Source organism: Odocoileus virginianus, chromosome 9 (assembly GCF_023699985.2).
Source record: "Odocoileus virginianus isolate 20LAN1187 ecotype Illinois chromosome 9, Ovbor_1.2, whole genome shotgun sequence".
Taxonomy (NCBI): domain Eukaryota; kingdom Metazoa; phylum Chordata; class Mammalia; order Artiodactyla; family Cervidae; genus Odocoileus; species Odocoileus virginianus.
Window position 1 is genome coordinate 25,245,293 of NC_069682.1, and position 60,948 is coordinate 25,306,240.

Genomic DNA, 60,948 nt, shown 5'->3' on the forward strand with positions numbered 1-60,948 from the left:
GAAAGTGTTAGTCGCTCAGTCAAGTCCAACTCTTTGCCACTCCATGGACTGCCAGCTCCTCTGTCCATGGAATCATCCAGGCAAGAATACTGGGATGGGTAGCTTTTCCCTTCTCCAAGGAATCTTCCTGACCCAGGAATCGAAGCCAGGTTTCCCACATTGCAGGCATATATATTCTTTACCATCTGAGCCACGAGGGAATACCTGATACAAAATTTAAAGTTTAAAAAAAATTAAAAATAAAATGATTGGGAAGCAGAACACATAGATGTTTATCTCTACATATGTAAAAGAAAAAGTATATTGTGGAAAATCTCCCCAGTATGTCTGTGTCATCACCTGGCTTTTGCTGCCACTTGGTGGCAAGAAGAAGCCATGGGTCTAACTAAGACACTTCATAGTTCCTGGTGAACAGTGGGATTATTTTCCAGATTTACTGAAGAGTATTTAATTGCAATTCCTTTTATGCTTTGTAGACAAAGAGCTTTCGTTGTTTTACACCCATTTTTTTTAAATGTACTTTTTTAAAACAAAGTTTCATACTATAAGCATTGTATAACTTTTAGAATTAAATGGATAATAATTTTAAAGTTTGGGCTAGTTTCTTGGTTGGTTTGTCTTTATTTTCCCAGTATGAGATTGTATAGGAGGGAGCTGAGGATGAAGTAAACACTCCCTCATCTGCATGCAGGCAAGGGGCATCCTGAAGGCAGGGCTGTGAGGTCTGTGAACGAAGCAGTAACTTGAGCCAAAGCTCAGAAACTGAGGTCCTGAATAGTTTTTTTATGTCATGACATCACTTAAAGGTCCTTGATTTCTAAAGCATCTGGTGGAAAATGACTATTGTAGTCTAGACACCACACTTCCCACCAACATATGGCATTGCTTCGCTTCCTTCATTTACAATGTTGTTTCTCTTTCTTTTCAAATTCTTCCCTTCCTACAAGGCCTAGTTTTAACATGTCACCTGTCTTAACTATTTCTCCCCATTCTCATCTCTCTTTAGCAATTGTGCCTTAGGAACCAATTTTCCTCTTGGTCCCATATGTAAACCTAGTCCTCTCCATGATATTCTTACATCTGTGGTGGTTACAATATCTTTTTTTTTTTTTTCTTGTATCAATTCATTACTTAGTGTAGCCATTTAAATAGTATTAAGACAGTATGTACTAGTCAGCAACTAATTGTACAGTAACTGGGAGTTACAGATTTGGAAAATTTTGTCACAGTATGACATTGCCAAGGTATTTTTATTACATTTTACAAAAAGTAATAGACCTTCACTGTGGGTAGTTTGAGAAGCACCACTGAAGATAAAAAGGATAAAACTTCATAAATGGTTATTGGATGATCCTTGCAGTAATAAGTAAACTAAGTATTCTGTAAAGTCCTGTCCTCCACACACACACACACACACACACACACACACACACACACACACAAAGGCAATAATTAAGTAACAGCTCAGTTCAGTCGATCAGTCGTGTCCGACTCTTTGTGACCCCATAGACAGTAGCACTCCAGTGGTGATGGACAGGGAGGCCTGGTGTGCTGCAGTCCATGGGGTCACAGAGTCGGACACGACTGATGGACTGAATTGAAGTTACTTAATTATTGCCTTTTGTGTGTGTGTGTGTGTGTGTGTGTGTGTGTGGAGGACAGGACTTTACAGAATACTTAGTTTACCTATTACTGCAAGGATCATCCAATAACCATTTATGAAGTTTTATCCTTTTTATCTTCAGTGGTGCTTCATAACAGGAGTTACTTAAATAACTTAAATTACAATGATTCAGATCTGTGTTGAGATTGAAGGATATGAGTTTGCTGATCCTGATTAATTCTTTCATGAAATGTTTGCTTAGATAAGCACTTCACTGTTAATGGATAAATGCATTTCTGTAAAATCTGAAGAAAAATATGTTTTGAAAATTCTTATCCTTACCTCAAAACTACTTTTTGCTGGTACCTCTGACTGAAAGGCTTTATCTGTCAGCTAAAGCACGTCAATCAGAGATACCAGGTACTTTTGAAATTTGAGCCACCTGTAAATGTCCAAATGTTCCACCCCTTAGCACATGTTTGTGAAAATAGTTCCTTCTCTTCTCTTATTGTATTACTATATTATGTCTTAATTTGTGATGATTTGTGAATATTTTCCTTAAGCTGTTGTATTTTCCTTAAGGTTCTTAAGGTCGAGATCATTTATTATAATTTTGTATGTTCCTTAATGGCTTGCCCAAAATAGGTGTTCAATAAATGTTTGCTAAGTTAATACCGTTGAGTAAAACAAAACAATGTCATTTCTTTTATTAATAATGACTGGCTCTGCATTAGCTGGGCGGGAATCCTGAGGCATTTGTCTAACTGGCATTTTCAAAATGACCAGCCAGTTTTAGAACCAGAGACAAGGGGAGACGACCTTGTCTAGGTAAAGTCATTGGATGACCTTGGCTTCCTCAGACATGATGCAACCCAATGGATCCAGATCAGAGAGTTTCAGAGTTGAAAGGGGTCATACACGTCATCTAAATAATCAAACCAGAAAAAGTATTCCAAGGACTATCTGGAAGATGTGTTGAGTTGTTAAAAGTGAAGAAGGCTAAAAATCTAAGATGGTAGTGGCTTAAGAATAATGCCAACCACGACAGCCAAAGCAAAAGTTTTGATAAAAGTAGATTCATAGATCTGTACACATCTTCAAATATTTTAAAGTGACATAAGCTTGATGTACAGTCCCACATGTTTCTGTAAGATCTCCAATTTTTAATTTGAATCTTAAATGTATTCCCTAAGCAAGTGATTTGAAGTAGATTTTCATCATACCTGCCTTCCCCCTTCCTCCCTCAGCAGGGAGATGAGAACCCAGCCATCTCCATGGGCACAGTGGTTTCTGGTCCAGCGCCTGGGTGACTCAGCGGTGAAGAAAAGCACCTGATCAGTCCCCAGAAACCTTCCTGTGAGTCTTCTGCTTCCACCTGGGGCTTCTGAGAAAAAAGAAAGAAGAAATTCATAAGAAAGGCATCACCCTTCAAGAAAGGAAACCTGCTACGCAGAGGCGCACACACCGTGTCTTAAAGAGTTCAATAGTGTAAATGAACTTTACACATAATTTATGTGACCTCATTTAAAAGACTGTTTTCGGACTGCCTGTTCTAACTTATACCTATATTTTCCTGTCCACTTCAATCTAAGGAAATTCTCATGTCTGCATTGAGAGCAACACCTTTATTTCGCTTTTCTCTTGTATTTTCTCTGGTCGCATCGCAGCCGGCACCAATGTTGCATGTGATGTGAATCTGGACACACTGCGTACTCAGTGCAAGAGCTCTCCTTGTTTAGCTCAGAGGCCCACTTGCTGCTCTCAAATCCAATAAAGAGAAAAGTAGAAAGACATGTTAAACACTATAATCAAAGTACTAAAAGTGAAAGTTAAAAAAGATCCTTGGGTAAGGCAGATCCCCTGGAGAGGGAAATGGCAACCTCCTCCAGTATTCTTCCCTGGGAAATGCCCTGGGCAGAGGAGCCTGGCAGGCCACAGTCCATGGGGTCGCCAAAGAGTTGGACATGACTTAGCGACTAGACAACACAAAACCTTGATCAATTCATGACTGGCAAGGTAACAATCCACATATAATTTCTGATACTCCTCTACAACTTTTACTTATAAACTACAGTTGTGTAACCACCGCAGTTCCTTAGAATTATATTCATTTACATATGATGGGAAATGTTCAAGATAATAATGAATGCAACAAATTAGTATATTTCTTGCTCATATATAATTAAACATTAAGTTGACCATGCAGGTTTGGTATGGCAATCCCACTTCATGAGTTTTCTGGAGTAATACTCCTCCAACTCCTGCTAGAATATGGCTCATTTACTTGTGGCCAAATGTGGCTGCAAGGAAACACAGCTACCAACTCCAGAAAATCACAGACACACAACAATTCAGCCCATATCTAACCTTCCCAAATTTAAGTTCCAGGGCCACACTGAGCTGCAAGAGAGCTGTGAAGTGTAGTCTTCACTTGAAAGATAATGTCAGCTAAAAACTGTTCCAATTTTTACGAAAAAAAGGAGAGAGTAACTCAAAAAGTATAAAGTAATTAAAAAAGATCCTTGGGTAAGGCAGATCCCCTGGAAGGAATGCACCTCCTCCATATTCTTCCTGGAAATCCTGGCAGAGACCTGGCAGGCCACAGTCCATGGTCCAAGAGTTGAAGTGACTTAGCGACTAAGACAACACAAAACTTGATCAATTCATGACTGCAAGTAACAATTCCACAATAATTTCTGAAACTGCCCTAACAAACTTTTACTATAAAATACATTGTGTAACCACCGCAGTTTTAATTATTCATTTACATATGAGGGAAATGTTCAAAAAATAATGAATGCAACAAATTATATATTCTTGCTCATATATAATTAACATAAGTTGACCAGCAGTTGTATGCATCCACTTCATGAGTTTCCTGGAGTTTACTTCTCCAACTCCGCAGAATATGGGTCATTTACTTGTGCCAAATTGCTGCAAGAACACAGCTACCACTTCAGATAAATCACAGACCACAAAAGCATATCTACTTTTGCAAGTGTAGTTCTCTGTGCTATACCTTAGATCCTTCTTGTTTACCTATTTTATGTGTAGTAGTATGTATATATTGGAGTTCCCTGATGGTTCAGCAGGTGAAGAATCCACCTGTCATGTAGGAGACACAGGAGACCAGGTTGGATCCCTAGGTCAGGAAGATCCCCTGGAGGAGGAAAATGGCAACCCACTCCAGTATTCTTGCCTGAAAAATCCCATGGACAGAGGAGCCTGGTGGGCTAGAGTCCAAAGGTTCACAAAGAGTCGGACACAACTGAACAACTACACACAGCAAGCACACTGTGTCTACATCAATATTAACCCCAGATTCTGTCTCTCCCCTCTGCTGCTATCCCCTTTGCTAACCCAGAAGTTTATTTTCTCTGAATCCGTTTTTGCAAATAAGTTCATTTTTATCAGTTTTTTAGATTCCACATGTAAGTGACAGCCTGTGATATTTGTCTTTCTCTGTGTGACTTACTTCACTCTGTCTGACTTACTTCACCATCACTAGAGATTAGTGATAATCCCTAGGTCCATCCATGTTGCTGCAAATAGCATTATTTCATTCTTTTTATGACTGAGTAATATTCCATTGTGTTTATAGACCAGATCTTATTTATCCATTTATTGTCAATGGATATTTAGGTTGCTTCCATGTCTTGGCAATTGTATATAGTGCTAAGGTACATGTATCTATTTGAATTATAATTTTGTCCAAATATATGCCAAGGAGGGGGATTGCAGGATCATATGGTATCTCTATTATTTTAAGGAAACATCATAGTATTCTTCACAGTGGCTGCAGCAGTTTACATTCCCACCAACAGTAGAGTTCCTTTTTCTCCACACCTGCTCAAGCATTTACGATTTATAGACCTTTTAATGATGGCCATTCTGACTGGTGTGAGATGATATCTCATTGTAGTTTTGATTTGCATTGCTCTAATAATGAGCAATATTGAACATCTTTTCATGTGCATGTTGGCCGTTTGTATGTCTTCTTCGGAGAAATGTTTATTTAGGTCTTCTGCCTAGTTTTTTTAATTGTACTCTTTTTTTTATTAGTAGCTGTATGAGCTGTTTGTATATTTTGGAAATTAATCCTTTGTCAGTAGCATCATTTGCAAATATTTTCTCCCAGTCTGTAGGCTGTCTTTTCATTTTATTTATGGCTTCCTTTGCTGTGCAAGAGCTTTGAAGTTCAATTAGGTCTCATTTGCTTATTTTTATTTTTATTTCCATTACTCTCAGAGACATCCAAAACATTATTGCTGTGATTTATGTCAAAGAGTATTATGCCTGTGTTTTCCATTAGGAGTTTAATAATATCGAGTCTTACATATATGTCTTTAAGTCATTTTAAGTTTATTTTTGGATGGTGGGCCATAGTCCATAGGGTCACAAAAAGTCAGACATGACTGAAGCACACATCGCACACACATGGTATTAGAGGATGTTCTAGTTTCATCCTTTCACTTGTACCTGTTCAGTTTTCCCAGCACCACTTGCTGAAGAGACTATCTTTTCTCAATTGTATTTTCTTGCCTTCTTCGCCATAGACTAATTGACCATAAGGGTGTAGGTTTATTTCTGGGCCTTTGATCCTGTTCCATTGATCTATATGTCAGTCTTCCTGCTGGGACCATACTGTTTTTATTAATGTAGCCTTGCATTATAATCTGAAGTCAGGGAGTATAATTTCCTCAGCTCAATTCTTCTTTCTCAAGATTGTTTTGACTATTCAGGATCTTTTGTATTTCCATACAAATTTTAAAATTTTTGTTCTAGTTGGGTGAAAAATGTCATTGGTAACTTTATAAGGAGTGCATCAAATCTGTAGTTTGCCTTGGATAACATGGTCATTTAAACAACACTGATTCTTCCAATCCTAGGACACAGTATATTTTTGCATCTGTTTCTTTCATCTTCAATTTATTTCATCAGCATCTCACAGTTTTCAGAAAACAAGTCTTTTGCTTCCTTTGGGTAGTTTTTTTCTTTTTTTTAGTTGGAGGATAATTGCTTTACAAAGTTGTGTTGGTGCCAGGCTGGGTTCTCTGTGTTGGTGCCAGGCTGGGCTCTCTGTGTTATATAGCAGCTTCGACTAGCTATCTATTTTACACATAGTAGTGTATATATGTCAATGCTACTCTCTCAATTCATCCCACCCTCTCCTTCCTCCACTGTGTCCACAAGGGCATTCTCTACATCTGCATCTCTATTCCTGTCCTGCAATTAGGTTCACCAGTACTGTTTTTCTAAGTTCCATATACATAGTTTAATATATGATTTTTGTTTTTCTGTTTCTGTCTTACTTCACTCTGTATAACAGGCTCTAGGTTCATCCACTTCAGTTCAACTGACTCACCTTTGTTCCTTTTTATGGCTGAGTAATATTCCATTGTATATATGTACCACAACTTCTGGCCTACCTCCTAGAGTAATGGAAATAAAAAATAAACAAATGGGACCTAATTAAACTTAAAAGCTTTTATACAGCAAAGGAAACTATTAATAAGATGAAAAGACCCTCAGAATGGGAGAAAATAATTGCAAACAAAGCAGCTGACAAAGAACTAATCTCCAAAATATGCAAGTAGCTCATGCAGCTCAATCTCAGAAAAACAACCTAGTCAAAAAATGGGCAAAAGACCTAAACAGACATCTCTCCAAGGAAAACATTACAGATGGCAGATAAACACATGAAAAAATGCTCAACATCATTCATTATAGAGAAATGCAAATCAAAACTACAATGAGATACCATCTCATACCAGATGAGATGGTCATTTTGTTGAATGACCATCAACAAAAATTCTACAAACAATAAATGCTGGAGGTGATGTGCAGAAAAGGGAACCATCTTGCACTATTGTTGGGAATGTAAATTGATACAGCCACGATGGAAAACAATTTGGAGACTCCTTTAAAAACTAGGAATGAAATTACCATATCACCCAGCAATTCTATTACTGGGAATATACTTTAAGAAAATCATAATTCAAAAAGACACATGTACCCCAGTGTTCATTGCAACACTATTTATAATAGCCAGCTAAGTCTTATTCATAGATATTTTATGCTTTTTGATGCAGAGGTAAATGGGATTTTTTTCCTTAATTTCTCTTTCTGATATTTCATTGTTAGTATATAAAAATGAAACAGATTTTTATGTATTAATTTTGCATCTAGCAACTTTATCTAATTCACTGATGAGCTCTAGTAGTTTTCCGGTAGTGGCTTTAGGATTTTTTATGTATAGAATCATGTCATCTACAGTGACAGTTTTACCTTTTCCTTTCCAGTGTGGATTCCTTTTATTTCTTTTTCTTCTCTGATTGCAGTGGATAAGACTTCCAAAACTATGTTCAATAAAAGTGACCAGAGTGGACATCTTTGTCTTGTTCCTGATCTTAGACGAAATGCTTTCAGCTTTTCACCATTGAGTATGATGTTAGTTGTGGATTTTTCAAATATGGCCTTTATTATATTGAGGTATATTCCCTCTGTGCCTGCTTTCTGGAGAGGTTTTATCATATACGGTTGTTGAATTTTGTGGAAAGCTTTTTCTGTATCTATTGAGATGGTTCTTATTCTTTAATATGTTAATATGGTGTATCACATTGATTGTGAAGGTTTTTTTTTATCATAAATCTATCTTGAATTTTATCTAAAGCTTTTTCTTCGTCTACTAAAATGATCACATAATTTTTATTCTTCAATTTGTTAATGTGGTGCATCATGTCAGTTGATTTGCCGATATTGAACAATCCTTGCATCACTGGGATAAATCACACTTGATCATGGTGTATGATATTTTAATGTCTTGTTGGAGTCAGTTTGCTAGTATTTTGTTGAGGATTTTTGATCTATGTTCCTCAGTAATATTGGCCTATAATTTTATTTTTTGTGATATCCTTGTCTGGTTTTGGTATGAGGGTGGTGATGGCCTCATAGAATGAGTTTAGAAGTGTTCCTTCTTACGCAATTTTTGGAATAGCTTCAGAAGAGAAGGCTTCCTGGTGGAAGTGACTGGTGCCTGCCCACTGGTGGAGCTGGGTCTTGACCCTCTGGTGGACAAGGCCATGTCAAGGAATACATTTAGAAGGAACTGTAGGCTCAGGAAGCCTTTAAGCAGCCTGTCTGCTGATGCGTTGGGCTGCCCCTGCCCAGATTTCTGTGTGGTCTGAAACATCCCAGCACTGGAGCCTACAGGCTGTTGGTAGGGGCCAGGTCTTGATGTCAAAAATTCAGCCTCCAGGAGAGCTCAAGCAGATGAATGCTCCCTGACATGTCCACCACAAGTGTCTATGAACCCAAGGTGGGCCACAGCTATCCCCCATCTCCTCAGGGGACCCTCCAAGACCAGCAGGTAGGTCCAGTCAATGCTCCTATAAAATCACTGCTTTTTCCTTGGGTCCTGGTGCACACGAGAATGTGTGCCCCTATTTTCCCCTATCTTGTGGAACTCCTGCAGTCAAGTTCTGCCAGCCTTCAAAGCTCAATGTTCCAGGGGCTTTTCCCAGTCCTAGACCCACAGGCTGGAGGGCCTGACATGGGGCTCAGAACTCTCATTCCTGTGGGAGAGTCTCTGTAATATAATTATTATCCAGTCTGTGGGTCACCTACCCAGGGCATATGGGATTTGACTATATTACAAGTCCACTCCTCCTACCTGTGTGCTGTTCCCTCAGGAAAGCCTGGACTTGGGAACAAGATTTCCTTTCTAAACTACAGAGCAAAGAGTGTGATTTCACTGTATCATGCTGATGTTTAGGGAGACAAGGAGGAGAGGAAGCACAGCCTTTGTTCCCTGGCAAATGGGCTTACAAATACACGCAGGAGACAGAAAAAGTAGGCTGGGGGTGAGGAAGGTGAGGGTTGCCTGGAAACTAGACAACAGAAATGCTAGCAGCCTGGGAAGTGTCAAACAGATAATAAACAAACAAAAAAATTAAATCTGCTCTGCTAGCAGCAATGATTCCAAGCCCATTTTGATAGGTTTAAGTTTTTGCACACATCACAACAAAGCACTTCAAATGACTCTAAGCAACAACTGGAAGGCTAAATGCTAACGTGGGAATGATGTTGTTGTGTTTCTGTTTAAGTAGAAGACAAGAAGAAAAATGCTTTTTAGACCCTAAGAACAAAATACATTAGATAAAGCAGAATTTTTACAAAGAAATGACTTTCTTGATACTAATGGTTTTCTTCATTTTTTTTTCCTGCTAACACAGTAAAGGGGTATATCATCTGCAAAATTTTCAATGAAGACTGCCAGTTAAAGTCATCTTAGGACTTTGTTGATGGTTCAGACAGTAAAGGAAGAATTTGCCTGCAATGCAGGAGACCAAGGTTTGATCCTGTCAACTACAAATTGGCACTTACCAAGAGCAGTGCCAACAACTGAACAACAAAGGTATTTGCCATCTGCCTGTATGGACACTGAACCCCATGCTGCCACAGCTGTGGACCTTCAACAACCCCTGTAGGAGTTCAGGGTGGAGTGAGGCACTCTGTGCTCCAGGGAATCTGGTGGGACAGGTCTTTAGATAGTTGGATGCTTTTAGGAACAGATTTTATGACCTCAATCCTTGCATCTCCTCACATCTAGAGAAGCACTAAATCCCTTCATGGTGACATCAGATCCTCATGACTAACAAAATCCTTTTGTAAAATGAGTGCTTCATGGCACTGAACTCCCTCTTCACCAAAACCTTGTATATTGACTTTCCCCCATTGCCACTTTGGAGCAGTCTCTCAGAGCTATCTCCTGGGGGCTGCAGTCCTCATTTTGCCCCAAATAAAACTTAACTCACAACTCTCAAGTTGTACTTTTTTTTTTTTAGTTGACAATCCCTAGGTTGGGAAGATCCCCTGGAGAAAGGAATAGTTACCCACTCCAGTATTCTTGCCTGGAGAATTCCATGCACAGAGGAAACTAGGGGGCTATAGTCCATGGAGTCACAAAGAGTTGGACATGACAGAGAGACTAACACTTTCAGTTTGGCCAAAATAAACTTCTTTTTTTATTCCCAAGGGCAGATTTATGTGTGTGAAATATGCAGCTGCTGTTTTACTTTATCAGCTAATATATGATAGACTGTTTAGGAGCCAGAGATTTTTTAAGTGTATGAAAAGGAAATGGTTTTGAGAAGAGAATATGAGATTTATAATCTTTCAGAAATAGCATTTGGGGAGTCAATGAAGATAAGATTAAGTAGAGAAACATGCAACTCTTTACAAAACCACCACATAGATTTTTATGGACGGGAAACTCAATTTGTTTGGTCATTCACCAGTGCTCTAAGTATACTGTTTTGTTTAATAGAAAGATAAAAAGGCCAAATTCAGGTCAAAGGAAATACTATGACCATTTATGCAACATTCATTTCCACAATCTAGTCAAGGGTCAGCCTGTTCCAAAGGAAGGGAGGCTTAAGAATGAATGCATGAAATCTTTATTTTAAGTGTCCTGTTTTACTTAACATAAAAATAATAGCATGCCAGGAGAAACATCAACAACCTCAGATATGCAAATGATAACCACTCTAATGACAGAAAGCGAGGAGGAACTAAAGAGCCTCTTGATGAGGGTAAAAAAAGAGGAGCGTGAAAAAGCCAGCTTAAAGCTCAGTATTAAAAAAAAATCTAAGATCACGGCATCCAGCCCCATCACTTCACGGCAAATAGAAGAGGAAAAGGTGGAAGCAGTGACAAATTTCCTCTTCTTGGGCTCTAAACTCACTGCAGAGTGTAACTGCAGGCTTGAAATTAGAAAGAGACTGCTTCTTGGAAGGAAAGCTATGAAAAACCTAGAGAGTATATTAAAAAGTAAAGACATAACTTTGCCAACAACAGTCTGTATAGTCAAGGCTATGGTCTTTCCAGTAGTCGTGTACAGATGTGAGAGCTGGACCATAAAGAAGGCTGAGTGCCCAAATCTTGATGCTTTCAAACTGTGGTGCTGGAGAAGACTCTTGAGAGTCCTCTGGACAGCAAAGAAATCAAACCAGTCTATCCTAAAGGAACTCTATCCTGAATATTCATTGGAAGGACTGATGCTGAAGCTGAAGCTCCAGTATTTTGGCCACCTGATGTGAAGAGCTAACTCATTGGAAAAGACCCAGATGCTGGGAAAGATTGAAGGTGGAAAGAGAAGAAGGTGACAGAGGATGAGATGGTTGGATGGCATCACCAATTCAATGGACATGAACTTGGGCAAACTCTGAGAAATGGTGAGGGACAGGGCAGCCTAGTGTACTGCAGTCCATAGGATCGCAAAGAGTTGGACACGACTTGGGGACTGAACAACACTAGCATGCCATGTGAACAAGCAAGAAAAAGTGAAAGTACTATGTTTGTTCTATTGGAAATGGATTGTGACCAAAAAAAAATCACTGCACTGTATTGTTAGACAGCCCTAAAATCATTTTCCATAGTGCAGAGAAAAAAAATCAGGAGAAAATTTTTTTGTAAGTACTCTTTAAGCATTCCCACATACAGGACAATTCATTCCTGAAATCTCATATAAACGGTTTCCATATAAATAGAGAGAACAACCAAAAGTGCTGAAGTACAGGGATAAAAAGGCAGCCACGGTGATAGTCCATACATTTTTATTTTTTTGATAGTCCATACATTTATGGAGACAAGATTATAGAACCATAATTAACCTTTTCTCCCTGAAGTTGCCTACTCATCTTTTTTTCTTTTACCACAGTTAAACTGTTGTTGAACTTGCATTGGAAATATGCTCCTTCCTGCTATCTCATGATTAACAAAAAGAATCCCAAGCAACCCCAAAAACAAGAAACAAGGCTTGTGTTTTGGAGGCAGAGGATACAAATATAGAATGGTACATGAAGGCTGCAGCAGGTGTTCCGCACCTAATCCAGCGATACCATGTCATCTATGATGAGGAAAAAAAGAGCTATCATCCAGACATCCCTGGCTCACTTTTTCAGGAGGGTAGATAGAATTGAATCCAGCAAGGAACCACAGCCTGCACCATCAATGCCAAGTGTGAACGAAACTGTAGCTTGCCCTCTGTCTCCTATTCCTAATGATCTTTCAGCTCTACCATCTCCCACTTCCTTTCCCTTCTTCAGTCAGGTATTTGAAAAAACATTATTCTAGGTGTTTTCATAAAGGTGTTTTGGGATCAATTTTAAATTTAAATTGATCTGGGAAAAAAGCATATTGCCCTCTCTAAAGTGGGTGGGCCCCATCCAATCTGTTCAAGGCCTGACTAGAACTGGAGGCTGACTCTGCCCCTAATAAGAAGGAATTCTTCCTGTTTGCCTGACTTGAGCTAAGACATCAGTTTTATTCCTTCCTTCAGGTTCAAGTTGAAATATCAACTTTATGGGTCTCAAACCTGCCAGTTTGGGGTCTGGAATCACAGTATCAGCTCTCCATCACACCCAAGCCTGCATGTCTCCAGCTTACCAACAGCAGCCTCCATAATTGTATGAGCCAATTATTCATAATAAGTCAGTATTTCTCTCTCTCTATATATATATATACATGTGTATTTCAAATCATAAAATCAAAATGACATATATATGTAATATATAAGCATATACCATAAATATAATATATACTATAAGGATAATGTTGTTCAGTCACTCAGTCATGCCCAACCCCATGGATGCAACACACCAGGCTTCCATGTCCTTCACCATCTCTCAGAGCTTGCTCACACTCATGTCCATTGAGTCAGTGATGCCATCCAACTATCTTATCCTCTGTAATATATATATGTGTGTGTATATATATAATATAATATATATGTAATATACAAGTATATGATATAAACATAAGCATAATATTATATAATATATAGCATAATTATATTAATGTAATATATAATATATAATAATATGAATATATATAATTTAGAATATATAATATATTATAAATATATTTTATAATATAAACATATAGTATAATATATAATTTTATTTATATATTATATATATATTTATATATAATTTTATTTATATATAGTATAATATAAAGTATAATATAAATATAGAATATAACAATAATATACAAATAATATAAAATATGTAGTCTGACACCCAGGTCTGTGTCCCTCACTCCACCATACAATTCTTCTGAGAAGTAAGACATCTTGTTTTGAAAAAAATAAGGGAGATAAGAACAAGAAAAATCCATGTCTTTCAATACTGACAGATGAATTAGTTAATCAAAAGCAAAAAAACTCTCTAGAAAATGAGGTACCAAGCCCATTTCTCACTGAGGCACACAAAGAAAACAGGGATGCTTTTCAGACCATGATGAAGAATTGTGGCATCTCACAGTGATTATTTTCCCAAATCAACTGTAATGGTTTAGCTGCTGATGCTTTTCAGACCATGATGAAGAATTGTGGCATCTCACAGTGATTATTTTCCCAAATCAACTGTAATGGTTTAGCTGCTAAGTCGTGTCCAACTCTTGTGACCCCATAAATTGTAGCCTACCAGGCTTCTCTGTCCACAGGATTTCCCAGGCAAGAATACTGGAGTGGGTTGCCATTTCCTTCTCCAGGGGGTCCTCCTGACCCAGGAATTGAACCAGGATCTCCTGCATTGTAGGCAGATTCTGCAGGCAGACTCCTGCATTGCAGGCCAATTCTTTACTGACTGAGCTATTAAGTCCCCATCAACTGTGATGGGTAATTAATACTTTAACAAAAAAGTTTGCACCGGGAATTCTTAGCAGCTTTACAGCAAAATGAAGAAATAAGAACTTAATGTTCCTCCAAGCTCTGCTTTGATTTGCTGGAAAATCAAATGGCAGGGATTATGACAGCTTCTGTGTTTATACAAGAAGAAGAAGTAGGAAGTAATTAATAAGTAGTATTACAATGATCATGGACCTAACATTCCAGGTGCCTATGCAATATTGCTCTTTGTAGGATCAGACCATCACCAGCCACATCCACAACTGGGTGCTGTTTTCTCTTTGACTCTGTCTCTTCATTCTTTCTGGAGTTATTTCTCCACTCTTCTCCAGTAGCATACTGGGCACCTACTGACCTGGGGAGTTCATCTTTCAGTGTCATATCTTTCTGTCTTTTCATATTGTTCATGGGGTTCTCAAAGCAAGAATACTGAAGTGGTTTGCCATTCCCTTCTCCAGTGGAGCACGTTTTGTCAAGAACTCTCCACTATGACCTGTCTGTCTTGGGAGGCCCTACACAGCATGGCTCATAGTTTCACTGAGTTAGACAAGGACAGCATATTAAAAAGCAGAGACTTTACTTTGCCAGCAAAGGTCCATCTAGTCAAAGCTATGGTTTTTCCAGTACCTATGTATGGATGTGAGAGTTGGACTATAAAGATAGTTGAGTGCCAAAGAATTGATGCTTTTGAACTTCAAGATTCATCATGTTGATGAACATAATTCAAAATGTTCAATGGTGAACATTTTGATCAAAGTTCTTCTTCATCAGTGTTGAAGAAGACGCTTGAAGGCCCTTGGACTGCAAGGAGCTCAAACCAGTCAATCCTAAAGGAAATAAGTCCTGAATATTCATTGGAAAGACTGATGCTGAAACTGAAACTCCAAAACTTTGGCCACCTGATGCAAAGAACTGACTCATTGGAAAAGACCCTGATGCTGGGAAAGATTGAAGGCAGGAGGAAAAGGGGACAACAGAGGACAATATGGTTGGATGGCATCACTGACTCGATGGACACGAGTTTGAGTAAGCTCTGGGAGTTGGTAATGGACAGGGAAGCCTGGCATGCTGCAGTCCATGGGGTCACAAAGAGTCAGACATGACTGAGCAACTGAACTGAACTGAAATATGGTCTTCTTATTCAGTGTTCACAGAGGCCTGAAGATCACCTAAAAGATAAACCCTCAGCTTCTTCCCACGGAGTTGACTATTTCAAAGTTTAGAGCTGTGAAGCTATGAAAGAGAGGAAGGAAGTGTAGATCCCCCACACACACTTGCTCTGGCTCTTCAAAAGCAGAGCCATGGCCCTGGGACTCCAGATGCTTGTCTGAGGCTGCTCTGATGAATGGAAGCCTCACTTCTCATCCTGGGAGACACCGCAATGCCAGGTATCAGTAAGAGGAAAGCAACCTATTAGAGGCATTTACATGCACTTATTTGAGTCCCTGTTTCCAGTTTTTCAGGGTGTATACCTAGGAGTGGAATTTCTGGGTCACAAGGTAATTCTGTTGAACTTTTTGAGGAACTCATTCTGAGAATATTTGGAGCCAATGGTGAACTGAATCTAACTAAAGCTCAAACAAAACCAAGACTCAGCTAAGTTACACAGTAGATGACTGACATGGCCATTACAATGCTGGCCCAACAGCAGAAGGGGTATACACTTTACCAGACAGCATGATGATTTACTTATGGCATTATTTTCAGTAGGTTGTTTTTTGTTTGTTTGTTTCTGGCCACACCACATGGCTTGCAGGATCTTAGTTCCCCCAACCAGGGACCCAACTCAAGCCCTCAGCAGTGAAATCAGAGTCCTAACCACTGGACCACCAAAGAACTCCCTTGGTGTATTTTTGCAGCTGTGTTAAGATATAACTTGTTATTGTTCAGTTGCTCAGTCGTATCCAACTCTGCGACTCCATGAACTGCAGGACAGCAGCCTTCCCTGTCCTTCACTATCTCACGGAGTCTGCTCAAACTCATGTTCATTGAGTCAGTGATGCCATCCAACCATCTCATCCTGTGTCACCCCTTCTCCTCCTGCCTTCAATCTTTCCAAGCATCAGGGTCCTTTCAATGAGTTGGCTTTTTGCATCAAGTATTGGCTAAAGCATTGGAGTTTCAGCTTCAGCATCAGTCCTTCCAATGAGTACAGGGTTGATTTCTTTTAGGATTACATGACTTAAAATTCACCCATTGTTAAGTGCACAATTCAATCATGTCTATTCTAATAGAGCTGTGCAATCCTCATTACCAATCTTTGCATTCACCAACCCAGTTTTAGAATATTTCCATCAACTCTTCAAAATTTCCGCAAGCTCCTTTGCAGTCAAAGCTACTCCCAGCCCCAGGCAACCACACATCTGCTTTGTGTCTATGCTGCCCCTTTCTAGACATTTCACAATATGGAATCACGGTATAGGGAGATCATAATTTAGATAGTCTTTGAATCTGGTTCCCAAGTGTGTACATTTTTCTACCACTAGCTCAGATGTGCATTAAAATGTAATATATCTTTACTTTCTCTCCAGCCAGCCCTGGCCCTGTAGGAGTGTAGGAAAATCCACTCTTGAACATCTTGAAGGCCTTGAGTGGAGACTCTCCTTTCGTGGGGTCATGAAACAATCCAAGAGGGCTTTTGGTATCCACTGGAGTTTGGGCCAGTTATTCTTCAGCCCACGTTAACTTGATCAGCCCATTGAGGCTGGTACCCTTGCCATCTACCATAAAGCTTCTACTAAGGAGAAGGCAGGTCGCTCTGCTAAGTAACTGAATAACTAACTCACAATAATTAATAATAAACCAATAACTAATAATAACTAAATAACAGTGGTTATTTCCAGTGACAAGCCTGGATTCCAGAACCTGCTGAATCTGTGAGATCAGTTTCCAGGGTCCAACAGATGCCTCATACAGCTGTGTCACTCCCAGAGCTGGCCATGGTCCTAATACTGTAGAGGTTGAGGCGTCACTCTGATGCTCAGGAGACCACCAGCCTCCACCCACCTCCCACTCTGGGGGACTCACTCTTCCCCTCAACCGCCATGAAAGCCCCCCACCCCACCTGGGTTCTCTGCAGTCTCCCTCCAGGACACCTGGGGTAGACGATGCATTTACTGGGATTGGGCTTTCTCTAAAGACAAGAGAAAGGTTGATCTTCCAAGAATCTTGCAAACTTCCCCGCGACAGGAAACACAAAGTGATTAGCTGCCTTCACCAAGCAAAAAGAAGGGGCACCGAAAGCATGAAACAAATGAGTATCTCACTAAATAGCCTACCACACTGCTTTGCATTCACCTACCACAAAACCACATCAGTGAACAGCGGAAAGCATATCATAATTTCAGTTTTCTTAGCTGCACTTAGATTCTATCTACTCATGGGAGCTTGAGAGAGGAAGAAGGCACCCCTCTGGACTACTCAGGCTAAGAAACAGAGTTGGTTCTAACCCCAACAGTAAGAATAGCAACTTACATTGTGCATCAGGCATGGTTCTGTGTGTTTTACATGTATTATCCCTTAATCCTCACAGTGACATTAGGCAGTAAGCTCTGTATATCCAAATCCTTTATTTAAAGCCCTTGGCGCAAGCTGTTCCTGAATCCAGAATTTTTTGGACTTTACAGGGCAATAAGATGCATGTAATTTATATAATATAATTTCCCCAAGAGGGTCCAAAACAGATCTCATACAAACTAAATAAGGTGCCTTCAAAGAAACAATCATATCAAGTGGTGCAAATAAAGACAATAACTCTACATTGGTTTGGGTCAGTTTTGCCACCAAAAGAACTAAGGAAGGCATTGAATTCTCAGATCTTTGGAATTTTGGACCTGTATTAGAGGCCCCATTTTACAGATAAAGAGAATGAAGCACAGCAAGATTAGGTAGCTTGTCCAGGGTCACACAACTATGATGTGGTGGGAGTGCTCAATATTTCCAGAACAAGTGGGTCTGATCGGTTTCTCTACCAGAAACTCATCCACTCTCAACCTTTGCACTCCACAACTAGGGGCAGTCTTGTGTATGACACCGCCCCCCGCAACTGCCATCCCCCTGCCCCATCCCATCCACTCCCTGCCCCTTTAATGAGTATTAGATTCTCTGATACTCATTTTCTCTCTCCTTGGTGGTTTAGTTGCCAAGTTGTGTGGACTTTTGGGGAACCCATCGACAGTAGCCCACCAGGCTCTTCTGTCCATGGGATTTTCCTGGCAAGAATGCTGGAGTGGGTTGCCATTTCCTTCTCCAGGGGATCTTCCTCACCCAAGGATCGAACCTGGGATTCCTTCATTGCAGGCAGATTCTGTTTAAAATAACAGAAGTAAGGCAGTGGAGATGACTCGCCCCTAACAAGCCCAGGAGGGACCGTCGGCAATTGGGTCTGGGGCAGGCCCTGATTTGCTTGTCCTCTGTACCTTGAGTGGGTTTCCCTGGTAGCTCAGAGGGTAAAGCATTTGCCTGCAATGTGGGAGACCTGGGTTCAATCCCTCAGTCAGGAAGATCCCCTGGAGAAAGAAGGGAATGGCAAACCACTCTAGTATTCTTGCCTGGAGAATCCCATATACGGCAGAGCCTGGTAGGCTACAGTCCACAGGGTTTCAAAGAGTCTGACAGGACTGAGAGACTTTCTTTCTACCTTGAGCAGGGGGTTAAATCTCAGGGTGATGCTAAGGGCCGGGTAAAAAGAGCTGGCCTGGAGCAGGCTGTCTAAATAGAGGAGTTGAATCCTTCAGGATACCAGGAGAGGGCGCGTTTCCCCTTTTCCTATTTGGATTAGGGTTGTGTGTGTGTGGGTTTTTTTGTCTGTTTTGTTTTGGGTTTTGTTTTTTTTGTTTGTTTGTTTTTTTTTTTCCGTTTCTAACCAGCGAGCAGCTTCCATGTGCAACAATGTGCTTGGTATCCCGCCGATTTAAGCGGCGTCAGCCTTTTCATTCATACATTAAATTCTCTCTTGTGATGTCCTTCTTGGTCTTCCGGACAAACCTGCCCCCAGGCCCTCTCTCCCTCAATTTTTGTTTTCTTATCTTGCACGGGAGGCCTGTTACCGGGAGAACCGGCCGCACTGGCGGGGAGACCCCGACCTTGGGATCAGACGCCTGTGTCTGCGCCCTTGCTAATCCCTTCTCGAAGTGCTTACTTTGCAAACCTAGGCGGCTCTCCCTCCTTCTGTGTCTTGTTTCCTCCCATTTCACTCTATAGTGTCCAGAGGCATCCACTCTCCTCTAGTTCAGTAAATCAGTACCACTGCTTTGCAGATGCAATCCAGGTTAATCCAGTAATCCCACCTGTCTGGAGCATTTGAAGCCAATGTCGACGATTGGCCTGTTCCCCTGGCAACAAAAGCCTCAGAAACATCCTGCTGGCTCTGTGTTTTTAATTAAAAGTCTGTTTTAAGGGCAAAATTGGGTGGAAAGCGGTGCGTGCTCAATTAACTGTATCTAAATATAAGCCCTTTAACAAGAGGCTCATCTCCCTCTTTCGGTGGGATGCAGCGACCCCTGTGGCTCGACTTCTAAAAGGACCTCCTTCGACGATGACAGATTGCTCACACTTCATTTACTTAACAGTTTGCTTTAATTAACCCCGTCCTTCACGGCCGTCACACTAACACCTTGGCGCAGTCTGCATTAACCCGGTTCCGGGCCTTGACCATGAGCGAGCCTTGGGGTTGGGAGAATGTGGGCTGGTGGAGGAAAAAGGAGGGGCGGAGAGCTGGGGCGGGGCCTACGGGGGACTGCCTGCCGATGGGGCGGGGCCTAGGCGGGCCTGAGGGCGGGGCCTGGGAAATTCCCGGGCGGAGGTGAGCAGGCTGCCGCGGCGGTCAGCTGAGCAACGCTGGGCGGGGTCGCGAGGCCGCAAATCAACCTAAAGCTCGCCAACCCCCGTCGCCGCCCCGGCCGGTCCCCCGCTTGGCGTTTGCGTCTGGGTCCGGAGCCCTCTCCCAGCGGGAATGATGCCCAGGAAGCAGTGACCCGAGGGAGGCCGGAGCCCGCGCGCCGGTGAGCCAGGGCAGGGGCGGGCAGGGTCTCCCTTTCCGCCCTGGAAGCTGTTCCGAAGCCCCCTTCCCTGCTTCCCGGAGCCGGTAGGGACGTGGGTGGCGAGGGGTGGGGCGTCTCCTCCAGTTGGACCGCGGCGCTCTCTAGGAGGGTTTCCAGGCCCTGGCGATCCTGACCTGGTGCCAAAGGGCAGCAGGGGCGTCCATCCCAAAGCGGCCTTCCCCCTTTTTTACCCGCCAGACTGGCCGCAGGTGACTTCCTCTGTAGGTCATGAAGGTGGTTTAAGGGTGACATCCTTGCACAGATTGGGGATGATTATACAGCCAGTTCCTCACTATAAGGGAAGGGGTTAAGGACACACCTTCGAAAGACGTAAAAACTAGCTCCACGAGACGACCCAGTACACTAAAGAGCCAGTGGCCGCTTTCTAAGGTGATGGGATTACTGAACAGCTGAAAGGAATCTTCATAAACCGTTGTGTCTGGGGGAGCTTGTGTGTGTGTTTGTGTGGGTAGGTATAGATACATACGTAGAGAATATGAATATTTGCTGAGGCGAGAACCCCAGAGGGGTTGTTTCTGTTGTGTAAGCTGTAGGCAGTAAGCACCACTAAGAGAAAATGTAACTCAGGCTCCAGCTAGGCTCCTCCCTCCACCAGAAAAACTGTCGTTGGAAATTGTGTGCCACAGAACTGCTTAAGGATGAAGTGGGAAACCGAAACTTTGAACATCAAAAGCCTAGGATCGATCTGGTTAAGCAAGAGGCACTATTAACAATGGGCTTCCCTGGTGGCTCCGTGGTAAAGAATCCTCCTGCAGTGCAGGAGATGCAGGTTTCTGGAGAAGGAAATGGCAACCCACTCCAGTATCCTTGCCTGGGAAATCCTAAACAACAGCAGTTATTAACGGAAGAACCTCTCATGCTTCCTCGTTGCCTGGAGAGAAGAGCAGGGGGTGCCCTGGCCACCTCCCCCCACCCCAAGATAGCCCCAGTTTGGGAGGGGACTGGCCAGGTGTAGTATTTTTTTATTTTTTGGTAACTGACCACAAGTTGCATATTATGCTGTGTACTCTGACTGAACACCAAAAAAAAAAAAAAAAAAAAAATCAGACGTTATTTTTGAAAGGAACTGGTCATTGTTTTACCTTCCCATGCGATCCCCCACCTTAGGTGGAGGCACAGAAGTCTTCTCTTCTCCAAGCCTCACTCTTTCTGAATTTTATAAAGACTTGGAGTGTTTGGTATGTTCTTTGAGATTTATGGAATAGTAAATTCAAAGGAAAAGAGGAAAATTAAACTGTTTTAAGTAAAATCTGTTTCACTCAAAGTAATTAAGTTTTCTTTTTCATTTTGACATGTGTATATGTGGGTTGAGTGATGAAATATGTGTTATGAAATGACACCCAGATACCTTTGTAGTGATATTTTTAAAATAGTACTGATTTTCAAAATAAGTTTAGTTCAAGAATCTGGAAACGAGTGCCATTGTAAAACTGTAGAAAAACTCGTAATACTAGTTATGTTGGATTTGTTGCCTACTGAGCAGAAAGTGTTTTACAAGTGTAAGGCTTTTACCTCGTAACACTTGATAGTTTCATTTGATTTCAACAAATGTTTACTGAGAGCCTGCTCTCAGTGTACCAGTCTCTAGGAAAAATAAACACCTCGACTTAGGTTTGATGGGAAAGTTGACTGGCATGGGATAATACAGTACTTTGCATAAAAGAACCAAGCGACTGGAATGTGTAAAGCACTGTTGGGTACTCAGAGGAAAGCATAGGTCTTTTTAGATAAGACATCTATTTGAGCTGGACGTTAAACTGTCCAGTAGATGTTTGCCAGGGTAACAGCAAGTCTAGGCATCTTGAGAAAGGATAGAAAAGCAAAAGGCATGGAACTGTGAACTCTTTAGTGTGCCCCAGGCATGAGTGGTGTTGGTGACAGGAGATGGTACTGGTGGGTAAGTGGGGGGCCAGACTCTGAAAGGCCGTGTTTGTTTTGCTCGGGAGCTGAAGCTCTGTCTGTATGGGAAGGGTGGAAGTAGGAGGATGCTCTTGTGTTGGGGAAGAAACCATGGAGGTGGTGGGGCTGCAATGGAAAGAGATGAGTCAGACCATGGAGGAAGCTATGTAAATTCATTCAGCATCTATTTGTTGAACCCCCATATTCTGGGAATGTTCTAGGTTCTAGAGACAGTGCAGTGAACAGAAAAGACAAAAACCCTTTCCTCTATGAAGGACAACATTGCTATAGGCCAGATAAGACAAGAAGGACCTGACCTAAGCTGGTGGAGATTGAGAGGAAGTGGAAGTGACAGGACTGGGTGACCCTTTAGACTCAAGGGAAGAGGAGATAGGAGTCATCAAGTATAGCTCCTGCCCTGGGAGATGAGGCTAAGTCTTTTTCCATTTTCTGTATGTCCAAAAGTCAGACTACCATTTCTGGCATAAAAGCCAAGGCCTCTTTTGCCCCTTAATAGGATGTGTACTTTTGAGTTCTTTTTTCCCGGATTGTGATGAATTTTGTTGGTGCAATCTTGGAATGTTACTCAACCCCCTTGAAAAACCAAGCCAGAATTTGCCAATAGCCAACTATTCTCTATGGTCAGGAAATAGGTTTTCACTGTTTAAAACTAATTTTTGCATGTGAGGGGTGAACCTGTGAGTACTTAGCAAATTCAGAGAATCAGCCACACCAGGGTAAGGGCATGGATTTATTCTGTGCTATTCTTGCTGGTCCGATGTCCAGTGGATGGAAGTCAGTATAAGGCAGATTTCTGTTGGATGCAAAATGACTTTCTGGCAGTCACAGCCATCCTGGAATAGAATGGGCAGTTGCCTGCTAAAGTCATGTGCCCATTTTTTCTGTCGTTGAAGTCATTCAAGCCTGGTCTATATGCCCATCTGCCATGGAAACCAGCAGGACATTCTTGCATCAAATAAGTTGGGCTGGGCCATTTTTAAAACCAAATCAGGAATGCAGTTCAAGCTCATGCCTACAAAGCCAAGTCACTGCTATAATTGCTTGACCTCTGGAATTAAGAAGGATTATTATAATCAGGAATTCAGATAGCAAATCTGGCAATAAAATCTAGAGATTTTGCTTTTGATTTCTACCTTCCAGGTAGTTCCCATTCTTCCTCATTGGTGAAATCTTGACATATCCATGCTAAATTATTAAATCACCCTTCTGCCTAGAAATGATGCATTTCTGATTCAGATTGGTTGGGTTTTTATGAGAAATTCAGTTACTAAACAGGCAGAACCTTGCAGTAAATGGCTTAGGTCCAGTTTCTATAACCTTTGAAGATGTATGTGTGCAGGGATTTATAACCTATCTGCATTTTCTCAACTGAAAGTAGTTCAAGGGGATGCTAAACATTTAGAGAATTCAGCTTTTCTAACTGGCATTCTAACTGGCATTTTACCAGGAGACATCTCATATATACACTGTGTTGTGATAGATTGTAATGATGGCCCCCCAAATATTTAAAATCATAAAATGCACTTTGAGTCACCAAAAATCAATTAAATTGCTTTTAGCAAAAGTTTGGTTACAGTATTTATATGCTTATCTTTGGCATTTATGCTAACTTCTTATTGCTATGATGGGTATATTTCTGGGAATGTTCTAGGTGCTAGAGACAATGCAGTGAATTTTTTTCTAGCAATGCCACCTAACAAAGAATTCACTATAATTGGGACAGGCATTTGTATTAGTGAGAGAGGGTGGCATGGCCATGAGGGTACTGGGATATATGTGTTGGACAGTGGGAACTAGACCGTGATTTTGATAGAACCTTAAGAATACGTTTTATAGGTCTTTTGAACTGAAAGCAACCATAATGATCATCATTTGCTAGACAAGTCAGTAAATCATCACAGGAGGTCTTCTCAAGGTCACACATCTGGTTAGTGTCTTCCAGTTTATTTTTGTATTGTCTCCCTTATTATAACCCTGCTTCTTTTTTTTTTTTCCGCCTCATGCCCGATTAAAACCTGGGCAACCAGAAAGTCAGTAAGTAGAACTGGTTTTAACTGTTATGGATGTGCCTCAAGTCTTGGTGGAGATAAAACAAAAAGTCAAGAATGAAAAGGAACGGTACTTCTCCCCTTCCCCTTCCCTCCTTTCTCCTCCCTTCTCTTCATCCATCTCCTCCCCTCCTCATCTTTCCCTCTGCTTTAGATACTTTTTTAAAAAAATCTGTTACGTGTTTCCTTTTACTTTTGAAAAGTATAGTCTTATCCTTGAAAACTTGAGGAAATTTAATATTGACAAGTGAATAAAACATGTTACAAGGATTTTGCCTTTGTCAGATATTTAGAATTCTCTGCAAAATAGATAGGAGCACTTTTTATTTAGTAAAAACCCATTTTTATGAAATTTCAGCTCCAGCATAGTTCTGTGAAAAAGTGAGTTTTATGGAAAGCCAGAAACTGGCTTTTTCCAAATTATTATCATCCAAATTATTTTATGCAAAATAACCCAAATAATTTTATTGGGGAAAACAAAAGCAGTCTCTTCTGGTCACCTCATGCCAAGAGACAGCACACTTCGGCAGTGTACCTCTTTCTAAATCAATCAGGATATGTAAAACACAGCTGCTTTCAAAAGACTCAGAATGCTTTATCCGTGTTTAACACTTCACAGAATCGCCATCCTCATTAAAGAATTCCAAGGATGCCTTTCCTGTGCTGGCTGCTCTAGAGAAGTCAGCAGGCCACCAGTGCCAGGGCCCGCTCTCCCCTCAGTAGTAGCACCGTCTCTAATCCTACAGGTATCTTGCACTGTCTCTAATCCTATAGGTGCCTTTAGACCAAGAGCAGGTCACCAGACTCAGTTCTGGGAAGGCCCCAGAGAGCCCAGGAATTGCATCCTGCCAGAGTGGGGAAGAAGCAGTGCTCTGCGCGCCGAGAGTTTGTTGCATTCACGTGCAAGCACTCATAGCTGGTACTTTCCCCAGCTTCTCCCCTCACACATTGAGGAACTTAACACAAACTGTAACCAAAGCGTCCCTGGTAGTCTCTTAGAGACACAGTCGTTTATACTTGACCCTCCTGCCAGCAGTGCCAGGTTCCTTTGGCACGTGTGGGAGCTACTTATAGGGATGTGGTTCTTGGGACACAGTGAAAATGTAGGTTAGTAGTAACCTGTTTGTAAGCAATTCATTGCTAAGAAGTAGGGGAAAAAAGCCTTCTGGAAGCCTTAGTTATTTGTTTAGAATTGCTGGTAGTGCAGGATGGAGGGATGAAGTAGAATCTGAACTTTGGGTAAGTTGAATGGGGCAGCCTTCCACGCTCATCTAGAGCACACACCCAGAGGTTATGATACAGCGCTAGATGAGAGAGCACTTCTCCCCCGTCAGCTTCCAGTGACCCTGTAGTGCCTCATGAAAGGACGAATCATCTTTGTGAAATGTGGAAAAGAAAATGCTTGCCCACAGTCTTTGATTTCTGTGCCTGCTGAGGTGGTAGGCCATACAGAAATACAGTTGGGATATACCCATCTATCTTATTTATGGGAAGGGCATACACACTCCAGTAGTCTTGCCTGGAGAATCACATGGACAGAGGAGCCTGGCAGGTTACAGTCCCTGGGGTCACAGAGAGTCAGACACTACTGAGCAACTAACCCTGCATTTTATTTGTGGCCACAGTGACCCCTTTACAAATTATATGCTTAAAATAGTCTCAGAATATGCAAGAACTAAGCAAGGTTTTCTTAGTCTTTTTAGTGTGCTTCTAAAAGTAAACTATGAAAGCCTAGATACTCAGTGGTACCTTCATTGTATGACAGGGCTGGGTTTTAGAATCATCCTTAATGCTCGGTTATGCCTCTCATTAAGTGACCTTGGATGAGCTCTGTGAATTCAGCTCTGTCACCCAGGAAATACCCATTTGGTTGAGTTTTAGTGAGGATTAGAACTTGACACTCTGGTGTGATGATTGAGCACATAGTAATTATCTGAAATATGTTACTTCTCCCCTTCCTCTTAGCCAAAAATATAAGAAATAAAATATGGAGATTCTTTAACAGTTAATTATTGAGATATAATTCACATACCATACAGTTCACCCAAAATATGGAGATTTGAGCTTAAAACATTTTTCTGGGAAAAAAATCAACTTAATAATACTTTGCCCACATCTACAAATACATACAAAAACCCTCTTGAACGCCTCACATTAGGATTTCTTACCATCTTGATATCATTCCCATCTCTTCCTCCTCCACCCCCCAGCTCCTCACTGTACCCCTTTATATACAGACACATACATACAGACTGAAGCAAGGATGTATCTTTCTTGTTTGAAAGAAAGAATCAAGATTGTTCAAAATGTAATGGGAAAGGAAGTCAGCCCCTTCTAGAATACTTCTTAGGACTTGCATGTGGGTTTGTGAACTCCTGGGGACCCAGTGTGGTGGGAGATGGTTAAATTTTCAGTCTGTGATTTTTCCGTAGGAACTGCTGCCATGTCCCACCAACCACTTAGCTGCCTGACTGAGAAGGGGGACAGCCCCAACGAAACCACAGGAAATGGACCCCCCAATCTGGCTCACCCAAACCTGGACACGTTCACCCCACACGAGCTGCTGCGGCAGATGAGAGAGCTTCTAATCGAGAACCATCAGTTGAAAGGTAAGCAACACCCAGCCCCATGTTTCTCCATTCACCCATGGCCTTTGGGAACACAGTCCCTTGGTAATAGCTTATAGGTGAATCCCTTTCTCTGCACCTGGTTCCTTGGGGAGAGATACAGCACAGGACTAGCTCTTAGTAAGACTAAAGCTGCTTCCAGGGTGGCGCAGTGGTAAAGAATCCGCCTGCCAATGCAGGAGATGTGGGCTTGGTCCCTGGGTCGGGATGATCCCCTGGAGAAGGGGATGGCAACCCACTCCAGTATTCTTGCCTGGAGAATCCCATGGACAGAGAAGCCTGGTGGGCTATAGTCACAGGCTATGTGACTATAGCCTCTTTTGGAGTCACAGAAGAATTGGACACGACTTAGTGACTAAACAACAGCAAGGCTAAAGCTGTTCCCATTGTTTACTTTTGGATACAGGTAAGAATAAAATTATGTATCTCTGGGAAATGGCAGAATGACATTTAGCCCTAAGTTTAAAAGGAAAAATAAAAAGGCTGCTATTATTACAGAGTTAGTCCTAAATATTACCTTAAGAGAAAGGATTCTAATATCTCTAGCCATGGCTTTTGGCAGAACCAGTATTGGAATCCAGGAGTAATGGACCTCAGTCTAGCTAGTTATTAATAGACATTTTGTTAAAATAAATCAATAAAATCAATTTTATTTTCTTGAGAGTCTTGAGGGCAGTCGGTGACATTAGACCTTGTAGTCCTGTTTGAAAGCAGAAACTACTCATTTTGCTATGTAGTCTTTCCAGCTGACCCTGGAGCCCAGGCCAACCCTGGCATTTTGATGTTCAGAGCTACATGGTGAGGTGATCTATGGGGAGGTTCTCTTCATGACCCCAAGTCCAGTCCCCTGGTGTTTTGACCTCTCTCTCTGAACCCCATGCAGAAGCCATGAAGCTAAACAATCAAGCTATGAAAGGGCGATTTGAGGAGCTTTCAGCTTGGACAGAGAAGCAGAAGGAAGAACGCCTTTATTTTGAGACTCAGAGCAAAGAAGCCAAAGAGCGCTTAACGGCACTGAGCCTTGAAAATGAAAAACTGAAGCAAGAACTTGGAAAATTAACAGGGAAAACTGAAAGGGCATTTGAGGTGAGTGGACTGATCAGTTGTAATTTTATTATGTTCATATTTGTAGTGGGATCTTACTTGTCTAGACTTCAAGATCACAACTTTCCCAGTTCCAGCTAGATGCTTGCATTATCTTGAAAGAATAGTGATGAGAAGATTGGTTGCAATTTTAAGAGTCATGTGTAATCTCTGGTGAAGGAAAGAAATGGGTCAAACTTTGACCTTATTGATTATAGTCAAAAGAGTGTTATGGTTATAAATCAATATTTTGTATTCATTATAGATGGTACAGAAAGACCTCTGCCTAGAACCATTCAAATGTTGGTCTTTAGTCCTTGATATAGAATTGCATTTTTAAAATCTATCTCTCAGAATTTTCACTTATTGACCTTGTCCTATCTCTCCATCTGCAGTAGATTCCTCACTTTGTGTTTTGCATTTATTTTTGAAAAATGGTTTGACAGATACTATATCGTGTGATATGAGGCTTAAGGTTGCCACATTTCCACTGACTCAAAGAACCTGAGAAATGTGCTTTGATACCCTTGAGAACGGGTATCGAAGATTTGAATGAAAAGTCCTATAGGTTTCCCAGAAAGGTCCCCGTATTGAAAGAAGTTGAGATTGGAAGCTGGAGCTCTGGACAGCTTCTTTCAGTGTAGAGGATCCATTGAAGCAAACTATAGGCAGGACTCAGAAATGAGTCCTTGGGACAGAGAGACACTGAGGATTCTTCAAAACCCTTGGTCATCAGTTTTTTTCTCCACAAGCTGTGCCTTCCAGGCCCCCACCTGCCCCCTACCTCTTTTGTTTCATGGACCACTTGAGGTGTGTGTTTGTTTGTTTTTAATTTAGCCTCTCATCTTCCTGATTTACTGAAGCTCTCAGGTCTCTCACTCACTCACGCTGACCTGTCTTTGCTGCTGCTTCTGCAGGCACCCCCCCCCCCCCCGACCCCCTCCAGCCATCAGGGTTGCCTCCCGTGTTCTGTGAGGCATAGGGAAGGAGCAGGGAGTTTCCACTGAGACTTGCCCTCCAACCCTCATGGTGAGGCTGAGGTATGACTGATTCTGTCCTGATTTCACTGAACTACAGACCTGGTGGCTCAGAGGGTAAAGCATCTGCCTGCAATGTGGGAGACCCAGGTTCTATCCCTGGGTCGGGGAGATCCCCTGGAGAAGGAAATGGCAACCCACTCCAGTATTCTTGCCTGGAGAATCCCATGGACAGAGGAGCCTGGTAGGCTATAGTCCCTGTGGTCACAAAGAGTCGGAAGTGACTAATCGACTTCACTTTTCACAGACATCATGGTGATCTCTAAAGAATCCTTTTTTCTTTTCTTTTATTTATTTTTAATTGAAGGATAATTGCTTTACAATTTGTGTTAGTTTCTGACGTAACATCAGCATGAATTAGCCATAGGTTTGTGCGGTGGTAAGTCACTGACTCAATGGCCATGAGTTTGAGCAAGCTCCGGGAGTTGGTGACAGACAGGGAAGCCTGGCGTGCTGCAGTCCATGGGGTCACAAAGAGTCAGACATGACTGAGCGACTGACCTGAACTGAAGAGAGAGTTGGGCTTGAGATCCCAGAGAACAAACCCTGGGAGTTTCATCCAGGAAGATGATGGACAGAGCCTAAACAGTGAAATGAAGAGAAATTTTAAGTGTCACCTCACAAGGTGTTTTGCAGATCTGTAATTTCCCAAGGATAATTAAGTGTTAGTCATTCAGTAGTATCCGACTCTTTGCAACCCCATGCACTGTAAGCTCCTCTGTCTGGCCAGGCTCCATGGAATTCTCCACCCAAGAATACTGGAGCGGGTTGCCATTCCCTTCTCCAGGGGATCTTCCTGACCCATCAATCAGATATGGGTCTCCTGCATTGCAGGCAGATTTTTTACTGTCTGAGCCACCAGGCAAGCCCAAGGATGAAGAAGAGACCCACACAATTGCGAAAAAGAAAATTAACCTGACTTCGGAGACTCAAGAGTCATGGCCTTATATCCCTGGTCCTCAGGCACTTGTTTAAAACTGTTTCCTTCCTTTGTGGAAAGATGTGGAAGGATTGGACTTCTGTCCATTCCACTCAGTGTCCTCAGGAAGGTCAAGAGGGTGGATGTGAAGGTTTCTCACAGGATGTAGTCTTCCCCTTGCCTGCTTGCTTCCTGGTTCCAACTAGGCAGTACCTTTCCTTTTTTTCATTTTTATGCCTTTAAATATACATTTCTGTGGTCTGAATCATTAGCAGGAGAGACTGTACAAACTTTGAGCTTTTCCTTGCAGACCTAACTCTTCAGTTTTATGAGTTGCTTTTTCCTAAAGCCTATGAGAGTTTCCTGGCAAGGGGATGGTCCAGAAGAAGGCAGAGCGTGATTCCACTGGTGTGATGGGCTCTTCATGTGCCAATTACTGCCTAGCTCTCACTCTCTTAACACTTCACAGACTAGCTGATTCATGGTCCATACACATGCCTTTCTGATTATTTTTTGGTTCAACTATGAGCCTTTGGGCCTGTTTACCATTCCTTACAAAATCTGTCAGAGGGTGTTTGTGGGGTGGGGGTGGGGGAGGGGGTTGAATTTTCAATGTTGCAGTCCTCTGGTAATCTCAAGTATACATATTTCTGGTGGTGCCATGTTTATAAGAGCCGCAAGGGAAGAAATCAGGAGGCCAAGGTTACAGCTAGATGAGGCCACAGAGACAGCATGATACCAAGTCTTTCTGATCCGAGGAAACTGAAGCCAAGACATTAAGGGAATCTGTTCAAGGCAACACATGCTCTGATTAGCAGTGTGTGGACTAGAGTCTGTTCTCCCTTCTCCCGAGTAAAAACACCACATGTTAGCAAGCTCTTTCTTTTATGACTTTGTCATATGTGGTAATTGCAACGAGACGAACACAACAGGTACTCGACATTAGGAAAATATTAATGTTTATTAGTTTATCAAGGGAAGCCCGTTAATGTTTGAAGAGGCCAAAATTAATTTTCCACCCTTGGTACCAGCCTCTGAATTTTCAGTTTTCTTAATTTCTCACCAGATTTACCTTTAGCAACCTTAAAACACCAGCATAGAATATTGTAACAACCAACCTACACGGCTGGGAGGATTTTGGACCTTTCATTGTGTTTTGCCGTCACCGTACTGTCATGCCCTTGTGCTTTGGCTTGTAAGCAGAAATGACAAGTATGAGGAGAGAGGGGGTGGAAGGAGAAAAAAAAAAAAGGAAGAGGTTGAGTTGTGGCAGTTCTTTATCCTTATTTTCTGGGATTTGGGGCTGTAGTTTACTAGTCAACCATTGCCAAAGTCTGGTTGGTTATTTTCATGATAATCAGATTATTTCTTTCAGAATGTTGAGGAAATCTTGCTTGTCATGAGTTTATTTTAACTTCCTATTATTTGCACACGACAAAGTAAATTTTTCCTTTTCAAATGGTATATCAAAATGCCGAGGAAAAGCTAGAATTCCCTACTGTAAAGCACAGCTGTCTTACCAGTAGGTATAGAGGCACTTGAGTTTGACGGCAGAGTCCTTGGCTGAGTCATTCGTTCACTTTGCTCCACATTGTTTCCAGGACATCACTGGGGACCCCAAGGTCCCCAAGGCAGAAGTGGAACAAGAAGTGGAACAGCTGAAGACCCAGGTGGCACGCCTCCAAGCTGAAAAGGCAGATCTTCTGGGCATCGTGTCTGAATTGCAACTCAAGCTGAATTCAAGCGGCTCCTCCGAAGACTCCTTTGTTGAAATCAGGATGGCTGTAAGTGTGTTGGTTTTGGTTTTGTCTTAAGCAAGTTATAAAACCTCACCTGGACAACTGCTAGAAATATCACTGCTTCCTTTCAACATGGGAAAGCCAAACAGTGGGGAAATTTCAGCGTAGTCAGCATAAATATAAAACATCATGCTTGTGGCTATCACAGCTGAAATGGAAAATACTGATTACCTTTTATGACTGGAGAGATAGTCCTTTTTTTTCCCCCAGTATGTCCTGAATAATTTATCTGACCTAAAAAGAAAAAAAAAAGTATAAACTTGTTCAGCCCAGGTTTCAAAGCTGTGTTCAGCATTTCACTTAGGTAAGCAGAATCATGATCAGATGCAGTAAAATCAAAAGGCTCGCCACTTACTAATCATAGAATCCTCTTTTCAGACAAAGTCCTATGAGGAACGTAGGCATATTAAAAATAAGAAGTGGAGAAAAGCAGGAGCAGAGGTGCTCTGGGCATAGCCCCAGGGAATACCCGGGCTTCTCCCTCCGCTGCAGCAGCAGCTGCTAGGGAAGCGCCGAGGACAGATTCTGGAGCCAGCATTATCTTACTGGCTTTTATGTGCAGCCCCAAATGAAGAGAGCTGGGCAAGGCAGCACAGGCTGGCCTGTTCTGATGGGAAGCATGTGTCGGCGGGTAGCTGGTGTGTGGGCAGACCTGCTAGAAGGGAAACCTCCTTCTTTGCTACTAGAAAAAAAAATGGAATACAGACTAAGGGAGACAGGCACAGGAGGGTATGGTCCTCCACTGTACAGTCAGCCCAGCCTTGTCAGAGCACGCGTCTGATGCAGGAAGAGAGCTTAACTGTGTCTCTGGAAGAGAAAACCCTCCATGGAGACAAGTGGGGGTGAGGCGGGGTGAAGTGCACCTTACAAAAAGCTCGGCTACTGGATATGTCTGCAATGCCAGAGCATGACTCTGTTCACTTTATCATTAATTTGCTGCGCTAAAGATGAACAGAAGTGGAAAATGGCTCTTAATAACCCTGCCACCCACACCCCTCAGAAATTTTAGATGAATAGGGGCTGAAGTCAAGAGAAAATCCTAATCAGGAAGTACCCTGTGTCAGAGCACTCATTCTGCACACGAGCAAAGATTATGAAAACATTGATCAAAGAGCTTTCACCTTCTGCAAATAACTGATAAAATTCAGGAAGTCTAAGGAGCATATCAGAAGTTTCCAAATGAGGCTTCTTTCTTTGGGGTGCATGGTTACCATAATGTTCTCCCTCACTGATGAGTGACAGTTATTTCTAGTGTAAACATGTTTTTCTTGCCTTGCTCCTATGAACAGAAAAACACTGCCCAAGACTTAGGAAGTGCATACAAAATTATCTAGAACCACCTCTGTATTTTTCCACTAGCTCACTGGACTAGAAATGTCTTTCACATCATTGAAGTGGTCTTAGTCCCCCCTGTTCCCTAAGTGGCCCAAGAAGCAGATGAATTTCAATTCAATGGGAGCCAGCCTTTCACTTTGTGAGCCCTGCCCACAGAAGACAGCCTTCTTTCCAAGTGGCTTCAGCAAGTTCTAGCATTTTGCATTTTATTTTTTTATTTTTTCAGATTTATTTATTTATTTCTGGCTGCTCTGGGTCTTTGTGGTTGAGCACAGGCTTTCTCTAGTTGCAGCGAGTGGGAGCGATTCTTCTCTTTGCAGTGGCTTCTCTTGTTGTGGAACACAAGCTGTAGGTGAGTGAGCTCAGGAGTTGTGGCACATGTGCCCAGTTGCTCTGCAGCATATGGAATTTTTCTGGACCAGGGATTGAACCCGTGTCCTGCATTGGCAGGTAGATTCTTAACCACTCGACCACCAGGGAAGTCCCACATTTTGCATTTTGAAGGAGTGTGTGGGAAAAGTATGCTGAATTGTCATTAGCTGTGTGTGACCTTAACTTGTAGAGAAGGGAACTGCCAACAAGAGAGGGAGAGAGGAGATAAGCTTTCCTGTATGTGGGGTCAGGATGACTGTGCTGAATGAGAGGAGCCCGGCCTTCTCATCTTCATCTGGATATTTATAATCCTGACGGGGCATGCAGGTTGAGGGAAGGATAAACTTCCATTCCATTTGAGTGACTGAGTTGAAGCATCTCATGTTTCTGTATTTGGTAGATTCCTTGGGTTACATGTCATCCAAATTCTTGATCTTTCACCTTTTTCTCTTTTGCTGGAGAATTTGTCTTATAGGCATGCTATGGTAAACCTCTCTCATTTCTGCTTTTACAGGAGGGCGAAGCAGCTGTGGCAGCAAAAGAAATCAAGACAAGTCCTGGGCCCACAAGAACTCATTCTGTTGACAGGTATGTGAAGACAGAGTCAGGCTATCAGACAGGCACGCTGGGCAGTCTTGTCACTTTCCCCTCACCCCTGAGAGGCCAAACATGGTGGGCTGAAAAAGCCACTTACTGATTTACACTGGGGTCTTTCCAGAATGTTCAGTTTGAATGCTGTTCATATTTATTGTTGCAGCCCACTGGTAGAGAATAAAAACTATGTTTGGTGCCTTGGTAGGCTAACTAACCCCTCACCAGTCTGTGTAGAGGTATTTCATCACCATCAGGTGAGAAGTGAAAACAAGCTGGTTCTCAGTTAAGAGACCCATGTTTCCTAATGTGTTCACGAGTGCAGTCTGCCCCGGACTAGGCTGCCCAGCTGATAAGGACGATGTTTCCTTTTTCTCTTCCCTGTTCATTCCCGAGTACAAGGCAAAGTGGCTAATGTAGGATAGTCTTCCATAACAATGACTGTAGTTGCTCTGGGTTATGGCTGTTTTTTCAGAGTGTCCAGATATTGTACCTGGGGAATCTCCAGTAGACTTGTGCCTAGTAGACAGCCATCCTAAATAGTAGCGGGACCTTAAGGAGGCGATGGCAGGGGGCCTGGGCATCCGCGTCTCTTACAAGTAGCTGTGACCCAGAATGTGCTATTAGCTCATCCCTGGTAAGCAGGTTACTACTGTATGAATCTGCTTAAGAAGATTTACCTGAAATTTCCCTAAGCATCTCTTCCTTCAGAGACTTTTAATATCTTTTTTCTATAACTTGATGAATGGACTTATAAAAATGTTTTTTTTTCTCAGTTATGCTGCCAAGCCCTTGTATGAGGCAAAAAATCGGGATTAGATTTCTTTCACCAAATGGGGCAGTTGGCAGAAATGAAAGTTACTCCCTTTTTTAATTAGAAATAACTACCCCCGCCCCCCATATTGCCTTTTTAATATCAGAAGACTTTCCTGAAAGTGGTGGGAAGGAAGAAAGCCGTGTTTGAAATCTCTAAGCCACTTCCTCTTCATGTATAGCTGTGTAAATACCACTTCTTCTTTTAAACCACACAGCTGTGTTTTAATAACAGCTTCTTTACCTTGTTTGAAAGTATTTTAAGGAGTCAGAGATTGATCTCCGGGGTTGAAGTTTGAGCTTTGGTGATGGGAACTGGGATTGAATCCTGAATCCTGGCTCTTTGTTAGATGTGTGAACTTGGGTAAGTTACTGAAGGCATAGCTGCTATTAGCGTCAGCGTAGCTTTCCAGAATGTTTAGTTACTGCAGTGATGGCCGTGGTTTTCTTCATCATTGAACTGCTTCTTCATTTAATCTGAGTTTGAAGTCAAGAAATAGATTTGACATACCAACGTGCCTACATTTCTGTACTCTAGTTATTAGAAACCGAAAACAAAAATGCTTTTTCTTCTCCTGACTTAAGAATGTGGTTTTTTCTGTCAAGTTGGCGAAAGACCAGTGGACTGCATGTCACCACAGGCAGCACATGTGTGACCATGGTCCTCTTGGAGATGAGTCCTCTAGGAAAGCAGGGCTCCAAAACTGGGGCTCCCTCTCCTCCACTGCTTCTGTGGGTCCTGGGGTCTGGTGCCGTGGACACTGTGACCACGTGGAGGGAGTGAGCGTGTGCAGAGTAAGGGGAGCCAACTCATCAGCCTCACTCCTTCCCCGGACAGCATGGAGGATCCAGGCTCTGGTTGTCACCAGGCCAACTATGCTTTGTAAATGAGAATTAATAGGAGAATATTGTGGAAAGCTGTTCCTTTTAACTAGTTCCAGTAATATTGTTAGACTCCCAACATTTTCATATTCTCAGAAACCTTTCTGCTGTCCTGATGTAGGAGCAAATCTGCAGAAGGTACCAGGAATTATGTGGAGTTTGAGGAATTAACTGTGAGCCAGCTCCTGCATTGTCTAAGGGAAGGAAACCAGAAGGTGGAGAGACTTGAAATTGCCCTCAAGGAAGCCAAAGAAAGGTATGAAATAAGCAACGCGGAAAATGCATACATTGCTTTTTTAATGGCTTTCAGTTCAGCTCAGTCACTCAGTCATGTCCAACTCTTTGTGACCCTATGAACGGCAGCACGCCAGGCCTCCCTGTCCATCACCATCTCCTGGAGTTTACCCAAACCCATGTCCATTGAGTCGGTGATGCCATCCAACCTTCTCATCTCTGTTGTCCCCTTCTCCTCCTGCCCCCAATCTTTCCCAACATCAGGGTCTTTTCCAATGAGTCAGCTCTTCGCATCAGGTGGCCAGAGTATTGGAGTTTCAGCTTCAGCATCAGTCCTTCCAATGAACACCCAGGACTGATCTCCTTTACGATGGACTGGTTGGATCTCCTTGCAGTCCAAGGAACTCTCAAGAGTCTTCTCCAACACCACAGTTCAAAAGCATCAATTCTTCGGCACTCAGCTTTCTTTATGGTCCAACTCTCATATCCATACATGACCACTGGAAAAACCATAGCCTTGACTAGATGGACCTTTGTTGGCAAAGTAATGTCTCTGCTTTTTAACATGTGTCTAGGTTGGTCATAACTTTCCTTCCAAGGAGTAAGCATCTTTTAATTTCATGGCTGCAATCACCATCTACAGTGATTTTGGAGCCCCAAAAATAAAGTTGGCCACTGTTTCCACTGTTTCCCCATCTGTTTGCCATGAAGTGATGGGACCAGATGCCATGATCTTAGTTTTCTGAATGTTGAGCTTTAAGCCAACTTTTTCACTCTCCTCTTTCACTTTCATCAAGAGGCTCTTTGGTTCCTCTTCACTTTCTGCCACAAGGATGGTGTCATCTGCATATCTGAGGTTATTGATATTTCTCCTGGCAATCTTGATTCCAGCTTGTGCTTCTTCCAGCCCAGCGTTTCTCATGATGTATTCTGCATAAAAGTTAAATAAGCTTTATTGGAATGTAATTAAGATGCCATAAAATCCATCCATTTAAAGTGTACATTTTAATTTTTTTTAGAATAGTCACAGAGTTATGTAGCTTTTACCACATTATAATTTTAGAACATTTTTTCCCCCAATAAGAAACTTAGTACTTGTTAGCACTCATTCCTCTTTCCTCCTGGTAATCTACTTTTCTGTCTCCATAGACTTAACTTTTCTGGACTCCATACAAATTGAATCATGCAACATGTAGTCTTTTGTGACCGGCTTATTTTATTTACCATAATGTTTTCAAAGCTCATTCATGGTATAGCATTTGTCAATCTTCATTCCTTTTCGTTGCTAAATAATATTCTATGGTGTAACTAGACAGTATTTTGTTTATCTGTTCATCATTTAATGAACATTTGGGTTGTTTCCACTTTTTGCCTATTATGAATAATATTTGCTCTCTACATTCAGGCACAGTTTTTTGTGTGGGCATAGTTTTTTAATTCGCTGGGTATATACCTAGGAGTTAAATTATTGGGTCACATGGTTACTCTCTGTCTAATGTTTTAAGAAACAGCCAAACTGTTTTCCACAGTGGCTGCACCATTTTACATTCTCACCAGCATCCACACCAACACTCGCTGTTTGTCTTTTTGATTATGGCTATCCTTGTGGATGTGAAGTGGTATCTCACTGTGATTGTGAGTCTGTTTCCCCAGTGATGAATACGCATGTTGGCCATATGTGTATCTTCTTCTTTGCCCATTAAAAAGTTTGGATTGTCTTTTAATTATTGAATGACATGAGGTATATGATTTGTAAATATTCTCTCCCATTCTGTGAATTATCTTTTCATTTCTTTGATGGTATCGTTTGCAGCACAAAATTCTTTTTTATTTTACTCTAGTCCAATTTATCTGTTTGGTTTTGGGATCACTTCTGCTTTTGGTGTTGTAGCTAAGAAACCACTACCTAATCCACAAAGATTCACTCCTGTGTTTTCTTCTAATTGTTTTATAGTTTTAGCTCTTACATTTAAGTCTCTGATCTATGTTGAGAGTGCATTTTTGTGCATGGTGTAAGGTGAAGGTCCAACTTCATTCTTGTGTCTGTGGATATCTAGTTGTCCTGACACCATTTGTTGAAAAGATAATTTGTTTCTCCCTGACACCCCGGTGTAAATCAGTTGACCAAAAACAAATGTAAAGATTAATTCCTAAATGCTCAGTTTTGTTCAGTTGATCTAAGTGTCTGTCCTAATGGTGATACTACACTGTCTTAATTAGTTTTATAATAAAATTTGAAATTCTGAAATGTAGGTCCACCAATTTTGTTGTTCTTTTAAAAAGATTGTTTTGGTGAGTCCCTTGTTTTTCTTATAAAACTCTTAGAATAAGTTTGTTATTTTTAAGTTGGGATTTTGTTAGGGATTGCATTGAATCTGGAGATCAATTTGAGGAACATTGCCATCTTAACAATATGAAGTCTTCTGATCCATCAACATGGGTTTCTTTCCCTTTCCTTAGGTCATCCTTAATTTCTTCCAATGATGTCTTGTAGTTTTCAGTGTATAGGTCTTTTAGTTCTTTTTCAAAATTAATTCCTATGTATTCCAGTCTTTTTGGTACTATAATACATGAAATTATTTTCTTGATTTCATTTTTGGATTTTTCATTGTTAGTGTTGGTGTTCAGTTGCTAAGTCATGTCTGACTCTTTGCAACCCCATGAACTGCAGCATGCCAGGCACCTCTGTCCTTTACTTAATCTCCCTGAGATTGCACAAACTCATGTCCACTGAGTCAGTGATGCCATCCAACCATCTCATCTTCTGTCACTCGCTTCTCCTCTTGCCCTCAAACTTTCCTGGCATCAAGGTCTTTTCCAACTTTTCCAAAGTGTCAACTTTTCACACCAGGTGGCCAAAGTACTGAAGCCTCAGCATCAGTCCTTCCAATGAATATTCAGGGTTGATTTCCTTTAGGATTGACTGGTTTGATATCCTTGCTGTCCATTATTAGTGTAGAGAAATATAACTGATTTTTGTATATTGATCTTGTAGCCTGCAACCTTGCTGAATTCATTTATTAGCAATAATCTTTATTTTTTTTAGTGGCTTCCTTAGTATTTTCTTTATACAAGACCATGTCATTTGCAAAGAAATAGTGTTACTTCTTCCTTATCAACCACTATTTCTTTTATTTATTTATTTATTTATTTATTTATTTTTTACTTCCATGATTGCCCTGGCTAGAACTTCCAGTATAATGTTAAATAAAAGTAGAGAAAGTAGATATACTTGTCTTGTTCCTGATCTTGGGGGGAATGCTTTCAGTCTTTCACCACTAAATTGGTGGTATTAGCTTTGTTTTTCATACATGCTTTTGTCAAGTTGAAACGCTCTTTTCTATTTCTGGTTGCAATCTTTATCATGAAAACGTTTTACATTTTGTTAAATGCTTCTACTGAGTCTATGAAGATGATTGTGTGTTTTTTTTTAAACCTCTATTAAAGTATTGATTGATTTTCTGATGTTAAACTAACTTTTCATTCCTGGATAAATCACACCTGGTCATGATATATGATCTGCTGTATGTTGCTGGCTTGGATTGCTAGCCTTCTTAGTAAAGATTTTTGCATGTGTATTCCTAAGGGGTGTTGGTCTGTAGTTTTCTTGTAATGTCTTTGTCTGGTTTTGGTATGAGAGAAATACTGATCTCATAGAATGTGACATACACACACACACTTTGGGATAAAATTTATTTACCTTATAGAGTTGTGAAGTCAATGAATTTCTATGTGTGAATGAACTTCTTAGGAATGCAGAGTGCTAAACCACATAAGACAGGGGGCATAATGGAAAGTTTTAGGGTTACAATGATTGCAACATTTAGTCATAAATATACTGTATATAGCATATATTAAAGTATACATAAATATAATATACATGCATAATTCAGACATTATAAATGTTTCATTAATCTTAAAACTATAGCACTTTCTAACTGAAGCAGTTGAAAAATTTAAGTATAAGAAAATCTGTTCTTAAAATATGAAACAAAAGTTATTTATTCAGAATGAGGGTTATCTAAAAGAAATCAGTGTTTTTCCAATGACTTATTTGATAGTCAGTTCTTTTCAAAGGTGAAAAGGAATGACGGCTATAAATTGTAGATCTTTACCTCGTATCCTGATCTGCATATAGGTTTCTCAAGAGGCAGGTCAGGTAGTCTGGTATTCCCATCTCTTTCAGAATTTCCCACAGTTTATTGTGATCCATACAGTCAAAGACTTTGGCATAGTCAATAAATCAGAAGTAGATGTTTTTCTGGAACTTTCTTGCTTTTTTGATGATGTTGGCAGTTTGATCTCTGGTCCCTCTGCCTTTTCTAAAACCAGCTTGAACATCTGGAAGTTAACGGTTCACGTATTGCTGAAGCCTGGCTTGGAGAATTTTGAGCATTACTTTACTAGTGTGAGAGATGAGTACAATTGTGTGGTAGTTAGGCAGGTCAGGAAGCAACAGTTAGAACTGGACATGGAACAACAGACTGGTTCCAAATAAGAAAAGGAGTATGTCAAGGCTGTATATTGTCACCCTGCTTATTTAACTTATATGCAGAGTACATCATGAGAAACGCTGGGCTGGAAGAAGCACAAGCTGGAATCAAGATTGCCAGGAGAAATATCAATAACCTCAGATATGCAGATGACACCACCCTTGTGGCAGAAAGTGAAGAGGAACTAAAAAGTCTCTTGATGAAAGAGAAAGAGGAGAGTGAAAAAGTTGGCTTAAAGCTCAACATTCAGAAAACTGAGATCATGGTATCTGGTCCCATCACTTCATGGGAGATAGATGGGGAAACAGTGGAAACAGTGGCCAACTTTATTTTTGGGGGCTCCAAAATCACTGCAGATGGTGATTGCAGCCATGAAATTAAAAGACGCTTACTCCTTGGAAGGAAAGTTATGACCAACCTAGATAGCATATTAAAAAGCAGAGACATTACTTTGCCAACAAAGGTCCGTCTAGTCAAGGCTATGGTTTTTCCAGTGGTCATGTACGGATGTGAGAGTTGGACTGTGAAGAAAGCTAAGTGCCGAAGAATTGATGCTTTTGAATTGTGGTGTTGAAGAAGACTCTTGAGAGTCCCTTGGACTGCAGGGAGATCCAACCAGTCCATCGTAAAGGAGATCAGTCCTGGGTTGTTCATTGGAAGGACTGATGCTGAAGCTGAAACTCCAATACTTTGGCTACCTCATGCGAAGAGCTGACTCATTGGAAAAGACCCTGATGCTGGGAGGGATTGGGGGCAGGAGGAGAAGGGGACAACAGAGGATGAGATGGCTGGATGGCATCACCGACTCAATGGACATGAGTTTGAGTAAACTCCAGGAGATGGTGATGGACAGGGACGCCTGGCTTGCTGTAATTCTTGGGGTCGCAAAGAGTCGAACACGACTGAGCGACTGAACTGAACTGACCCTGTATCCTGCTGCTGCTGCTAAGTCGCTTCAGTCGAATCTGACTCTGTGCGACCCCATAGATGGCAGCCCACCAGGCTCCCCTGTCCTTGGCATTCTCCAGGCAAGAACACTGGAGTGGGTTGCCATTTCCTTCTGCAGTTCATGAAAGTGAAAAGTGAAAGTGAAGTTGCTCAGTCGTGTCCAATTCTTCGGGACCCCCATGGACTGCAGCCCACCATGCTCCTCCATCCATGAGTTTTTCCAGGCAAGAGTACTGGAGTGGGGTGCCATTGCCTTCTCTGTACCCCGTATCCTACCACTGTCTTAAAAGAAAAGTTGGGAGGTTAATTTCCAGGCAACTAGTACTATGTATTCTAATTGAGTAAAACATTTGTCCCGCCTTTTTGATAAGTCCCCAAACTGAGTAATGATGCACAGAAAAATAAATAAGTAAAAGCATTCATTTTACACCTCAGTTATTATAGGTACAGCTGATTTTTTTAAAAGGAAGATGTTTTGCTTGGAAAAAGACCTTTAATATTGATGAGTAATCAGTGTGTTTCTGTTTCATTGGCACATTTACCCTCCTGAGTTCTGTACAGCATTTGAAGAAGTCAAGTTTAGCTGCTAATTCATCCTTCCTCAGACAACATAATTAACTTTAATAATAAAAGTGTAAACTTAGGAATTTGCTGATTATATATCCTGATCTTTTATATGATCTAATATATAATTCCTGCTTTCAAAATAATGATAGCTCTCTGTCTGGCATTGTAATTTTTCAGATTGTAGCTAGGAAGTCAGGCCTGCCTTTGAGATGGGTGTTTCCCTCTCTTACCCTTTCTCAATAACATTAAATTTCCACTTTGTGAGTCAGACTTCTTGCAGTTTTTAACAGCTGGTAAGTCAGTGATTGGTTGCCAGGACCAATGTTCTCCATGTCTGTGTTAGGACAACCTCCTGGCTAAGGTCAGACTGAAACCAAGAAATAAAATCACTGATATATCACCTGACCTGATTTACTATGCAGGATATGATGAAAAGACGTTACAAGACCTAACATGTCTTTTTCTCAAATACGTAACTCAGTCTTCAACTGTTTTCATTAGTCATGAGAAATAAGAGAAATTGAAAAATTTTAGGTGATAGGTGGGGAGAGGGGATAGTAGACTTGTTTTTCTTTCACTGTTTGCCAGGATTCATATTTTGTGTAATTTGTGTCTTCTGAACAAACGTAAACTGATAGCCAGGAAGGAGAGGGAAATTGTATATGAAGTATGGCCCAAGATAACAAGAGAGGGGGCAGGAGAAAGTCAGCCCAAGATGAAAATTTGCCCTAGAAATTTAAGTTGAAATTCACACGTGGATCGGAAGCCTGCATCATATGTGAGTGGTGTGGTGAAGGCCCAGCCTTCCACCCTGCAGCAACCAGCTCTAGAGACGGTGCCTGTGCGCCAGTTAGGTTTGGTGGTTTGCAACAGATACCAATGCTGTTTGTTTATTTTGTATCATCATTAAGTTCTTTTTAAAAAATCAGTTTTGCATTCACATAAAGAATTGGTTGCTCCACAGGCTTTTTATGGAAAGATAGTAGTAGTTCTTTGGCTAGCCACACACCCCCACACCCCCTACCACTTCCTTCTCCTGCTTCTCAACCACTTATAACATATTTATTGATCATTTTTTTAACTTTTGGCTACACTGCACAACACATGGGACCTTAGTTCCCCAACTAGGGATTGATTCCATGCCCCCTGCATTGGAGGGCAGAGTCTTAACCACTGGACCACCAGGGAAGTCCTGGCTTACAACTTATTTAGCTGGTTCTTTTGATACTTACTCCCATAGATCAAGATTAAATCATTACTCAGAAAAAATTTTCCCCTATCTTAGACATAATCTATTGACCTCCCAACTATGAAGGATGAGAATTTAACTGCTTTTGACTCCCACCATTGTCACCACACCCACTTCTGGGCCCTTATTCCCATCCCATGCTACACCACCCTACTCCAAAACTGATTGTATTGACATTTAGTTAGATCACTACTCAGTGTTTTTTATTATTATTATTATTATTATTATTATTATGCAAACACATGCACGCATGCGTGCACAGTTCTCTGTTGAGCTCTGCTCTATGCCTTGACCACTTTTCCTTTCTAATACTTTAAAAAACAAAAACAAAAAGCTCTATGCAAAGTTACATTTAAAAATTTGCTTAGTTTCACCATACCCTTCCCCAGCGAGGAAATCTCAGTGACATGCAGACGTGTTAGTAGTCTAATAGTTTCCCCTTCTTGAGAGTCTAATAGTTTAATAGTCTACTAGTCTAATGGTTTCCTCTTCTTGAGAGTCGGCCTGGTTGCTGTCTAGGTCCGGTTCTAGTGCACTTACCTTGGAACCTCTCTTTGGCCACTTGTGGAATTCCTTCAGCTCCCTCTTTTGGATCACCTGTTTTCTGTAGCCAGTGTTCTTACTCACTAAATATCTTTAAATATCTCCACTCACTTACTAAGAAAGAATATATGGGGAGGATATTTTCTGAAATCTGCATATCTGAAAATCTCTCTTTCTAACTTTTTGCTTAACAGATAGTTTTGCTAGATACAGAATTCTATGGATATATTGGATATAATTTTCCCGCCAAATTTTGAAAGCATTAGTACTTCATTGTCTTCTGGCCTCTGGTGTTAAGGCTGAGAAATTCATTGCCATTTTGATTCTTGATCTTTTGGCATAAAACCTCTTTTGTTTGTCCTCTCCCCCAAAGGTTCTTTGCTCCATCCCAAGTTTTCTGACATCTCATATGTGCTTTGGTGAGGGGCCTGTTTTCACCCATTTGTTCTGGACACTCTTGGCCTCATTCATCCTTCAGTTCTTGAAAAATGATCTTGACTTAATTACCCTCAGTTTTCTCTGTTCTCTCATTCTAGCAACTACTATTATTTTGAATTGAACTCCTGAACCAGTCCTCTCATTTTCTTAACTTGGTGTTCCTCTTTGCCATTTGTCTCTTTCCTTATCTCTTTCTTCCTCCCCCTGCCTCCTCACCCTTCACTCTTGCTGTCTTTTTCTGCTTTCTGATATATTTGACCAACTTTCATCTTCTATTTTTTGCTGGGCAGGGGTGGAGGGGCGGTGCAGTTCCTTTGAATGTTCTTCTTCCAAAGTCATTTTAGTGGCATTCAGGGTGAAAGAAAAATTACATGCATATATTTAATCTACCATCTTAAATCACAAGTTTCTTTTTATTCCATTTGTATTGAGGTGGTTTTCATATGATTTTGATTCAGTATAAGAATCAAATTGCTATATTTGTTTTAGGACCTCATAAACTTGGATGCATCTTCTTATAACAAGTATAAGGATTCCCTCTCTGCTGAATCCTTATAAAGAGGCACCCACTCTCACATAAGCACATGTGCATACACACATAAAAATACAAATTAAAAAAACAGTTCTGTGCATTTCAGTGATGTGGAAAAAGGCAGTGTTTTTCAGTGTTCAAGATAAATTATAGCCATCTTATACCTCCATGTGCTTTCATCCCTTAAATCAGTTCCAGCCAGTATCTGGTTGAAAGCAAAACCAGAGCTAATATAGTGCATATGAAGAGATTTTGAAAACATTCATCCTTTATCCAAATTTTAGATAATGTTCTTTTTTAATGCTTCTGCAATTGTTATTCCTCTGGAAGCCAAAGAAAAGGTCACTTTTCTATATTCTGTAATTTTTTTAGAATTTCTGATTTTGAAAAGAAAGCCAAGGATCACTCTGAGACTGAGACCCAGACAGAGGAGCACACAGAACAAGAGAAAGAAGAGGAGAAAGACACCAAAACTGTGGGTACTCAGAGTCTAAGACTGTTACCACACTCTCAGTGGATGGAGGGTAGTGAGGGCATAGGAGCCAAGTCATGTGATGTGTGGCTTTAGAAATAGAGAAACAATTTTTCATGTTAATATTTTCTATTTCTTTCTTGTTTCCTTGTCCTGATCTGAATTTCATTCACTGTAAATTGCAGTGAGATGTATTCCTATCCCAGTGATTCTAGGAAATCACTCCTTTATCTCTTCTTGACTGATTTCCTCTCCAGAATTTCTAAGTAAACAGGCCCACAAATTGAGAAAGGAATTTTGTCCAATATATAATGAAATCATTTGAGGATATGATCCAGAAACCTCAGGTAGGATTGAAGGGTCTTTGTTCTCTCCCACTACTCATTTGAATATAATAGTTTGAACAAGAAAGACATTTGTTTACATACATATTTATGTACACTTGTGTGACAACTCAGAAACATGCCTGGTAACCTGCGAACATGGTCAGAAGCTTAGGGAAAGGTGATGAGGGCAGGAAGTTGTAAGACCCACAGTAGCCCACAAGAAAGGCATTTACATGAAACACTCAGTTTAACTAAATTACTCAGCAAGCCTGTATCAGATGCCTGCTGTATGCCACGCTCTGAGCTGAGTCCCCTGCCTTCAAGAGAATGGAGAATATGTTAAAAACTGAGATGAAGAGACCAAAACTAATCAACAACTAATGATAGAGAAGTATTGAGACTTCCCTGGCACAGTAAAACTCATTGACCAAACTTCTAGAGCTGCCAGGAAGAAGCCAGTACAGTGAAAACAGCTGAGTAAGCTAGAAACGCGAAACAGTGAGGGAATGTGGGCGTGAGCTGCTAGCTGGGTAAAGTAGATTGTGCTTTGACAGCACCGTGATCTATGCTCCCCTGAAGTGTGGTCAGGGTCCATTTGATTATGACAAAGACATTATCACAAGAGTATCCAAATTGATCAGTTAATGCTCTATGAGGAAACAGAGTTGTATCCAAAGCTTTTTTTTTTTTCCATACAAGATATTTGGTGCTGCTGCTGTGCTAAGTCACTTCAGTGGTGTCCGACTCTGTGCGACCCCATAGACGGCAGCCCACCAGGCTCCCCCGTCCCTGGGATTCTCCATTTGGGTTGAATCACCCTGGGACTCTCCAGTGAGTTGACATTTCCTTCACCAGTGCATGAAAGTGAAAAGTGAAAATGAAGTCGCTCGTTGTCCAACTCTTAGCAACCCCATGGACTGCAGCCTACCAGGCTCCTCCATCTATGGGATTTTCCAGGCAAGAGTACTGGAGTGGGGTACCATTGCATTCTCCAGATGTTTGGGGCATTAAGTGCCAGAAGTTTAATCAGTTCACAGTCTTAGTTAGACGCCAGTGGTTCACACAGTTTCCTCACAAAGAGGTTCATTTAAGTTCTAATAAGTGCATGTTTGGATTTCCTGGATGACAGATTGGAAGTGAAGTGGAAACACTGAACCTTCAGGTGACAACCCTGTTTAAGGAGCTTCAGGAAGCTCACACGAAACTCAGTGAAGCTGAGCTAATGAAGAAGAGACTTCAAGAAAAGTAAGAATGAGAGATAATGTTTACCCCCCACTTCAAAGAGTGTACTGTTTAACAAAATGTTAATATACAAAAACATCATTTTGTTACTGTGTTACTGAGTCAAAGAAAAAGACACCTAATTGAAATATGAATTCAGAAAACACCAATGTTCCAGTTAATATGTAACCATGAAGTCCTTGGGGGAATGGACCCAGGGGACTCTGATTCTGCTTTTCGGGGGCCTTTTAAGCATATATGAGGACCTGGAAAAAGCAGTAAGCCAGACTTCCTGTGACTTATGTAAGCTGACAAAATTGATGTGAACAAACATAAAAGAAAGCTACGAAGGGCACGAAGAACCTTAGTGAGATTTATTTAGGGAGGAAAAAAAAAAACTTGATTTTCTATCAGTTATGAATGCTAATATCTAAATTGAGAGAATTTTGCATCTGCTTGTTTCTCTTGATGTAAGGAGTTGCCCCAAATTTAGAAAAGCTAAATTGATGTTGTTCTCTTAGATTAATTGGCAAGCATATTTCCAGCTCAATATACAAATGTATGTTTCTGTGGAGTTACGCTAACCAAGGCTCTACAGTATTATGGACAGCATAGCAGCTGATACAAAGGACTTTGGATAAACAGATCCAGGTTGAAATACAGATTTACCCCTTATTTGTGGTATTATCTTGGACAAGTTATTTATTTAACCTCTCTGTGCCTCAGTTTTATCATCTGTAAACTGTGTGTCATAACTCAAACTTTGTATTAAGTAAGCTAATGTTTAACATGCTTTTTGCATTAATGTCTTACACACAGCAGTCATTGGCTCATTTTGCTCTTGTTACATTGAAATTCTCATTCTGATCTTTAATAGAACGTAAAGCACTTCCTTCTCTCCTACTGAATCTTTGTCAGAAACCATATTTTTTGTACTTGAGCCTGTAAGTTTCTTTTATAAAAATCTGTATATTTTTATATTCAGTCATAACAGTTCAGAAACACTTCTAATAAAAAAGGAGGAAGGATAAAATATTTAATTTTGTACTGTTAAATTTTTGAAGAATGTCATCATGAAATTCTTTGTATTTGCTACATAATCTGAAAATCTGTTTAAAAGCCACTGAGAAATGTGAAGGAGCATTGTTTGTCCTCATGAAATTTTGCTCTTTCGTAGATGTCAGGCCCTTGAAAGGAAAAATTCTGCAAGCCCATCAGAGCTGAACGAAAAACAAGAGCTGGTTTATAAAAACAAAAAATTAGAGCTCCAAGTAGAAAGCATGCGATCAGAAATCAAAATGGAACAAGCTAAAACAGAAGATGAAAAGTGAGTGTGCAATGACTGGATAGCTACTTGCTGAAATAAGATAGAAGAGCAGTTTTATGCAATTGGGATCAGGATTTAAGAATAAATTTATTTTTTGTCTTTTGTTTATTTGAAGGAGAATCAATAGACTTTTTTGAAGAGATAAAATTTAAGTTTTAACAATTATGAAAATAATTTGTAGTCTATCTTGATTATTTGAAGAAAAACCATTTTCTTTGAGAGTAAGAATATGCTAGTAGGTGGTAGGATTATAAAGGTGGAAGAGATTTTGCTACTTGAGTGTTCAGTTGGGAGGCAAGACTAAGTTTCTATGTATTTTCCCCAGATTTCCTTTTTAATTTCTTTTTAAATAGGTCCAAATTAGGCACTCTACAGTTGACACACAACAGGCTTCTTCAAGAATACAATAACGCACTGAAGACAATTGAGGAACTAAAAAGGAGAGAGGTACTCATAGAAAAAACAAATTACTTTCATAGCCTAGTAGTGAATGGAACTACTGAACATTTTATGTAAATATGTGAGGTAGTTGTGTTAATCCTTAACTAAGTCTGGTTTCAAAGGTTTTTTTCCATTTATATCAGTAATTGACTTCTTGTGTCTTAAGTGTTCATAACTCCTGCCGCATATGTATAATTTGCCATGTAGCCAAAGAAGGGGTGCACGTCTTATGGTCGTGAAGTAAGCTGTTAGCATTTCTAATGGTGGGTGAGTTTGCAGGAGAGCTGAGTATGGGCTCCTCCATGAGTAATGGATGTATAGTGAGACTGCTGCTGGGAGCTCTCACAAGGCTAGCTTGCCTCTGTCAGTGAGCTTGAGACCCTGGACTTACTGGGCTGCAACTTAACTTAGTAATAATGTCCCCAGCATGGTGTGATGGTTTAAACACCATGGATAGATACGTCAGATGAGAGATGAATTAACCCAATCGGGGGAACCTTTTCACAGTATATTTGTATATCAAATCATCACATTTTACACTTCAAATATTTTACAATTTTGTCAGTTTTACCTCAGTAAAGCGGCAATAAGTAAAGAGCAGGGGAGCTTTGAATTAGAAGGGGTCTTTGAGTTTATAGTCTTAAAAATATACTTTGTTTTTCATTTAATTTTCCTAGAATATGGTTCCTCTCTGAAGACCTAGTAAATTTTTAATTTAAGCCTTCATGTTACATTTTACTAAATAGGTTGAATTATTTCAAAACCCAAGTCCAGAATAAGCTTATCTTTTTCAGTCAGAAAAAGTGGATAAGGTGGTGCTGCAGGAACTGAGTGGGAAGCTGGAACTGGCAGAGAAGGCCCTGGCTTCCAAGCAGCTCCAAATGGATGGGATGAAGCAGACCATCGCCAAGCAGGAGAAGGACCTGGAGACCATGGCCGTCCTCAGGGCTCAGGTAGCCTGTTCCCAAGCAGGAGCCGAGGGGGGCCAGCCTTGACTATATCCTCAGACAAGAGAGTGGTGGTGCTGAAGATACATATTTTTGATATTACACTATTTCCACTAATATATTTTTTAAAAACCTTTTTACTGAAGTTTATCACATGTGGAAAGCATACCACACTTCTAAGTGTACTGCTCATTAAATTCATCCATTCTACAGTTGATGGACAGCTGGATCATTCTCAGCTTGGAAATGATGTTTAATGTTGCTCTGACATTCTTATGCAAGTCTCTTTATTCACCAGTGCATTCATTTCTGTTGGGTGCACACCTAGGAGCAAAACTGCTTGTTCCTAGTAGGCAGGCTATTCAGTGTTGACTGATAATGCCAAAGAGGTTTCCAGAGTGGACGTACCTACCAGTTTTCACTCCCATCAGCAGAGAGTTCCTATTGCTCTATATCCACCTTGACCCATACTTGTATTATCAGTATTTTAATTTTTAAACATTCTGATGAGTTTATAATGGTGTCTCATTTAATTTGCATTTCCCTGCTGGTTTGAACGTGTACTTTTTGAAATGTTTACTGGCCTTTTAAGGATCTCCTTTTGTGAAGTGCCTGATCAGGTCTTTGCCCAGTTTTCTTCTGGTTTGCTGGCTTTTTCTTAATTTTATAGGAGTTCTTTATATATTCCAGATATAAGCCCTTGGCAGTGCTTTTTGCAGATTTCTTCACTCTGTGATTTGCCTTTCCACTCTCATGAGCATGTCTTTTGATGAACAGAATTCTTAATTTTAATGTAGTCTAGTTTATCAGTCTCTTCATTTATGATGATAGTACTTCTGTGTCCTGTTTTAAATGCTTTCATTACCTCAAGGCTATGAATATATTCTCCTGTGTTGACGTCTAAAAGATTTATGGTTTTGTCTTTTACATTAAGATACAAAAATATTTGAAATTAGCTTTTCTATATGCAGTGAAGTAAGGGTAAAGATTCATATTTTTTTTCTACATGAATATCCTATTCATTTGGCACCATTTATTTAAAAGGTTGTCTTTTCTTAAGGACTCTGCTGCCCTCTTTGTCACATATTATGTCAATGTACCCACAGGTATATTTCTGGATTCTACACTGTTCCATTGGTCTGTTTGTACATTGTTGGTCTGGTACATACTGTCTCATTATAAATAATCAAATGTTTTGATGTCTGGTAGAGTTAGTCTTCCTACCACCTCATTGCTTGTGTAATTAAAACCAGGATCATGCCATACATATTGTACTACTTTTTCATTCCTGATCTATATTGGATATCTCTCCATGTTATTACTCACAGCCATATGTACTTTTTAAAATAGTTGTATGGTGTCCAAAGTGTGCATTACCCTGATATATTTAACCAGCCCTCTATTAATGGACATGTAGGTTGTACCAATATTTTTGCTTTTTATCAACAATGTTGAACTGAATATTCTTGTATGTATATCTTTGTGCTTTTGTGGAATCTCTAGTAAGATACAGAAATGGAATGGTTGGGTCATTGGGTTAGATTGTTTTTAAGTTAAATAACTATTTCCAAGTTGTCTTCTGGAAGTCCATAATCAAAATTTTTTACTCACCAAAAGTAGCTGAAAGCCCCTATTTCCCTACATCCTTGCATTACTCTTTTAAACGTTTGCCAAACTGATAAACATTATTTTCAATGTAACAATACCAGAAGTTTACTATTCCCTATATACATACTCATTACCTGCTGCCCATAGTGGCTGGCCTAGTGAAATATAGGAGTGGTTGAATGGACTTACAGCTTTAGTTTTATTTCTATAGGAATAGAATTTCAACCTGAGCTCTTTTAGGTATTTTCTTTGATTGGGCCTGATACTGTAGTTATAGGCTTCCCTGATAGCGCAGCTGGTAAAGAATCCACCTGCAATGCAAGAGAACCTGGTTCAATTCCTGGGTCAGGAAGATCCGCTGGAGAAGGGATAGGCTATCCACTCCAGTATTCTGGGGTTTCCCTGGTGTCTACCTGGTAAAGAATGTGCCTGTGATGTGGGAGACCTGGGTTCAATCCCTGGGTTAGGATGATCCCCTGGAGAAGGGAAGGGCTACCCACTCCAGTATTCTGGCCTGGAGAACTCCATGGACTGTATATCTCACAGGGTTGCAAAGAGTCGGACATGACTAGCAACTTTCACTTTTCACGGCTTTGGTTTTATTTCTACAGGAATAAAATTTCACCTTGAGCTTTTTCAGGCATTTCCTTTGATTGAGCCTGACCCTGGAGCCATGTACTTTTGCCACAGTCTATAAGGAGATGTTTGCTTTGTTTTGATGGATACTCTTGTTCATTCACTCAACAACTCTTTTTGAGCACTTACAATTAATGTCAGACACAGTTCTCATTGTTGGGGATATAGAGATGGACAAAACAAAGGCCTAGGTCTTACTGGCTCAAACCTAATGATGTGATGGAAATGAGATCCTAACTCAGATTTATGTCTGACTCAAAAAAGCCATGATCTACCAATGAAAACCATAAAATGTTAGAGCACTTACAAATGGCAGGAAGTCCCTTAACATGATCTATTTCATACTGTTTTTGGCAACTAAAATTGTGATTAGAATATTCAAATGTTTATTAACTTTTTAAAATAATAGATTAAAAAAATATATCCTAGAACCACTAAATCTGAAAAGGAAAACCTAGTTGAAAATATAGAAAGTTAAAAACTGGTATTAAAATAATGCTCAGTTCACTATTAAGGCATTCATTTTTACTTTATAATTTTATAACAGTGAAGAAATTACATATTATAGCATAATATTTATTTATTTAGAGGTAACATTATTCTCCTAATGAAGCTGCTAAAGCAACAAGCATTTATTATCTCAGTTGCTATGGATCTGGAATCCAGGAGCAGCTTAGCTGGGTGATTCTGACTCAGGGTCTCTCATGAGGCTGCACTAAGGATGAACTTGAAGATCTGTTTTCAGGATGGCTCACTCACATGGTCACGGTCATCATGCTGGTTTCTAGCAGGAGCATGTACCTGTTATTAATATTTGTAAGACATGCCACAGGATGTAGCACAGCCTCTTCCACTTATCAGCAGATAGGCTGTTAGAGAATCCACATTTGTCTGGGTAGTAACTTCTCTTTTTTCTTCCCTCTAACAGATGGAGGTTTATTGTTCTGATTTTCATGCTGAAAGAGCAGCAAGAGAGAAGATTCATGAAGAAAAGGAGCAGCTGGCATTGCAGCTGGCAGTTCTGCTGAAAGAAAACAATGATTTTGAAGATGGAGGCAGGTAAGTGAGGGGAAGACTTGGAGCACAGATCACCCAGGTTGTGGGAGAGGGACCCACAGTATTTTAGCTGTTTGAGCTCCAAGACTCACTTTGAGTACTCCTGGCCTGACAGTGTTCCTGATACTTGGTTTGCTTTAAAAGGCTTGGCAGTATCTTGTGGGAACCTGATTGAGTTTCTGCTTCTAGATAAATTGTAAAAGCATGATAATATGGGTTCCAGTCATATCCTGCCATTGTCATGGATGAAATATTCCTAACACTTTAAGTAATTCTGTAATATGTTTTACAAGAAAATACTGCTAAAATTACTTCTATCTTTAAAAATTTCCTTTTGAGAACAAAATATAGAGGAGTAAGAAACAGAAAAATACAGAGAATAAAATAACACACACCAGGGTGTGTATGTTAGTTGCTCAGTCATGTGTGACCCTTTGCAACCCCATGGACTGTAGCCCACCAGGCTCCCCTGTCCATGGAATTCTCCAGGCAGGAATACTGGAGTGGCTTGCCATTTCCTTCTTGAGGGGGTCTTCCTGACCCAGGGATCAAACCCAGGTCTCCTGCATTGCAGGTGGATTCTTTACCATTTGAGCCACCAGGGAAGCCAATATGTACCCATCGAGGATTGACAGTTACTAATACTTCTTTTATTTGCTTCAAGTATATTTTTATAAAAAGAAGAAAGAACTGTAGATGAAGTTGCAGTCTCCTTTCTCCCTATCCCTCAGTATCATCCTCTGTCCCTCTCCCACAGTGCCTGGAACTCGTGTGTAGCATCTCCAGCTGTTTTGTATTTTTGCATGTATACACACCTATATAATATCTTAAAACAAGGTAATATTAATTTCTTAGAGCAAGGTGCATAGGTTACAGAATGGTCACTAAAGGTATTATTCTGCAACTTGTTTTATATATATAACTGATTTTGAACTCTCTATCTATATATATATAAATCTGTATGTATATGCAGATTTAATTCATTATTTGCTTTGTTGTGTCCTGCTTTAGAAATATGCCACTTTTTTCCAACCTATTCCCCATTGATTGACATTCTGTTTATTTCCTGATTTTTAAAAAATCATATTTACTACATTATGTCCTAGTGCCAGTGATATTTAAAACTCAAATTACTCTTAAGTTCTAGTTTCTGTGAACCTTGGCTTTGTAGTTTACCTCTTTTTTCTGACACCTGTGTTGAATGCCTGCTTAATGTTGTCATATTTCAAGGTTTCGCAGATAGCATTGCTTTTTATCCCAGCAGGCAGACCTTAATGGAAATGCAGAGCCGTCACGGGGCGAGAACAAGTGACGCTGACCAGCAGGCTTATCTCGTTCAAAGAGGTGAGTCACGTGTGATGCCAAGTGGTAGAGGTTCCATGGGTTTGCTATCCTGTGAAGAAGATGCTTGAAGGAAAATTGCACTACATTCTATATACACTAAAATCTCACTACATTCTATATATTCTAGGTGAAGTTACCAAAAATACAGCAAAAATCAGTCTTATTTCCAGAGTACCCCAAACTCCATCCATTCCCTCCTGAATCCAGACCAGACTCTTCACACTGGCAGTTAACAGCTGATATAGCCAAAATTCTAAGCCTTCTCTCACGCTGTTCCCCTATGGATATTAGCCAACAGAATCACTCACTGTTCCTTGAACTTGTCCTAAACTTATACACCTATGTGTACTTGCTTATGTGGTATCCTTCATATAGAGGCCCTTCCTTATTCCTACAGTCTCTTTCCAGTGAACTCTTACCCCATCTTTAAAACCCATTTCAAATACCATCCCCATGAATTCAACAGAATGTGACCTTTCCCTCCTCAGTTTCCAAAGTACTTTATTTCTGTTCCAGTACTTATCTGCTATTTTATAGTTACTTATGTGTTCTAAATATGCATTTAAGTACTCTATTAAATAAGCCCCTGCAGAGCTGAATCCTCACCCAATACCTGGTGTTATGCATATAGTAAGGTTATCATTTATTGAGAGTTTACTATGTGCTGGTGCTATGCTGATCACTTCATACAAATTACTTCATCTGATCCTGACAAAATTCCATCAGGTATATTGTATCACCATCTTCCAGAAGACAAGGTTCAATAACCCAGGATCACAAGGCTTCTAAGGGGCAGAACTGAACATGGAGCCCAAGGTTATCTAACTCTTCGCCACTACACAGTACTACATGTAATAAGCCTGTCACTATGTTCTATATCCAGATTTTAATTCCCTGAGTGAAATTGATCATAATATTTATACAAAATATAGTGCTGTGTTTATTAACATGGTTTTAATACTCCAGGAATAATGTTCTGTCATTTACAGTAAATTATGTCACTGAAAGGGAAGTATTATCCTTGAGTCTAGATAGGAAAAAACATAATAGTCAAAGGATCGAAGACTGACATAGCTAGATGAAAGGTTAATAGCAATGCCACTAAGAAGAATCAGATGTTATCTGATTTGATTAGATGTTATAAAAAAAAAGATGTTATCTAAATTTTACATAAAACTGATTCTTAATTTTTTATTGCTAGATCAGTCTGAATCCCTTCCACATTCCAACTGACCACTGAAATGGAACTATCAGTGTGGTTATCAACAGCAAGGAAGCAATATAGTATGTATAGTTCACTGTTAAATTGTAGCAAAAGTTTTCTGAGCATCCCTTCTACCGCCTGTCTCTGCCAATGCCCCTGCCAAAGTCCTTCTACAGGAAAAAACAGATTAAAGTAAATATTAGAGGTAGTGATTCAGGTTAAAAATACACATTAAAAAAATTCCAAAAAGATACATATAGTATTCATGGGGCATATGCAGGAGCACAGTGCATGCTAAGTCACTTCAGTTGTGTCCAACTCTTTGCAACCCTAAGAACTGTAGCCCGCCAGGCTCCTCAATCCATGGGATATTCCAGGCAAGAATACTGGAGTGGGTTGCCATGTCCTCCTCCAGGGGATCTTCCCAACCCAGGGATTGAACATTGGCAGGCAGGTTCTTTACCACTAGCACCCCCTGGTGGTGGTGGTGGTGGGGGGTACCCAGCAGGAGCATAGGCACTGGTCTAAACATTAGCCTTAGGCATTTTTTAGGATCAGAAGAGAAAGCGGCATCTACCCACTCGTGCACTGCCAGGCCTTTTCTCTAAGCTGAATTTAAATATCCTAGGAATACCCATATATCTCCTATCTATAAGTACCTCCAAGATTGTCTTGGTTCAAAAAAAAGGACAGTTCTTACACCTAGATTTCTCAGGAAATTTTTTCTTTCTCATAACTATATAAGGCAAATATCTATTTACACTTAGGAAAATAAAAGAAAACTGACCAAACACTCTTTGGCTTATATTTATAATCTAAAACTCGCCACAAAATACAGATGTATTCATAATTATCCTCATAAGTTTTTGATCATATAAGTAACAATATTCCAAACAGAGATTGTCCTAAAATTCTTTGTTTGTTTCCTAACAAAGCAGCCTTAAACAGTATAACTCCTCTCAGTGTTATTTCATTGTGGTTGTCCTCTGGCCTAGGGCACTTAGCTGAGCATGAGGGAACAGGCGAGCATAAAGCACGGTCAGATCCGTGAAGGCCTGTGATCTAGTTGGACAGGATATGCATGCAACAAGATGAATTCATAATATAACAAGGGACAGAAACAATAGTGCTGGAGATAAGAGGAAAGGATGACACCAGAGGGCCAGGAGGCTTGAGAAAGGCCTTGGAAAGATGTGACTGTAAGCTTCACCTGGAAGCCATAACTTCTGTATAAGAATAAAAGGGCAAAGGCAGAAATGAGTGTGGTGCGTAAATAAGGAAAACTGACTAAGCTTATTTTACAGTGAAGAGCCAGGAGGTGGAGGGAACCATTAGCTGAGTGATACAACAGCCTAAGTCTGCATCTTGAAACCTAAACAAGGTTTCAGGACAAAAAGAAAGGTGCCAACGGATGCCATAAAGTTTAAAGGGATGAATTAACAGTCCCTGATAAGTGGCTGCTTGTCATCTAGAGCAGATTTTGACAAACTGCAGCCTACAGGCCAAAACTGGTCTGTCAGCTGTTTGAATAAGTAAAGTTTTATTGCAACCTAGTCATGCCCTCTTGTTGACATACTGTCTGGCTACTTTCTTGCAACAGTGGCAGAGTTAAGTAGTTATGCCAGAAATTTATGACTGTAAAGCCTGGAATACTTATTCTCTGGCCCTTTACAGGAAAAGTTTACTGCCCCTAATCTAAAACAATGAGACCATTAGCAAGCCCACTGCTTCAGAAATCATGCCTTGTGATCAGTATTTCTATTCAAAGTTGCTTCTATAGTTTGCTGGACACAAACTATCCATAATAGTCTCCCGTGTTATTCAATTCAAATAATATGCTCAGAAGTAGATAGTAATTTTAAACGTTACCTCCACTGTCATCTGCAAAAACAAACATTTGGGGGGACCTGAACAAGTCTAGCGACCTGGGCGGAGATGCTAAAAAGCTAAAAATGGTTTGCATCAGTGCAGCAAGGTTAGATCAAAGAACGGTCCTGGGAGCCAGAAATCATTTCCTGCACGGAGTATGGTTCGCACACGTGGGACCTGCCAATAGTCAAGGCTTGTTTTGAGCATTCTCTTTTATATATTTATTTTTAATTGTTGATGTTTGTTTTATAGTATTGTGTTGATTTCTGGTATACATCAAGCATTCTTTGATTTAGACTTGAACCTCAGTCCAACTCCAACATTGAGGGAAATGACAGGACTCTTTCTTCAGTCCCTTCACACTTCTTTGCCTGGATAACTCTTCATTCTTAAAACTCTTCTCACATGTGGAATTGATCTCAACAGGGGAGCCTGTCTGCACCAAGCAGTCTGAGCCCTTCTCTGCCAGCTGCGGCGCTTCTGGCACGCCCCACCCCTGTCGCTCACTCTTCTTGCCTGATGTCCCCATGATGTCTGTATGCCTCTCCCCCCACCCCAGGTGCTCAGACACAACTGCTGAATGACCCTAACTGCTGTCTCCACTTCTGAGAAGCTACCTACTGTTCCGGATCCCTCTCAGTGTTCTGCTTGCTGTCTTCCCACATTCTCTCCTTCCCTTTCGCTTACATCCTCGTCTCTTTTCTTCTCTCAAATATCCTAGTTTTTACTAGAACATGTATTGTCCTATACCTGGAACTGAAACCATGTTTTCATATACCTAGAACCTTGAATAGAGGCTAAATCCTAATATCACAGGGAAGCAGGCACTGCTTCTGGACATTTTTTTTCTGTGTGTATAGACTTCTTCAGTTAAAGACTGAAAAACCTGTGTTCATTTCCCACGAGGTATTGATTACAAAGTTTACCTGAACATTAAAATTAACAATCTGTTATTAAAAACTGCTTGCACTATGGAAGGAATGGATTAACATTTCATTTAATGGTTCTTCCCAGGAGCCGAGGATAGAAACTGGCTGCAGCAGCAACAGAATATTCCAATTCATTCTTGCCCCAAATGTGGAGAAGTTCTTCCCGACATAGATACACTACTGATTCATGTTACGGACTGTATCATTTAAGTGTTGACCTTTCACCTCCCCCAAGCTGTTGGTAAATCTCATTTTTTTTTTCCTCCAAGAGTTGTACTTTTGTGTCATTTGTTTCATGCAACTATTTTGGCTCATTATTTTTATTTTAGGAGAAAGAAAAACCGTGTTCTATAAAGGACATTTTGGAGCACATTTCCATAACTCACAAAATAGAATCTTTAGCGTACCACTCTTCTGATAACAGGCTTGTTGTTTTTAATATTTAATTGATGTGAGCACTGAACTGTTCATGCAGGTAATGAGCATATGACATCATGGATGGAGTAAAGGTGGTAATAAGATGGAAGACGCCTCACTGATTAGAACCTTCTAGGGAGGCAGGAAAAATGAAGTGGTCACAGATTTAATTGAGAAGAGTGTCTTTGAAGTATTTTTAAATAAATTATATTGTTATCTTTCTTTATCCATTTAAGACAGATCTATTTGGGGTTGTGTATATGTGTATATCTTACAGTTTTATTTCAAGCACAGCACCAAAGTTATGATGTGGCTCTTTTCAGATGAGCCCTGTGAGCTTTTACTTGATCATCAGGACAAGTGAAAAACTACTGGCCTACACAAAGCAAATACGTCAGGTTCACTGGATTTCATGTAACCATCCACAGTGTAAAGTTCCCTTTTCCTTCCCTTGTGATGCAGGTACATGTTATCTACTATAGAGTAGATAGTATATGAATTTCTAAAAAGAATGGCTATCAATTTTCTTCCTGGATCAGGCTCTATATTCATAATCACAAAAATAGTTACTGCAAAATGAAATTTTCCTTATGAGTCTTACACATTGTTCATATATGGTTAGCTAATTTCACAGGATGTGTTTTCTGTATTCAACTCTACATAAATTTAATACTTATTCAGATCTGTCTTGTTAATTCCATGAATATAAGCGAAATCTCTTTATTAGAGACCAGTAAGTGTCGTTTGAGTTAGAAATTGTTCTTTATAGGAAGATGAAAAGATAGGGCTTTGCCATACTTTATAAATCTAGTTTACCAAGATGAGCTAATATTGGGCCACCCTTAGAAGTTACTAATGTCCTTGTGTATCTATATACTAAAACGTTTAAGAGAAAAGTTTAAAATCTCCTCTGTTTAGCTTTTCCTAAGACTCTCTCCTAGACAAACCTGACTTGTGTGTGTGTGTGTGTGTGTATATTTTAAACAGGAATTAAAACAGGTAATTACAGCTTCATTACAATAGAACACATTGCACAAACTCAATAGTAATTTAGATTTCCCTACCTCATCCCACGGAGAATGTTTGTTTAAGACATTTCTAAAATAATATTGAAATTTTAATTTATTTATAGTTTCTAGTTTAACATTTTTTCCCTTATTACTTTATATTGGAGTAGATAAATTTCTATAGTATCCTAAATAGAAAACAAACCAAATGGTTTCACCCTTAAGTTATTTGCAATACCCTTTTGCTTTGTTCAAGTAAAAATATTAATCTGATGCCGATGTGAAGTAACAGTGTGAATGTGCTTATTAAGTCTGGGATCAAATTGTTTCCTTAGTAATTAGGACTGCAAGTGAAGGCAAGTTCATATGGTGAAGTTAAATTAAGGCTACTGTTTGGGTGGACTCAAACAGTTTGGTAAACAACTTGTAAAATCTACACATGTCTTGTTCCATTAATTTCATCTTCAAAGGCCTTGTTCTAGATTACCAGTTAACTATACTTCATTGGAATTTTGGCCATGCTTTTACCTTGTGTGGCTTAATGGGAATAACAGAAAGATGGGAACTGTGAAGAAATATAAATGAGCAAATGAAAATGTCACATGTAATAATTTTACAGAATTCAGCCTTCAGATATTACACATAAAAGTAATTTTGATCTGGTCTGGTATGTAAGGAGTTTGGACATCATCACTCCTATCCTTATAATAAGAAAAAAAACTGAACGAACTTAAAGTCATCAGTGCTTTTTAAATCCTTCAGAGATCCGAGGTCACAGGGCAAACCTCTGTTCCCAAATTGGAGAGACAGACAGGCATAGAGTGTCACTGATTACAGGACCAAGGTCTCAGAAGCAGAAACCACGGGAGGAGCAAGTACCTGAGCAGACAAACTTAAAGCTATTATTGAAGAATTGCTAGTCTCACATGGATGAACTCAAAAGTTAAAAATTCTAGAGGGAGCAGAGTCTTGGGGGGGACCCCTGAAGTTTTGTGAATTTTACTTCCACGAGCCCTACCAGATTCTCACAGTAAAGATTAGAAAAAAACTCCCCTATAATTGCAGCAGGGGGAGGGGAAAAGTAGACATTCAAAAAGACACCAGAACATTCTGCTCTTCTTAAGAAGGCCTGCCCTCAAGGGAAACTCTTTCACCTGAGCCTAACTTGCTGGGAAGTTATCAGAGCCTAAGAAACCTGGGGAAACAGATATACCCAACTTCTGCCCCCTCTAGCCTTATTCTTCTCACCGAAGGAGAAGGGAAAATACTTGTAAAGGTCACAGCCCAGAGGCACAGTCTCACAAAAAGAGTGATCATAGACCTATAGAATGCGTCCCCTCCCCACAACACCTCACCAT

The 60,948-nt window shown here is 40.5% G+C and overlaps 1 protein-coding gene across 5 annotated transcripts; it reads left to right on the plus strand.

Moving 5' to 3' along the window:
* Positions 1–20,075: 20,075 nt before the first annotated feature.
* Positions 20,076–58,818, plus strand: OPTN (optineurin). Of its 5 annotated transcripts, XR_002311605.2 has the most exons (15): positions 20,076–20,296; positions 26,757–26,933; positions 27,835–28,037; positions 31,592–31,774; positions 34,011–34,084; positions 35,904–36,038; positions 45,159–45,261; positions 46,714–46,829; positions 47,983–48,132; positions 48,486–48,579; positions 49,368–49,526; positions 52,693–52,823; positions 54,082–54,164; positions 55,366–55,448; positions 58,252–58,434. XR_002311605.2 is itself a non-coding variant. In XM_020881310.2 (14 exons), the coding sequence occupies exons 2-14, from the start codon at positions 26,768–26,770 to the stop codon at positions 58,374–58,376; spliced, it is 1,719 nt and encodes a 572-aa protein (XP_020736969.2). In that variant the 5' UTR covers positions 20,076–20,296; positions 26,757–26,767; the 3' UTR covers positions 58,377–58,818. The 5 variants fall into 5 exon arrangements, 4 of the variants coding, with proteins under 4 accessions (XP_020736969.2, XP_020736961.2, XP_020736965.2 ...); XM_020881310.2 differs by lacking the exon at positions 55,366–55,448 and having other exon boundaries at positions 54,085–54,164; positions 58,252–58,818; XM_020881302.2 differs by lacking the exon at positions 55,366–55,448 and having other exon boundaries at positions 20,077–20,296; positions 58,252–58,818.
* Positions 58,819–60,948: the final 2,130 nt, after the last annotated feature.

Coding starts and splice junctions, on each gene's coding strand:
- OPTN (XM_020881302.2), top strand. CDS start 26,768: ATGTCCCACCAACCACTTAGCTGCCTGACTGAGAAGGGGGACAGCCCC. Junction 48,133..48,485: donor GCTAAAACAGAAGATGAAAA/GTGAGTGTGCAA, acceptor CTTTTTAAATAG/GTCCAAATTAGGCACTCTAC. Junction 48,580..49,367: donor AGGAACTAAAAAGGAGAGAG/GTACTCATAGAA, acceptor TATCTTTTTCAG/TCAGAAAAAGTGGATAAGGT.